We start from the raw sequence: 71465 nt of genomic DNA on the forward strand, positions 1-71465 counted from the left end.
CGGAGGATGATAAAAATGTAAGAATGAGGACTTTGAGACATCCAGGACAGAAAAGAAAGCAGTAAAAAAGGGCAGAGGCAGAACATATAGTGCTGAGAACTGAAGGTAGGTGAAGACGGAGTGAAATGACAGAGAGACGGAGGAGCAGGAAGGAGATTGTGGGAGGAAGGAGGGGATGGACAGACATCTGTTTTGTGTCAGAGACAGGTTACAGGCTGATAGCAGGGTTTAGAGAGAGAAAGAATGAATGAGACAGAGTAGAGGGAGACGAGAGGGGACAAGGGGACAGACTAAAGAGGAAAAAGAGTGCAAGGAGTGTGAAAAACATCACAGAGATAGAAGTGCCTAATTGGAAGAGACAGACATTATCATAAGCTGCAGAACTCTGAGGGCACGTCTCTCTCTCTCTCTCTCTCTCTCTCTCTCTCTCTCTCTCTGTCTGTGTGTGTGTGTGGTTCTAGATATTGTTGTATCTAATTAGAGAGGATATTTCTGCACCCAATTTGTTTTAGGTGCATAGGTGTGGTGTAGTGTGTGTGTGTGTGTGTGTGTGTGTGTGTGTGTGTGTGTGTGTGTGTGTGTGTGTGTGTGTGTGTGTGCGTGTGTGTGTGTGTGTGTGTGTGTGTGTGTGTGTGTGTGTGTGTGTGTGTGTGTGTGTGTGTGTGTGTGTGTGCTTGTGTAAGACAGAGACACAGAGAGTCAGAGAGATGAAAAGAGCCAGAGATAAATACAGACAGATAAGAGTAGGACTAAGAAAAGAATATCTACGAGGAGAAGGAACCATAATAAAAGATGAAAGAGAAAAGCTCGATGTGGGAGCAATAAAAGACTTCATGACACACAGAGAGCTGGTTAGTATCAGGAAGCCATAAGAATACAAAGTCTCAGGGAGGCAGGGCGTCTGTATCATAGACTGTGTTTTGCAGTTTTACTGTCCCATTTCACTGCAGAAACCTCCTGTCTCTATGCACTTTCTCTACACCAGGAGAAGCTCCAGACTGCTAAAAATAAAATAAAAAAGACCAAAAAAAAAATCTGAAATCATTAAGTCAAAGAAAATTCTGAGAGCCTTGACAGGATTTCTTAAAAAAAAGAAAAGGTAAAGCTCTTTTGTCTGAAGACACCTAATATTTTCTTCACGTTCCAGTCATACTTCAAGACAATTCTTCAGAAAGTTTGACCTTCTTTAAAGTTGGTCCTGTCTCTTTATATACCCCTGATGCTATAACATGTCAAACACTTACCCATAATCCCCTCAATAGATGAGCTGTATTAGATTTTTCTCAGAACACAACAGTACCATTTTCATATGGTAACGAAAGTGTGGTGGTGCAGCTGTTAAAATTAGGCTGCTTATATCACAATAAGGGTCGAGGGACTCTGGCTTAAGCCCAGACACAGTAATTATGCTATTCTCCTCTGAGAGGCAAGAAAGGAGGTCTCGCTAATGTAATCTCAATTTTATCGTCTTTGGGGGCGCCGTAGGAGGCAATAAAAGGAAGAGAAACAGAAGGAGAGAATAGGAAAAAGAAGAGAAAGCATCGACTTGAGGAAATGGAAAGACAAGGACTGCCATTTCAGACTCACATTGAAGAGAGGATAATATCAATGCACAGTTATGCTGATGTCTTCTTATTCCCTAGTTTCTGTCGTAGCCCACATTTATATCAAAGTCACTGAGGCGATTCTCCTCTCGGAATAATGACCTATAGAGAGCTTCAGATATACTAAATGTGCCTTCATCCCCATGTGTCTGTTCTTGCTTAAATGTTACAATACTTTTACATCATTAGGACTTAGCGGACAGTCTCTTCTGCTGCGACTTGCAAGAATGTAGTGACATATGTATATGGGACATAGAATAAAGGTAAAGGCAACTTGTAACTGTGTGGAGCTGAAGCCAGAGTTTGACCGTCCATCTGCACCATATGTGTATTGCTGAATAAGAAAAAGTACAAGTAAGAACATCTTTGCCAAACATTTTCATTATTCATAAATAAATAACAATGGTTTAAAACTTCTGGACTTCATTAAAAATGCGGATTAAGTTTTTGTGTTTGTGTTAGTGCATGTGAATATGTGTATGAGGGCAAAATGTTAAGTAGAGCAGGATTCTCGCATACCCATATACCATACTCAGTTGAATCTGTGATCTTTGTTTTGGTTTTCTTTGTTTTCTTTAATACATATATTAACAAGTGGGTTATGTGTATATTATTATATGATATAAAGTCAAACTAAAGCATACATATGGGATCCTTTCCCGATTGTGTGCAGAGGAATTAATCTAATCTCAACACAATAATCTCAATACAAAAACACTCACGCTATCAAAACAGGACACATTTAGGCTCAGTGTATAGATTGTAGACACTTTCAGCAAGCCCTGACTTCTTGCTGACCGGATCTTCACAAAGAAACACTGAAGTCTCACAGGCCTCTGATGTAACAGATACGCTTTCTATTCCATTTGTATCATTCTGTTTCATTAGACAAATGTTGCGCTGTGTTGCGCTGAAACGCACATTTCCCTAAGGCTATAAACATGTAACTGTAACCGTGTTTTAAGCCTATTGTCTTCTGTTTAATGTGAACAACTACAGTGATGGTGCATTGGGCTCCCAGCACTGCCAAAAGGAGGGTGACCTAACCTCAATATTGTACCTGAATGTATCCTTACTGACCCAGACGCAAGACTGTGCTGTGAACTTGTTGCTTTAGTTTGTTTAGCAGGTATAGTGTTCACCATCTTAGTTTAGCATGGTAGCATATGCTAATTAGCACTAAACACAGTGCAGCTAAGGCTGATGGAAATATTATTATTATTTTGCAGGTATTTGGTCATAAAGCAAAGTACGGACCCATTAAAATGTTGAAATGATGGTGGTAAAAAGTCAATGGTTCACAAAAGTTATATAAATGAATCCTGCGGGCGACATGAATGTCGGAACTATTTCATGGCAATTTATCCAGTAGATTTTGAGACAATTTACTACAAAATGTGGGTGTGACAGTTTGTGCTCTTAGTACATAAGTGTGAGGATTTATTCAGGCATGCTTTATTATGTTTGTGAATGTCACTCTGATTCTGTGCATAGGGAGATTAATCTTGGCACATTTACACTTGCCATATACCCTGTATGTGTGTGTGTATGTGTGTGTATGAGTGAGTGTGTGTGTGTTGCAGGCAATGCCATGAGAGATTTAACAAGAAAAGGTTTTTGAGTCAGTAAACCAGAGGGGTTCTGACTCAACTCACGACTTGTGGTTGGTGTATGTTTATGCATGTGTGTACAATCAGTGTGATGTCGTGTGGGAAAGAGCCACATGTCTGTGCGCAACATGTGAATACGTGAAAGGGCAAAAGATGATAATTATGATTATGGTGTGCAAGTGGATGTGTTAAATAATTTCAGAATGTCTCATCTTTCTCACTCCAGTAACACCATCTACTGTAAGCCCTAACCATGACCTTAGTTACATAAATAAAAAACTTCAATTTAGATGATTTTATACAAATCTGATATGAACCATATGTACTGAGAGATGTACAGTTTATGATTATGATTCGCTGCCAAACTGTAATCATGAGCTAAACCTTTCCATGAATTAAAACCTAAATAACTTGCCCCAACCTAAACTACTGAATTTGTATAATGATGCAAATAGGACTGTCATATCATGTCAAGATGCTTTTGCAGGTCAACAAACAAAAAGTTGTACTTTCTGTAGAATAACATAGGCTATGTAAAATAGCCTCTGTTAGAGCATCACACGCATATAGACCAGATAGATTAAGCACAGATGAGAAAGGAGGGAAGAAAGAGAAAAGCTATGGAACAAAAGGAAGAAGCGACTTATGAAAGGATCACTGAACAAACTAACAAACGAATGAACGAACGGCAGAGAAGAAAGCAACAAAGACATAGAGTCAGGGCGAGCAAGAGGGATGAGAGAGGAGGTTAAGACAATGAGACCCAAAAAGACAAAGGAGGACGAGGAGAGGAATTATCCCTCAAAGGGCTCGGCTCATATTTAGGCAGAAATACAAACAGAACAGTCAGCCTGACAACTCTACTTACTAAGCTGAATCAGATTCACCGGATGCTGCCGACTTCAATATGGTGCACAGATCAAGCATTCTTAATCATTTGAAGTTGGGAAAATTCAAAACTCTATTATCTTGCCTTAGGACCTACTGTGAAACAGAATTCACCCTTTAACCTTTGACTGTGGTTCCCAACATCGACTCTCACTTCAGGCTTATTTTTTAGAAGAAATCTAGGTCTTGATATAAGGCGGAGTAAACCACTAGTATCCCAACAATGTTTCTACTTTTGGGACAAATTATTGTGATGTGCGTTTTGATGAATCCGATGTAATAATTAGATACTATTACGGCTGAGAAACAGTAAAAGCATAATGGCTTTTTTTTCTGTGTTATGTCACACCTCTTAGCTGCAACACTGCTGCAACAAGCTCTGTTGTTCAGAATATTCCCGGGGCTGTTTTTGCAATCTGTTGTTGTGACATTTGAATAATGGCAAAAAAGGCCCCGTTGCATGCAATTCTTTTCAGTTTGAAAAGTGGAATGCATGCAATTCTTTTCAGTATGAAAAGTGGAATAAAAAGTAATCCAATCATGCATTATCTTTATGCTTATTATTTTGTGGAAGGCTCTGAAGTGAGAGGGATACAATCAGTCACAAACTATCGTGTTACTTTATTGAGTTGGGCTGGAACAAAAATAAAGGAGGCTTATCTCACAATCGCTCGTCTCTCTCTCTTTTTATATCAATCTATATATATATATGTTTTTTTAGCTTTGGCTTTGACGAGAGACAAACAAGTCCTGGTATACTTACCGCACAATGTGTTGACTAGAGTGCTAAAAGTTAAGAGTTTCTGAGAGTTTCTCACAGAGATACTGTTATCTGACATCATGTCAATAGGACCACATGGCATAATCTTCACTATGTTTCAACTCCGCAGATTACTGTTATCTTAAATGATTCTGATTAGGCTACATTACTTTGAATTGCAATCCCACATTAAATCTAAACTCTTCTAGTCACACCCCAGTGATGCAATGAGGCAGGTTTTAATCAGCTGGAAATGGCAAAAACACCTGTGTTGACCTCACTGGAATAACATGCATGAGTGTCTGAGGCCACAGAAAGAAGTCTAGCAGCAGTTTTCTGTCGAATGTGAGTTAGTGATGAATACATTTGAATTATATGAAAAACAACTAGAGTATATGTGTGTTGTTAACATATGCTATATATTTATTTTGCTCACAGAATATACTTACAGAGAGAGAGAAATATTTTACAATGGGAACAAGTTATAAAAATGGTTCCATGTGTCTTCCCTGTTTTTTCCCCCAGAGCATTGGGAAACTCAGAGGTGGAAGTATTTCAAGGATGAAGTGTCCAGATTTTTTGTAATATAATACTTTTATATTTAACTGTGAAAACCTCATATTTTTAGTGTTTTATAGTTTGTTTGGGGTTGATTGTTGTTGTATCCATAGCAGATGCATTTTTCTATTTTCTAGTGCACTCCTTCAATTTTCATGTTGTCACTAACAGCTTATTGCTTACTGCTGTTGTTACTGCCCCTAGTTTCAAAGGACTCTACAAGATGCCATAGTGGATTCTTCCCTCTTAATTCAGCTACACGCCCTCTCTGTTTTTACTAAAATTGATACTCACTATAGCTCACCAACTGCGCATTTATCTGCAACTGAAAAGTCCCCAACAAATGCCTCCTATTTGAGAAACATTTGCTAAAAACTACAATTTCCAGCTGCTTTTTAGTTAACTCTAAAGATTTACGTCTTCAGTAGGAATCAATGGGCTTAGGGGTGAGGTAGCAGAGAAGTAGGAGACTTTTAGTACCAAAATGTAACCAAACAGTCACTTATTGAAGTGACAACAATGATGTCCTGTTTACAAGTGAATGAGATTAAAAAAAACATTCATATGGGACATTTTGTAAGGAAATGACATATGTGGTTGTTTAGTTTGGAGGATCACAGAACATACCACACACACTAGTGGAGGCACACTCCGGCATGTCATTATCGTTAAAAACAGGTGTGCTTTACACCTAAATCATCTGAAGAGAGAAAAAAAGGGGATGACCTACATATGTTTAATGATAGCAAAAGCATGTCCTCACTCCCACCACTCCCTTCATCTCTCTGTTCTCCTTCTCTCTTTTTCTCTCATTACCGTCTTCCTTCCAACAGAGTGACTCAGCATTTTTCGTCTCCCTCACTCATGTGTTTCCCACTCAGGGCATCATTCTCTCTTTCTCAGCAGAGAAGAAGTCACCCCTCTGACATATCTCCTCTGGTATGACCATAATTAAGTATGCAATATTGCTCAAGCATGTTGTGCAAAGTTTACAATGTAGATATAATAACTTAGAATTTAAGATTTAATAATATTAGAGACAAGATGAGATATATACAATTTCCCCCAAGTTCCCCAGTGTTCTTACTTATTTTACTGCTTTTTTGTAAGTTTTCACCCAAGTGAATATTGTGTTTCATTTTTGACTCTGGTATTTGAGTTTTATTCTGCTAACTTACTTGGTTCTTATGTCTCCACACACGCTGCTTTGTAGCCCGCGCTGTTGCTTTGTCTCTACATCCAGTTCCTGACATTTAAGGGTTTTTTTCTTCTTGAGAGCACTGATCTTGGTCTTTTCCTTATTCACAGTCGCGGCCCAGATCTGACAGAATATTTCCAGATGATGTCTTAATTTCTTTCTTTCTCAACTCCGGAGCCCTCTCTAACTTTTCAGCCCCATCTCTCCTTGCATCTGTACCTCTCTCTTCTAACACACAGATACAGCCTTTATTTTTCTCAGTCTTTTCTTTTAATCCCTGCAGACCCCCCTCATCATAATAAAAAAACAGTGTGTTTGCTGTGGACTGGATCCCTCATGATTCCTGCATCTTTCCAGAACATCAAAGAATTGCCTCTGTGATGTGGAATCTATTTTCTGATTGGATTTCAGCTTCCCTCTCTCTGTTTTCCCCTCAACGTCTCTTCTCTCTGTGACTGTTTCCCCCCTCTCAGGCTCTCATCATTTCTCTCCCTTCTTTGCTTCATCATCCTTTTCTCTTTTCAGAGCCAGTGGCCTTCTCTCCATCCCGAGCTGTCTATCTTCATCTCTCTCCTCCCTCCTCACATCAATATCCCTCAATCTCTCCTTCTCCCCGTAAACAGAGTGACCCTTCAGCCCGCTGTCGCCTCTCCGCCTCCAGACGCTTCGCCATCTCTCTCACTCTCCTTCTCCTGTGGGTAAACATGACCCATGCTTCGATCATCCTCTTGTCATTTTGTCATTATTATGCCCCCTGAACCCTTCACCATCTCTCTTCGTTTCCCTTCTCTTCTCTGCCTCACTCTTTCCCTCTCTCTCTCATCCCTCATTTCATTTTACTCTCTTCTTCTAATCTCTCCAGTGATGACAAATATACTTCTATCAGTCTTCAGCCATCTCTCAGGAACGCCGCCTCCCCTTCTTGCTCCTTCAATCCTTTCGTGTCATCTCTCTTTCTCCTTCAAGATGAGATGTCCCCCTCCGAACATTCATCCCTTCTCTCTGTCCTTTTATTTTCCCTATACAGAATGACCCACATAGCTAAACTACACGTCCATAAGTAAAAGGGCACCAAAATAATGCACCCATACAGTATTTGCTTTTTGAACGTCTCAATCCACAACCATGGGAATAAATATGCTGCCATAACAGCCTTCAGTAATCTGGGAAGGCTTTCTGTTTTCTGGAACCTGGCTGCAGATATTTGTTGAGCACAGAGTTTGTTCCCAAGTTCTTCGATAAGGTCGAGGTCGGTACCAAAATAGAAAATAAACACTTCATTCTATACCCTGACTGTGTGAACAGGAACATTGTAATATTGAAACAGCAAAGGGTCTTCCAACACTTTTGCTTCAAAGTTATTGTACACTTTCTCTCAAATATAATTGTATGCAGTAGCATTAACATTTTCATTTGTTGGTAGTATTGGTGAATAACTATTCAGATATTTTATTTAATCAAAAGTAACAACACCACAGACTATAAGTACTCCAGCAGAATGCCCCATTCCAGAAAAAAATATTGCATTATATTATTGGATTATAATTATTGATGCATCAATATATTCACCACTTTAATGCTACAGCTGGTAAAGGTGGGGTTCATTTTAATTCCTTAATATACTGCTGGGAAGCCTGTAAATTCCCCCTGGGATCAATACAGTCTTATCTTATCTTGATGTTTAATAATTATATATAATAATGCAAAGTAATTGGCTCAAAAAAAATGTGTGCAATATTTCTATCTGAAATGAAGTGGAGTAGAAGTATACAGTAGCAGAAATTAAGAATACACAAAGAAAGCATAGCACCTCAAAATTGTACATAAGTACAGTAATTTAGTTAATGTAATTTGCTACTTTCCATCACTGGCCCAAAGCATGAAAAGCAGTCCTAGAACCATAGCACAAGAAGGTATGTGGTAGGTATCAATATACTTTTAGCCGTATTGAATGTTGCATCTTTGTATTCTTTTTATTTTACCTGTGAGACTTCTGCCTCTTTTCCTCAACCTTACTTCTTTCTTCCCTATAAGTTCTCTCTTGTCACTGTTCCTTTTTTGAGGTAAACTTTCTGAGCCTATCTCTCCAAAATCATCTTTGTCTCCCTGCTGCCATTCTACCTTTTATCCTCCACCCCTAGAGTCAGACCCTTAAGGTTTTGATCATCATCTGGCAATTATTTCCTCTCACTCAGCCATACTTCAGCCTGTCTCCTTTTTATTTCTTCCCCAATCATTACAGAGTGTTTTTCTTAGTTCCACCACCTGTTCCTCTTTCTGTCAATATCCCTTTCATAAAGTATGAAACAGTATGACAAGAATCATCCCCCAGCTCCTCCTGCTATGAGGGAAAAAAGGCATTTTTTGTTCAATTTGTCATCAGCCAGTCTGTATCATGTTGGTCACACCTCAAGTCACCCTTCTCCTATTGCTATGCCTCCATTCTCCGTCCTTTATTCCCACTATCATTCGTTCCATCACACATCACCCCTCCCTGCACTGACCGTCGCACCATGTTTCCATTATTCATTCCTGCTCTGCGTCCTATCTCTCTGCTCCTCACCAGCCTGGACCCTGTCATGATGAGTTATAGAGGGAATATCTGCACTATAGTTGTGTACGCTTCAAACTGGTTTCAGCCGTACTTACATATTGAGGGCACAAAAGGTCTAAATATTAAACATTTTGTCAGTAAACTGGGTGCTTTTAACATTTAAAAATGAGCTTTTCGTTGTATTAATTTCCTGTTGTAATGATATGTTTATTTGAATATGTTGGGGATGTGTCTTCCCTCAAGGTTACATCAAAATATATGTTTTTTGCAGTAAAGAATTACCGTCCTAAATACAACCTCTAATATATTCTTAGATGAGATTAATTTGAAATTACTTTTTTTTCCTCCTGCAGTTAGTTTCAGCTCCACCTCTTTGTTTAATTTCAATAATTAATATTTATTCAATCTTAAGTGAGCTTGTGCACCCTGAGTGTTAACCGAGTTTCCTTAATAATAATTAGTGGCACGCATTTTCCAGTATTTTTATGTATTTTCTGGTAAGAAATTCACAAGGTGGTGTAGCAGGTCAGTCACTTTTTCCTTCACCCTTCTTTGTTCTGCCAGATTTCCAGAGTCCAAACACAAAAAGCCACATGGATTTTGTTTTCATCCAACTTAACAACAAAGACCAGTAATAATTATTGCTTTTCATGTTTTGTTTTGCATTTCATGTACAAACTTTTTTGCTTAAAGTCCCTAAAATGTCAACATGATTGTACTCAGTGATCCCGAGAGTTCCACCAACCATGTGGTATTTTTTGACCTAATTCGTCTCAGACTAAACTGAGTGCCTCTACAAAGTAATTCTAGGACAATAAAATGAAAACCCCTGAAAGCTCTGGCGTTCTTCTGAGAAGTTTTGAAACCACTCAGATGAGTGAACATATGCAGGCCATGGATTTAGTCTCCCTGAAGCTTATCCTCCATGGTGACTAACATCCCTGAGACATCTGCAGCCTGAGTTCATACTGGAAAGGGTGTGTGCTCCTGTGTGTACAGTTGAGGTGTCAGATGTGTGAATGGGTCTCACTTTGAAAGCCTGCAGTTCTCCGAAATTACACACTGCCCTCGGACACGTTCTACTAACTGGGAGTAGTTTAGCATTTTGCAGCAGTTGTTCTTTTTCTTGGCCCTGAATCAAAGTGTGTCTCGGCACAAAAACACCTGAAAGCTGTTGCTCTTGAGGGCTAAACTGAAAAACAGATGATAGTGTTGGACCCAAACTCTGTCATTTTCAAGGGAAAGGAAGAGAGATTAAGCACAGTCCCTGTTTATGTGTGTGTGTAATAAGCTACAATTGTCCCATTAGCCTAGTTATTTAGCTATCTGTTCCTTATCAAACCCCACCTCGCTAAACATTTCCTGTCAGCAAAATGGGGCTGAATGTTAAAGCTTGCGGGGGAGAATTGTGTCAGTCTGTTACTGTGAATGTGCACGAGTGTATTTATGTGTATGTGTAGTAATGACTGAAAGTGTTTTGTTTGTCACCATCAGGTACCTCAACATAAGTGAGAACATGAGTGTAGCATATAGGCATCTGCATGTTGTTTCGATTTTTTGGTTTGATCATAAGAGTGTACATGTGTGAATGTGCGTGTGCATGTGCAGACATGCCAGTCCAAACGCTCTGTTCCCTACCTGAAGCGCTTTCCCCTGTGAGGGGTTGTTATGACCATATGGTACACAACATGACACACAAGTATGCCATAGACACCGTATCACACATAACACACAAATGCATGAAAACACAACATGGTCTGGCGCAGTACAACACGCCCGCAGGTCTCTGGAATCAGAGTAAGATCTACATTTAGATACAAAAGCAGAGTACAGACATGCAGAGATTGAGAAAGGCTTAAAGTCAGTTAGAGTTAGTGTATTTGTGTGTGTTTGTGTGTGTGTGTGTGTGTGTGTGTGTGGCTGGGCCCGGGACAAAATTCTCTCAATGGGCAGGTAGCCTGTTCTTCCTCTCTCTCATCCTGTTTGGTAGCCTGTTCTTCCTCTCTCATCCTGTTTGGTAGCCTGTATCCTGTTTGCAGCCTGTTCTTCTTCTCTCTCATCCTCTCTAGCCTCTCCTATAAAGGTGAACATGTGTGTGTGTGTGTGTGTGTGTGTGTGTGTGTGTGTGTGTGTGTGTGTGTGTGTGTGTGTGTGTGTGTGTGCATGTGTGCGCATAGTGAAAGTTCCCCAGCAGAGACAACATTTCATCCCCTGGAGTCTATCTCACACTGTCACAATTTACCCAGTGCTGCTGGAAACACGCACACATATAATCTGACAAACTGATACATACATGCACAAAAATCTACCACTACAGCACTGCTATTCATGATATAAATAAGCATACAGCTACACATGCAAATACATTCTCTTCACTGTAGTGTTTCCTTACAAATAGAGACATATACTGCATGAACAGATACACACACACACACACACACACACACACACACACACACACACACACACACACACACACACACACACACACACACACACACACACAAATCCAATTGCCACTAATAGTGGCATAAACGCCTCCGTCTTGTTCTCTAAAAGCCTCATTTATTTAAAAACCTGACTCCCTCTCTCTCTCCATCACACACATTTTTTGTGCTTCCTAATGCAATAGCGCTGTAATGGTGCTTTGTTACAACAATCTATTTTGGTTTGTAAAAACAAGTATATTACTCAAACAAAAGAACTAGGCTGCTATAATCAGCTGTCTTTAGGGTATGATGCAGACCCAGCTATCTCAAAATTGGCAAATCAGGTTGTCAGCATTCACAAATAAGCCAGAAACTGTCATGTTTCAACTCTAGGCTTTCCTCAGCATTTCTCTAATTATAGTTACCAAAAGGAGAAACAGACTTTAATGGAGCAATATTGGTGTTTGACTGGTTGGTCAAGTTTAGTTAGAAAATTAGGTAGTGGATATGTGGAATATACTTTGTTCTGCAGAAACATTGCATTTGTGAAATCTTTTCCCCCTAAATTCCTAAACTTTTTAACATTGTGCTGTGTATATTTCATTTAGTTCTCTGGTCATGGCCCTGGGCCCTTCAACGCACTGCAAACATCGTTAGCTTTAATTTTGAGGAAATGATAAAAGGCATAAGAGGGCAAAGAGTGCACTCTGTGTTGGGCATGGACTGTAGATTGTAATGGTAAGTGAAGGTTTACCACAGAGGTCAGTTGTGGTTTTAAGAAAACCTCTGCCGCACAGTACTAACAGTAATACGGCCACTGACTGGCCACAGAGACTCTGCCCTCATTTTCATGTATAAAAATAGATTTTCTTTTTCTTTCCTACCACAGCCAACACACAGCGACTATGATTTGTGGGTCTCCAATTATCTTGTGAATCTGCTCACTGTGACACTACTGGGGATGAAAAGGTATATGATATACTCTCGAAGTGGACAGGTTGTTAGGTTAGTTAAAAGAGTATTCACCATTTTGAATTGCCTTTGGCATAGTTAGATGAGATCTGTGCATTATATATGGAGTAAGACCTATAAGACAATTAGTCTAGTTTAAACTGACAGGGCGAAACAGCTAGTTTTACTCTTAATAAAGCTCATTGTGCTGTAATTAATTTGAATAATCAATAAACATAAAGAAAAAAGCAATTGCCAGCTTTTTCTTGAAGAACAGTTTATCCATCTGCCTAGCACTTCTGTGCAGCATATGGTCAGTTAGCATGGCATATAGTCTCTGGACAGATGGTACCAAACCTGGCAACCTCACTGTAACGACAAGTGTCCAGGAAGTCACTGAACCAGACCAACAATATATAATGTGTGATAGCTTCTGAGTGCTGTTTAACTTTGGACTAAACCAGGCTACCTGTTTCCAGCTGCTACCATTCTTTATGCTAAGCTAGGCTATTTACCTCCTAGCTCCAGCTTAACACTGATCTGATCCTAATTTTCTGGTTCACTTTTCTTACTAGAACATGTTAACATGCTTTGTTTTTTTTTTAAACATTATTTTTCTCATGCTGTCTGTTTGAATATTCAGTGTTCACCCTCTGTCTTAAATGCTCTGTGAGCCTGATTGTGACAGAGAAAGGGGAACCAAATCTGAATGTCTTGTTGATTCACATGTTTTGCTGAGCATCAACATTGCGATATGCAATAGTCACATTGCAGGAAGTGCAATGTCGGCAAATTAACTTCTTAACACATCATGCCAAAACTTTTTTGCAGCTTGATACAAAGAGAAAACTCACACGGTTCTCACTTTCCATGACTAATCAAGTGTTTTCTACTTATAAGAGTCTGCAGACCCACAGTTTTATAATGAACCATATAAGTATGGGTTGTATTATTTCATTTGTGGGTCTGTAGGCACTCCAGAAACCAAAATGTATGTGCACAATCACTGAAAAAGTGGGTGTCCCATTAAAGCATTGACATGAGCATGGTATCAGTCTTCTCTTTTAACTTTTGGAGAAAGCAATTTCCCCAAATCCATCCTTTTAGTGGTTTATTGAAACGCATACTTGAGGTAAAAATGCACAAAATTGAAGCAGCAGTTCAGTGCACCGAGAAGTATGCGAGAATATGGCAAGAGGTTACATTCAAAAACAGTAGCCTACAAAATTTGACTGATAGAACAATTGTGGTGTGAGTGTTTATTTGACCTGTAATGGTCAGTATCAGGGTCAGTATCATGTTTTTATCATTCAAACTTAAAGTATTACATACAAAATACATCGTCTAGGCTTCACATTGCCATTAAATTTAAATGGAAGATCGAAACTAACTGCAAGATAGAAAACAGATTTCCCACAACAAAGATATTCTACCACAGTTGACTGACAATGTTAATTCAAAAAATATTCTCTGCTCGATAATTACCTCTTTTCTTAGCATCACTCAAACTAAAGGCACAAAATCAGAACAATGCAACAGCAGTCCCTTAGATATTACTGTTCGTGAAACCTGCTCAACACAATAGATATATTTCCAGTGTCTTTAAGCTGCCATGCAATATTCACATCTTTTCAAGCTGTATGTGTGTTTATGTGTATACGAGGGTTGTAAAAATGCTTTATGGCGTCTCCGGAAACACTGACCTTTACAGAAAGTCACTGATCTGTTCAAAACAACATGATATACTGTGTGGATGTGTGTGCACCTAAATGTGTGTGCATTTAGGTTTGTGCACACACGCATGTCTCTGTGTGGTTACATGTGCACAATTGCATGTGTGTGTGTGTGTGTGTGTGTGTGTGTTATATGACGTACAGCCAGTAACATCATATCCCACCAGCCATCATTAACTCTGACGTACAGCCAAATGTCATTATGTATGGTTGACTGCATGATTTACTGTTAGAGACATAATGGAGTGGCTAGTGTAATGAACTTGCTGAGTGTTTGATTTACGGGTCTCTGCTGGAGGGAAAGAAGTAAATACTATGACTGTGATGACAATGATCACATTGATGATGGTGATGATGACAATGCCCTCCTCACTTGTGGATGTAGGTGAAATTTCTGGAGGGAGTTAAAGAGGAAGAAGAGAGGACAACAAGGAGGAGGAGATGGAGAAAGCGGTGTGAGGAGATGGAGGAGGAGGAAACAGAGAGGAGGGAAGGAAGGAGAACAATTGTAGACTAGCTAACTTTGATGTTTTGACAGCCAGCCACTGCTGGGTCAACGATGATGACAATTATGAGGGAATAGTTCACACAGTCTTTTGAGTCTTTTAAAACTGAAAAAATTTGTGGAGATTTGTGGAGCCACAGGGTGTCGTTGTGGTCAAACTGGTGGAAAACATCCCGCCTGCCTCAGTGCCTTTGGGCAATGCTGTTCTGCAACTGACCTTGCGCTTTGACATTTCTAATGGGGGAGTGAGTGTGAATGTGGAATTCCTTTTCTGAGATCAAAAAGGTGACCTATTGTCAGCAAAACCATTTGGATGAATAAGAAGAGAAGGACGAACAGTGCCAATGGATACTTTTAAGGAGGGGAAAAAGGAGAGTCTGAGGAAAATGGTGCAGTCTGGATGGATAATAAAGAGCAGCATGAAAAAAGTTAAAAAAGATGATTACTGGGAGGTGTTATTCTAATCACTAGAGTAAAAAACAAAACACAAATTTACAAGTGATCCATTTCCAACCCCCAGCTAATTGCTACTGATGCAATATCATATTTTTACGGCAATATCAAAATGCTATGTGCTTCACAAGCTTTTGTATTTCTGTACCTAAGACTTGTGTTTTGCTCTGAAAATACATATAATCCTGATATTTAGACATAATTAATACCACACAACACAAGAGCCCACAATGACAGAACTGTCATCCTCCTCTCTCTCTCTCTCATACAAACACACAGCAAAGCTAACTAGCATCCAAACACAGTCAGACTCTGCCCTCTAATGGCACACAGTCCAAACTACTTTCTTACTCTCTATTTTCAGTCTTCCTTCACTGAAACGTTAGACGTACTGATCAGAACTAGAATAAGCGCCTCACGATTGTATGCCTACCAACCAGTCTAGTATCGGTTTACATCCCTGTCTTTCCAAAACATCATTAACCACCAAAGTGTAATCATTTTATCCTTGAGTCCAAGTAGAAATGTGTGCCAAATATGAAGAAATTCACTCAAGGCGTTTCAGAAGTACTATGATTAAAAAAATTAAATAAGCGTATTCGTTAAAGAGGTAACTTTTACAGGTGAAAAGCAGTACCAAACAATGCTCGGCTCCTGTCTACCATTCTATCTGTTTGATGCAGAAGTGTCCGACTGTGCACTGCTGTGGCTGTGCGCTGGGTTCTGATGTCACATTGGTTTCCACAGTTGTGAAACAGGCCAGCTAAATATGTCAGAGCCGTTTTGGCACAAAAGTCTTTAAAGTGGCAATCTTAAAGATTTTCATTTAAATAAATGTCTCCTAATTCACTATCCATCGTCAAATGATATAACAAAATAGTTATTGCGCCAATAGCTCATTGACAAATGTATTGTAATATTTATATATTTGCATTTTACAAACAATTCGGTATTAGTTTTCATTCATTGTAAACAAACAAAAAATGTAACTATGCACACAACTCTGAAAACTTGAAGTTCATCAACAAAAACTACCCAGACTGCAACATTTAAAGTACAATTTAATATTTTCACTCAAATAGAAATTCTAAATCAGCCAGGACGGAAATCTTAAGAATTGGCACTTAAATATTTGTTGTGTCCTCTTTGCAGCCGCAGAAGGGAAAAGTCCCACAGCAGGGCTGAAGCCAGGGTCTCCACAGGATCCTGTCCAACGTCATCTGGCTTTGAACGCTTGAAGTATCATCAGACACCTGCATGTTTGTGAGGGAGTCTCTATGTCTCTCCACAGCTTTAGTGATCTCCTCAAGGATTTCAGCATGTCGCGGCTCAGTATCAGGGGTCAGTGCGCGGGACTCTGAGGGATCGTGGAAAAGGTCGTACAGCAGTGGTGGGTTGTGGTGCGTCACATGTTCTCCGTGACATAGACAGATCTTAGTGTCGTAGCAGCCACCGGCTCCCGGGGGAGAAAAGTTAGGAGTGAAAAAGTGCACCTTGAAGACAGAGTCACCTGGATGGAAACACACACCAGATTCACATGTTAACAGAATAAACTGCCACAGCTATACAAAAACCTTTTGAATTTTTTTTTTTGATTTTACTTCTAATTTACCACTTTTTGTAATTTCTGGGCTGAGAGAAATTTTTCTGATTTGTGACTGGCTCTAATTTTCAAAGAATCGTGATTTGTTAAGAACTTTTACTGCAACAAGCTGTAAGTAGGCAATTTTCTCTAATGTTCCCACTTGAAGTCATGAGGAAATATTCATATTTTGAATTGCAGGATATAGATTAGAAAGAACATATAGTGTGTTTTACCTATTTTACCTATTAGCCAAAAAGAATCACAAAACACCTCGTCACTAACTGTACATATATCTGTTTTTCTTGACCTAAATCTTCAGGAAATAAAGGCAGTTGTTGCTTTCAACATATTTTGGTATCTCTTTTTTCAAATAATATGCTAGAATCAGATATAGGATCCAACAAGAACTGGAGCTGATTAGCAGATTTCTCACTAACATTCACCTGTTTAAGCAAGCATGTTGAAGGTTTTGGCATTCAATTTCACCCTCAAGGTTTTACAAAAGTAGTAAAAAGACACCACACATCTGGAACATATTATGCTTATTTCCAGGTTCATAATTGTATTTGAGATTTCTACCAAAACATGTTTCTTTAATGTTGAAAAGACATTACATACTGTCTGTCTGAATAAATCTGTATTCACTCTTTGTCTAAAACACTCCGTTTTGGCGCATGTCTCTTTATGCCTCCAGAAAAAAACCTCAGTCTGCTCTGATTGTCTCGCAAGAAAAACATGGTGCACCTTAGCAACGGTAGTTTTAGAGCCGTGGGTGGAGGTACTCAGATGGGGGCGGTATATTCTAATGAGTCTGCATGTGACATATGAAAGGGAGGCAAATCTGAATGGCTTGTTGAATCATGTTTTCTGATTTAGACAGCCCATAAATAACTGACTGGGTTGTGTTATTTCACAGTTTGTGGGTTTTCATAATATGTCCCCTTTTAGTTTCACTATAATGCTGCACTCATTTGCTCTTACACATATTGTTACATATGCCGTGTGATAGCTAGTCTCTACTTGAGTTCTAACATTTTGGTTTATTTTAGCTTGATTCTGTGGTATTCTATTCGTGAATGCAGTTTGTTTTTTGTTTCACATCAACACAGATGGCTTTTTCTCTAGAATGAAGCACAGAGCTTTATAATATTTGTTAATATTTCTTAAAAATATTTGTCTGCTAAATGATTGACTGCATCTCTGTGTCTACATGTGTGAACTTACTTCCAGGTGGGTGCCAGCGTACTGCATTCAGGTAGATTCCACAGTAGTGGAACATGAACTCATGCTCTGATCGCTCTACCTTTCCTTCCAACAGTGGCATTAGGTTAAAGCCATCTGATTGTCTGGGAGAGAGGTACAATTAAGAGAAGGTGAGAAACACAAATGTGCTTTAAAATCAAGGGAGAGAGCATTAACACAACAGTATATGCGAAGAGAGACATTTAACTATTTGTTCTATAATTAACTTTCTATGAAAAAAGTAGATAGCAAATCTGTAATCTGTCACCTACAATGTTCGCAAAATTAGCTAAATCAGTATCTAGTGATATATTTTTTTTTTTACAGATAATAAGATGCTTTTGGATTCACACTGTAATCATCTGGTTGCAAAATACCTCAATTATTATGCTCAAGTGTAGAGTAATTGTATGGTCCTTTCTCTCCTCTTTTTGTAACTAAAGAATGGCTTGGTGTACTATTGTGTTCAACAAATACAGACTCTTTTCAACCTTTCTAAGATAAAACAAAAATGAGAGAATGAGAATGCACACAATACAGAGAAGGCTCTCATAATCTTTACCTGTCAGGTTGTGTGTCCTTGGCCAAATACTTCAGTGTTGGATAAAGGTCCATGAGGCTAGTGGGCTCATCCACTACTCTTCCAGCTGCCAGTCTGCCAGGCCAGCGGAAAATACCAGGCACCCTGATCCCCCCCTCCCAGCCTCCCATAGCTTTCCCACCTATAGGGGAGTAATTAAGATAAATTAACAAACAGAGCTCATTTTTTTGGAGTAAATGCAGTAAGAAAGATATGCACTTCGTATACTTGTCTTTAACCCTGACTGTCATAACGTAAGTTGATGTCTACCTTTATAAATGCCGTTCCAGCCTCCTTTCTGGCCGATTATGGAATCAGCATCCTCTAGGTGTCCACCATGGTCTGATGTGAAATACATCAGAGTATTGTTGGCAAGGCCGAGGGAGTCCACTGTCTCTGTAATTTGACCTAGAAAACATATTAATATAGCATTAGAGATGGTTGGAAAGAGAGTTCAAACTCCACAAACAGATAGTGACTGATCCAACTTTCCTTATCATTTAAGGTTTAGCAATGCATGCCAATATATACTCACCTATCATCCAGTCCACTTCTTCTAGGTTGTCACCGTAGCGACCATGGCGACTTTTGCCGGCAAAGGCTTGTGTTTTGAAGAGCGGCGTGTGGATGTGGGCCAATGAGAAGAAGAGGAGGAATGGTTGATCGACATTCCTGAAGACAAGACGAGGGAAGTTTTAATGTCAAGCATGATGAAGGACAAGATGACTCTCTTTTATTATTGTCAATAAATCCCAGAAACAGTGTTGCCTATGTAGCTAATCCCTGACATACAGTAGCTTATTCCTTGGTGCCATACACCTCCAGTGATGTCCAAAACCAAACAAACCACATCAACTAACAAACACATCAATGAGCCACATATCGACTTGTTTCGAGTCAATGCCACATACACTGTCCTGGTGTAGTTAATACTCAGGGGTTCATGCTTGTGATGCCATTTTCTGTTTTAGACAAACATATGTACCTCTTTATAAAGTTTTGTGCTTCTCCCAGCAACCTCTGGGGTAAAGTCTCCACTGTTATTGGCTGTTCGATCACGTCTTGGTTTCTCATGATGATGCAGTTCCATATCTGCAGGCGTTTAAAGGGTATAAACCACACAGCGGCTGCTAGGATACTGAGAAAAACAAGTGCTACCAATAGCCACAGGCTGACTTCAAGGAGGCCACACAAACGGACACACACCTGAAAACACATAACACACACACACAGTGCGTTTAGCAACAAAGCACACACACTGAATGAAACCACTGCCGTACTGTACACACATACTGTATGAATAAAACTGATAATGTTTTTAAAACCCTAGAAATGAATAAGGTTGAAAAAAATCTTTATAGAAAGATGCATAAATATATAGAAATAGATCATTTTAAAATGACATATAATGAAATTATATACATATTATATAAATATGTCAAGGTTATAATATATTATTCAATCAAACTAAAACCTAAAAAATTACAACTGTTGATAAACATCTCTCAGCAAAATTTTAAACATAATCATCACCCCAATTGCAGGAACTACAGCAGGACTGCTGCACTGTATTACATTTGACATGTAATATTGTGGAACCATGACACTATCTGGGACTGCAATTCCATGATTCTGCCACTAGATGACATCACAAACCATTAACAAAGAAGTTACTCATTCTCAGGAGAGAAAAAAAATAGTACATGGTGTACTTTGTTAATAAATACTGTACAGTATTTAATTTAGGTATAAAAATAGTTTTATAGACGTCTATCTCCCTGCTGTTTGCTCAAAATTGTTCTTTACTTCTTTATTTTGTACTTGTGATTCAGTTTTCCTCTTATCAAACTTTTTCTTTTACCTGAGGCACAGCTGGTGGCCATTCATTCTACAGGGACCTACTATTACCAAGTCAGAGTTTCGATCGAGTGTCAGCTGTGTCATTACTCTCCCGAAAAACAGGTTACTGGCTGTGACTGTGAATTTCACAATTGCAGCTTTTATGCCCAACTTTTTTTTCAATCCTGTGGCTCATGTCTTCGTGATTGCACATTAGTTATTTTGCTCTGGGGTAAATGGCACAGGAACTCTTTGTTTTCCAATTTATGCCTCTTTGGCAACCCACATTTATCTCTCTGTTTTTCTTTGTTTTTCATTTTGGTTTCCATCTTTTTCTCATATTATGTGCCTTTATGGGTCTTTTTTTAGATGTACTTCACTGTAAACATTTCTAGGGAGAGACAGCTTAACTGAAGAACTAAGAAAAGATCCCCCTTACCAGTGAGAGAAGTCCAACTCCAAGCAACATGGTCAGATTTCTGAGTGCTTTCTGGAGGTCTGCCATGATATCACTCCCCTCTCCGGGCACACAATCATTGAACAGGGTAAACGGCAGGCCGTAGAAGTAGCTGAAGCCGTGCTGGTTCGGATGGTGGCAGTGGTCCCCTCTCTGTTCACAGTTCACACCCAAGTGCCACTTACCTGCAGAGACACACAGAGAGAGAAAGAGAGCGACAGATGGAGTGCTGGACATTTTTAAAAAAAGAGGATAGACAGGAATGTGAATACAAAGCAGCTTCTCATTTTGCTAAATTGTTACATTTCAACATCCTACATACACCTGAGAATCCTTCTTTGACTTGCACAAAACAGTGTGCCAAATTTGAAGATTCACAGATTTTCTTATACTTTCTAACACACACACAAATTTTTTTCTTTTAATTGGTTACTGAAAGATTTATAAGAGTATATGCGAATTGGACCTCTCTTAAACTTCTGACAGACTAGACTCACAAAGCACAGTTTTGCATATTTTATTAGGTTATTCCAATTTAAAGTCTGATACTGTTAGGCAGGGATTTTTTTTGAATATAGTGTCAAGCACAGTACAGCTGACCCAGCTTCAAGTCCATACCTCTGTTGTCTGGGTGAGACGAAGGAGACATTTCACAATGAGGACCAAAGCTTAAATGATCACATTAAGTTATCTTACCCACTAGGCTGGTGGTGTATCCTTCTTGCTGGAGCCTCTTAGCAAAGGTGGTCTCACTGGGTGGCAGCCCACCTGAACCACCAAGGAACAGCAGTACCTGCACGTTACCAGTGCTTGCCAGTCCTAGTCAACAGACACACACACGGGGAGAAAATAAAACACATAAACAATACGGAACATACAGTCAAACACTGCTGTACAAATATGACCAAGATGCTCCTTTTTGCACTAACTTTGTTACCTGAGCGGAGTGAATAGCGCCCCGTCATAAAAGCGGCCCGGCTCGGGGTGCACAGGGGAGCAGCTGCAATGTGCTGAGTCAACTTTACCCCTTCAGAAGCAAGTCTGTCTATGTTAGGAGTCCTACAGGGACAGAGCAGGTGTAAATAGGTACAGTTAATAGATAAAACATATATAAAACATAGACATATAGATAAAGACATAAATACACATTTAATTCCAGGCAGCACATCGGAGTGAGACTAGACACAGATATAATGACATGAATGTTATGATGATAAAAAGATAATGTTAACTTGAAAGGTTTATTCAGTTGATATCCGCTGTGTTGATATCCGCTGTAAAGGTCCTTTTTCTATCAGCCATTTTGACATGTCATTGCAATGTAAACACAGGTGTAAATAATAACAATAATTATGGCCCTGACCTAGTTAGGTGGGTCAGGGCCCTGGTATTGCACATGCTGGCTCACTTGAATGATTGTGACACACTAAATATAATGAGACCATAATTTAATTTAATCATTTACACCTGTGTTTGTACAAGTTCATACAAGCAATAGGTTCGAAGATTTATAATTCACTTCACTAGATATTCAGCAGATTGCGAAATTAGCTGTGGAAAAACACAGAGGTGCACACTCACTCTGTCAGAAAATAGAAAGAATATAGCAGACAATGGGTGAGCAAAACAGGAAGAGACACACAGAAACAGAAGAATTATGCATTTCTTAGAACTGACCTGATGGTGTCATTACCGTAGCATCCTACATCACCGATGCCCAGGTCGTCCACCATCATCAGAACAAAGTTGGGCTTCCTGTCTACTTTATCTCCTAGGACATCTCTCCCTGCTGCCAGGAGCAGGGAGATAAGAAGATTTGCCAACATGGGGGACCTTAGGGTGAACAATTAAAAGTGATTTTGACAGTTTTATTTGAAGACATATCGCTGAAACTATCAGTTGATAGACTGATCCTTTTGAGAATCCTTTAGCAGTGTGTAGGATTAAATGTAAAAACATGAAAGGACCTCTCTAGGGCAAATAGCTGCATTTCAAAAAGCATACTTTTTCTTTTTACTTTAAGTACATACTGCAGCTGCCCTTACAAACTATGTTCTGTTGCATGCAGTATGCCTTCAGTTGGGACATACTGCCTGCTCCTAACAGTACACCTTGAACTTTGATCCCTTTTGCCCATGTATCTGCAGAGGAACCGGATGCATAAGGACTTCCTGGTATTTTTGGCATACTCTATTTGACACACTATGTATTGGGACACAGTAAATATTTTCCCTGCATGTTAAATAGAATGGTTGGTTTGTCTGTTCTGGGCTTCTGAGGAAACATATGAAGGGCTCATTCTAAGCTATAGTAAACACAACGATTCTTAGTTGAAGCTGATTAGATCCTAATGAAAAAATTATGAATTTATATATTCCATTACAGGCAATAAATACCCTTTAATCCGACACATCGGTTCTTTAAATCATTCATTCTTACATCCAACATTCTCTGGCTCCAGCTTCTAAAATGTAGAATATATAAACTGTAGAATATATTTTGCATTTTGGATTGTTGGTTAGACAAAAAAAAATTCAGTTTGGACTCTGACAACTTGGTTTTCATCATATTAAAAGATGAATTGAGAAAATACTCAATAATACAAGTGATTGACAGCTGGGTGTGTCCTAAGCAAAACCATTAAAGCATGACTGCCAGCAATTATGTCTTATATATTCTTTATTCAATTATCATTATTATTTCCTCCCCTGAAGTAGTTTGCAGCGTTCCTGGGAATGCCCGCCTCCCACATTCAAAACCTCTGGTTAACGGGGACACGTAAAGTTGAACCGGTTCCCTGTGACTTAACCCGGTTGTTTATCACTATGGCCCAATGGCGTCCAGCTAAACCCAATGCTGTGTTCAAGTCGTCTCGCATTAACGTTACAACATGTTGACAATGTTGCATTCACAGTGACGTGTTCTCATCGTATTTTCAACAGCTGTTTACTGTGTTGTGCTCGCCGATGTTGACAGCAGTGAATGCGATAAGTTGCACTGTAACTTAAAATAAAAGAAACATTTGCAAGTTTTAAACTATAAGCATTGACTGTAGCAAAGGTGCCACGGGCGATCAGTCTTGCAATGCTTTGAAAGCAAAACATTCGACTTCGGATGGACGCATTACCCATGAACTCACCTCATACCTGCACAGTGAACTGATTCATAAAACCAGGAGAATGTGGCACATCTCCTCCTCTGCCTGTCTGACGCTCCAGTAATGTCCTATAAGCGCACACCCACATTTGCAATAATGTGTGGAGTAAATGCGCACAAGAAAAAATATTTTAGAACAGTAGGATTTCTCCTTCTCTTAAAATTTTCCTGATGATGATTATAATGCACTCCTCAGCAATTCTGCTTTTATATTATACAATATCAAAAAAAAAATTCTACTATTGTATTCAATTTGTGTTTGACTAAATGTACTTTGCTTGAGAACAGTTTTAATGTAATTGTGGCTTATTCAAAATCTCGATTTGTGCAACTATGCTTTTTCTTCAGCACATTCCTGCACAAACTTTTACTCCATTAAATGTCTAATTGATGTCATTACCAGTTATTTTGTAGATTAGACTAGAGTTATGGTTAGACTTTACATATGATATCATAGGAAACTGCTCGATCCTGTAGTTTAACCCCTGATGACCAACCTTTTTGCAGAGTGATATTGTATATACTAAGGACCCCTCAACAGTTTTGATCAGTTAAACTAAAGAAAGATATTTCCTTATTGTAATCATTTTTAGAATTCTGATGAGTCAAAACTCTTGAAGTAAAAAGAAAAAAAAACAGAAAAACTAAACAGAATTTTGTATTGCAGGTATGATTTGAATTAACCATGTTAAGTTAACCATGGCATAACTTTTCCAATCTATCTTGTGACCCTGTGGAACCCAAGACCCAACAGAGACTGGATGTTGACATGGTTGCCGGTTGACATTGTTGCCACTTGGGACTGCTACAACATAAAACTGCTTCTGCCATAATACAGTAAATTGTTGATTTGATACTCTGCAACAATTCTTAAATGACTAAACCCCTGTTACTTGTAATGGAGTTTTACAGTACACTGGGGAATAGGTACTTTTACTGGAGTAAATTATCTCAATTCGTCTCTCACCTAAGGTAATTTCATGTTTATCCCGCAGACACTAACACAGCCGAGTTTTATTATCTCAACCATGAAAGATAATAAGATCTGGTTTACTTGGAATCAAATCAACTCCATTACTGAGTCAATAATGAGTTTGTCACTGCCGCTAGCAGGGCTGGGTTTAATTAGATGATTTACAGTTTGTGTGGGTGTAATGGCTGCTGGGTATGAAACCAATATGTGCATATGTATGGGAATTATGTGCGTATACGTTTGGGAAGAAAAACATACTCGGGTTCCAACATTTTACTTCTGAATGCCTCAGGTGAGTATCGTTATGGTTCTGCCACCATCAATCATCCACCAAACCCTAACCTGTGTATATGAGTTGACATTTTATAAATACCTGACATATCGAACATTTCACCTCATGTGTGGTTCTCCCTGTGCCTAACTTTCCAAACAGCTTGCAGGCACTAAATAAAGTCAGAAATACAGAGTGACAGGTCCACACACAGCTTTATAAACTTTACTTTATGCTGTTTGATCAATGGGAAAAAAAACTAAATTGATATATGTGTTTTAAACAGTGTAAAATACTAATATTTCAATATTATTCTTTATGATCATTGATGCATAGACAGTTAATTTGACCTGCAGTGTCACACACACACACACACACCGGACAAAGATATCTGGCAGGCAAGTAAAACACAAACTCCCACGAAAACGGTTTAATCGAATCCTAAAACATTATTTACACAATTCCAGAAGATCAACACAAGTGCCATATGACAAAACAAAGAAGACAGTTCCTAAACAAAATTGAAACACAGCATATTTAAATAAAAAAGAAGAGTCACTTGTCTAAATCAAAAATGAATTGTCTAATATGTTTAATAAATCAAGACATATACAGGATAGGAAAGCGCTTCTCCTATAGATATTGTTATTAAAATCACCTGTAAAACATCTCTGCTTGTTTATCATATACTTTCTGATGATGACATTGTTCTTGTTTTCCCTCTCTGGAATATTCAAAAGGCGCTTTAAGGCAGGACTGGTCAGCGCCACAATTGATGTCTTAGCATTTTTTGGGAAGTACACTTAAGGACCCAATAAGTCTGCGACTTCCTTGGTTTTACATTCTGGTTAGGATGCTATGCACCGGTAGTTTGTGTTTACAAGGAATGTGACAGTTTGGGATTAAATGTGGACTGGACCATAATGCTCAAAACACAAGCATTCCTTCTGCCATTTTAAGGGATTTATTGTTGCTTTGGTCCCCTTTTTTGGTTTCTGAATGCGTAATGCAGCGGGGTGCTTTTGTTGATTCCTATTACACTTATTGGAGTGCACAAAAGAACTGCATTAAAAGGAGGATGTTTCGTTTTGCAGGCATCGTGGCTACATCTGCAAGCTTTTACTGTCATTTAGAGGGTATTTTGTGCATAATCACTCCATGCCAGTGTAGCAGATGCAGTAAGAGATTTCAGACACACTATCCACTTAGTTCCAATGTATCACAGATCACAGAATAAAAAGGTATTTCATACACAGCTTTGAGCCGGTGTCCAGCCCACAGTTTACACAGTAGGATTAATCGATATGTGACATCACAGGCTATTAATAACTCTCAACTTGAGGCTAGGCTGTTAGCAACAGTCTCTGTCCTGTATTGCAGCTATATGGTGCTTTACAAGTAACACGCTTTACATGAACTGCAGCACTATGAAACCTCCATAACCCTATTTCAAAATGTAAAGGGAACAGAGCAAGTACAAAAAACTGCAAGGCAACAAAAAGACATTCAGAAGTTTATATTTTTTGTGCTACAGCTGCAAAAAAAAAGGTAGGAATTGTTCAACGTTTTTTTTTTACACTAGCGCTGTTTCTGGGGCATTTAAAAAATAAACAACCACAGCTAAATGTAAAATTCATATAAAAATCACAGGTGAATGGTTTCTGTAAGGTGGATATATGAATTATGATAAAAAAAAACACTGTGACAGCAACTGGCTTGCTCAAATTAAGAGACACTCAGAGAGGATACTTTTATGGCTGAAATGTGAGGCTGTTAAGAGAGTTTGTATGCAATATTGGTTAAAAAAAGTACTGCAAGTAAAACAGCAAACAGCCCACTATGAACAGATACACAGCAGCTGTTTCACATACGTAAACAGTCCAAGGTGAGGCTTTTCAACCACCATAATGATTCTGAATGAATTAAGATCGTACATTCCTTAATTGTCTGGTATAGTTTTTTACATTCAACTACTATTTTGCCTGTTTCACTTGTATTGTGTCAGCTCTCTTCCCTGTGTGTCAGTAGATTGGTCAAGCCAGGCTGTGTCAGTGAAAGGCACTATAGAGGATAAATTACTGCATCACAACTAGACTGCCACGAACTACATCAGAACAATGTCTAATACATTACCACATGACCTCTGTTGAATTTGTCCATGTCAGGTGAAGATTCATCCATTGACAGAAACAGGGTTGGACGAGACTCCACTTCACTTTTTAAATGTTCATAAAACATTGTCATATAAATGTAAATGTAATTCATTAATTAATCAAGTTGTAATGAATGAACTGAGTTTGTTTGATTGGAATTTTTTCTTTTGATTAATTGGAAATTTTACTCTTTTACTCTAATTTATTGAACCGACTGAGGGGAAGTGGTAGTCACCCAACAGGATTTAAAACTAAAAAGCCCCTTCACCAACCAAACAAATAGACACACACACAAACACGCCCACACACACATACAGTGACATCACTGGCCCAAGGAATACACATTGGACCATGTTGCATCCCCAGACTCTATCCTATAATATTTCTCCTCACTAGAATCCAGGAAATACACTGGTAGTTATTGAAGCCCCCTGTTATCCATCTATCCTGAATTTGTCTTGCAGACTATTACAAAAAAAAAAAAAGTTTTAATTAAGTGTCTGTTGCCAGTGGACTTTAAAAATCATATGTGACACTCAAACACTGACAGGATTTAGAAAAGAAAATCCTCTTTTTAGAATTCAGTACAAAGTTAATCTACAACACCGATAACTGTCACTGGTTTATATTCACACTGAATTACTATAACTAGATTGTAAGCCATACAAATTAAATAAAAAAGGTAGTTTCTTAATTTAGCCATTTCATGGTTAATTTAAGATTTCATTTATTTAATGTCCACTCAAGTAGAAAGTTTGTCCAATCATTTTAATAAATTCCTATGTTGTAACAATCATAAAACCCTCAATGTTCACATATATTTACTCCCCACCCTTGTGCACACTCACACATACAGACGCATGGGCTCACACAAGACCAACAAACACACGCTCACACATACATACACACACACACACACACGCACACAAACACACACACAAACAGACGGAGACACGCACAGAGCCCTACTCTGGGGCCTCACAGTAATTTAGCTCTCCAGAATAAGATAGAGTTTAAGAGTGAGATTTGCCACTTGGCTTGCCAGAAGTTGGTCCAGTCAGTCATGTGATCATGCTGGTCTAGGAGGAGTTTAGCAGGTTGCTAAGGACTGCAAAAAGGAAAAAAAGGTCAAAATATTATAACATGTGTTTGATCTGTGTGTTTGTAATAAATGCATCTTGTGTGTGTTTATGTGTGTGTTTTTCTGTGTCCTACCCTGGGGATCTGACTGACCCTCTCCTGCTTCAGCTTTGCGTGCTGCTTCTGGATCGGCTTCTAATCACAGAAATCGTCAAAGTCAGATAGACGCATAAACACAGGCAGACAAATTGAAGCAGACAAATTATCACATGGCCGTTTGAATTTCACAAGCACTTTAGTTAAGTGACAACGAATTAAGTTTGACGGTGGGGGATTTTCTGAGGATGTTAATATTTCTCGGCTCTAATTGCTTAATATCACACCTTGACAATATGTTGGTGTCTGGTGTAAAAGCTAAAAACAACTAATTTCTGTGCAGTCGAGCCTGCCCATTTATTGTCAATGGAGCAGCTTTAGCTGTACCTGCTAATTACACTGCTATTTACAATCCTTACTCTCTACCACCGAGGGAGTATAATTCATACTCATGAACCCTGAACATATATAAAAAAGTATCATTATCCATATTCAAAACATGTGATAAATACCTGCTATTAATAGTCACAGACTAATCCTCTTACTAATATATATCTACCAATATTTGACTTTTGCCTTACATTGCTTAAGCTGAATGGCCTATTGCTCATGTTGACTGTAAATTAAATTTTGTTGAATCGGTAGTATTGGTATGCAGGATGTGTGTGAGTTGACTGTGGTGAAAACACTCTATATGGGATAATGCTTTGGCTACTAAGACAAAGAAATACTGCTGATCTCTAGAAAATATGATATTCAGACCAAATCTCACACACCCCACCCATTTCGCCCTCAAGCCTGGCTAAAGCAAAGTGTTGCTAAATATGCTGGCAGTTTGATTAAAGGCTGAGATTTTGCTATGGTCCGAGTCAACCATATCCAGCAATAGAAAACAGCAAATCCAGACTTGCAGGCCCTTGTTTAAGAAACAAGAGTCTAAAGGTGCTGTGATAAAACAAACATCAAGCCTTGTGTTCAGCACCAAAGTATCCTGTTATTTGTTTTTTCAGTTAGTTAATTAGTTGGCAAGATAATTACCTTGACTATTTTTGAAGCACAGTTTCTTCTTCTGGTAGGTGATGTATCCGACGACTGCTCCCACTACAGTCACAGCAATTGCACTCAGGATGGCTGCTAAAGAGCCGGAGCTGGCCGCTGTACGTTGGAAATAAACAAATAAAAATTACAATGGAAACCTGTGTGTCAGAGCTGCGTAAGTCAACTTCGTCAAAGTCATTCCAGCATGTTTTGTGATGCAAATGTGACGACACTGTGTTGAATATTTCTCAGTGGAATCGCTACTTAAAGAGAAACGTAAAGCTCAGTATCAACCCTGAGTGCCATTTTGCAGTGAAATGATGAATAACATGACATAATGTGTGTGTCTGAATGAGATGCTTCATCCTGTCGCTGCATTTTCTGATCTCATTTCACTCGCCTACCCAACCATCTAGACCCCTAAAAGCATTCACTGTGACAGCGTCTGTCTGCACCTGTAACCCAGTTACTATGACAACACCGTTCTGAATAGTTTTCCTGCTGTGTCATAGTCTGTTAAAGGCAAATGATCATATGCACAGCTAAAACCTTCAGTGCCATAATAACTGATATTTTCCATTTATAAATCAAGTTAAAGAAAAAAAACACAAAAAGAAATACACCACTGCAAGTAAAAGCTCAGCCTTAATTTTTTTATTTAAGTAAAAATAATTGAGGTAATTGTATTATGATGCAAGGTTGATACGAGTGCAAATATCACTAAATTACTCAGTTCATACATTAAGTAATTAGTTGCTATTGTAATTGATAATTGATTTAAGAGTAAACTGATTTAATAACCTATATACTGTATATAAACTAGGTATTTCCTCTTTCTGATGTAGTAAAGACTTGACACACCTAATGGCAGGCGTCTACGTTATGTTACACTACATGTACTTTGTATAGTATTCCAGATTTGATGAAGGTACTCCCATGTGCCATATGAGGCACAATTAGACGAATATTTAATATCTATATTATGCTGTTAAAGCTTTATGAATTAAATATAAATGATGAAGGTAGAAGTGAAGATTACAGACCAGATCATAAATCAGTGCAAAATTTGTTGCCTAAATGTAAATCTGATGTAAAAACTTTTTTTTTTTGCAATTCTGAAGTAAGAATATGAGGCAAAAATCAGACAGAAGGGATTCTTTACTGTAACATCATCCATTGTCGTTGTTTGGCCTCATTGCTTCTAAATACTAGCTCTTTATTGTCCCTGAAGTAATTTCAGTCAAAACAAGAAATAACGGCAGGATATGCTGAAGTGGCGAAAGAAGAAGTGGGGAAAGAAGGAGTGGATAACGGATGTTAGGGCGTGATCAGCAACTCAAGTTCACAAGAAAAAAATACAGGTTATGCAGTGATAAACTTCAATTTAAAAGGGTACAACAAAAATGGACCTGGAATGAGTCAGAGAAGTCGTGTGACTCAAGGTAAATGAAAGAAAAAGGAATGAGTCAGTGTAATTAGCTGAAATAAAAAGGTAGAAGGCAGTGAGTCATCACGGAAGTAAAGGTGTGTAGACACGGACATGTATGAACATGCATGTGCACAAATGCAAAACAAGCACCACAGACACGGCAGTTTTTCTGGTGTAAAAAGACTGCATGAACACACACACGTACAGTGATAAACTGACGGACAAGATGCAGCATGGAAACACAACTTTATGGGAACCATAAGCAGCAGCCACATCCCCTATCATATTACTGTATGCTACAAGGCTGAGGTCAGAGGTATTTTGACTATCATAAAACTAATTAATCCATATCCTACTAGCCTTTCCTAAGCTTTAATGAAAATACCATCACACATTTCAGTCACTTGGTTCAATTTTGCAATTTGAAGTTACAACACTCAATTTGCCTCCTTTGCCTGGACTTGTCATTCATTTTATTAACAAAGATACTCACTGAAGTTCACTGAAGAGTTCAATGAATCAAGTTTAATTTGTTTTTGGATTATGTCATGCTACAGCTGCAGCAAGAACACCTGCTCAGGGCTTTTTTGCATTACAGAAGACAATAGGGGAACACTGCAGGTATTGAGCAGGAGCAGTGCATGGGTGTGTGGTTAATGTAGTCAAAATAAAAGAGAAAAGTGAAGAGAGATATCTCACCTTGGGCTTCAGGTTTGTCTGCTGTTTAGAACAGAGAACAAATGTAGAGTTAGCAACATGACATGACATTAAAAATGTAATGTGACACGAGCAACGGTTTATTTAAACAGGAACAACCATACATGTTTCTGTCATGCAACATGGTCCAACTAGGAACAGAAGTTAGCTTGAGCAGAAGCATTTCCAACAGGTGTAGCGTGACTACACTTGTAATGCAATTTGGAAGAGACATTTTCAGCATAGTCTTGTTTCCTGTTTATTCAGAGTCCTGCCAGTCGTATGTTTCACCAGTTTCCAGAACTACCTACATGTAAGCCCTAAGGCTGCTGATGCTGTGGCTGCAAAGCTATGTATATGTCTGGGATTTGTGCGATTTGGACAGAAGATGGTGTGATTTGATTATTTGTTTGTTAATATACATATATTGACCAGGAACAAAAAAAGTCTTACCCTCTGCACTGGCGCCAGCAACAGGTGCTAAAAGGAGAAAGGAGGAGAGACAAGTTATTAAAGGAGGATGGAGAAAATAAATTATCATTTCAAGTTTAAATGTGATAATGCCGCATTATAAAGCACAGAAAAGAAGGGTGAGGAAGCAGGATTATTTTCTTTGTAGTAGTTTATACCTCGGAGGCATTAAGAGTTCTAGAATGTCTGTCCTAACTGGTCTGGACACACACACACACACACACACACACACACACACACACACACACACACACACACACACACACACACACACACACACACACACACACACACACACACACACACACACACACATATATATATAACTGCATGAAAAGTCCCTTCTGTACACTCATTGATATGGGTTTATTATATCAGAGAGATAGAATATCTGACTGAGACACATGCCCTCTATGTCTTTCACTCAGATCTATTCCATATGCAAAACAATCCTGTAATCTCCTTCTGCACTGTCTGTCTGTCTGTAAAGGCCTGTGACATCATGGCTGCCCTCAACCTGCTTCAACTTGACAAAGCCGCTAATAACAGAGCACTAAAGAAGAGAGCATTTCACAAGATTATAATGATTATACCGACATAGATGAATCCGCTTTCAGGTGGGGAATAAAGGATGAACGCTGCAAACGATCAGCGGCTGGTGATTCAACTTTTTTGACCCAGGGGGTAAAACGAGTCAATTTGTTTTCATTTCATAGGAACAGACGATGCAGCATTCTCTCAGTTTATAGATCCAAGAGAAGAATGTTTAAAAGCACTATGATGAGGCGCATTCTTTTTTTTGTGACAAAAACGTGTAAGTTAGAAAATGCTGAATGGAGAGATGAATCTATTTTAGCTCAAGACACAAATATCTACGGGCTCAATCAGCTGCTCTGCTCCAATGGGGTAAATAAGGTACAACTATAATCCTCTGCAAAGAGTCATGACTAGTCTAACTAAGTCATGTTGTTGAAAAATCCATATTTATTAATTCACTAATTTCAGCATTTACAAAGGAAGTACATTATCAAATGTCTCATCCACTTCCTGTACACATGTTCTCGTAAACAGGAAGTTTAGGCTAACTAGCTCAAACTATTAAACACGTCATTTGGAAAAGGTAAAACATCCAGCCACTGCAGGGTTAATCTCACTGTTCCACATAGTTTCAAACTGAGTGATAAAAAAGGCATCCCAGAAACTATAAAAGACAGTACAATCCCATCAAACCTGAACCTTCTCTTCACCAGTGCCTGTTTGTGTTGCTAACTGTGCACCCAACGGGTTCGTGTGTGCATCCCTACATACTTTTCGGTTATTCTTTTACAATGATAATATCAACAGTATGGTTATATCATTTACTTAGGCTGCGCCTCTGTCCCGGGCTGTCCTTTGCTGTATCTTCTGTCAGCGCATCCTCCAAGTCAAACCCTACAAATGAAAAATAATTTGATATTATTGGTGACAGAAATGCAATATCAATCCCTGTAGGGAAATTCACCTTTCCCTGTCCCGCCCATGAGGGATCTCTTCCAGATGTTCACCAAAAAACACTTCATCTCTTTAACACTCTATACTACACCCGTGCAAGTTGAACTATTTAATGATAATATCAGCCACCAATGTCCACTTCCGTCCCTACTGGCTCCTATAGAGAATACCCTGCAGAGGTGTCCTCGATAAGGACTCTGTAACACTACCTGCTCCAAGGGTGTGACGGTGATTTTATGAATTAGTGTTGACTTAGATTAAAGGATAATATCTGTCACGAACAATACCATACCCTGACTCTATATTCAATGGGGGAAAACCCAAGTGACTTATACACCATGGGGGACTCGGTGTACACAACAGTTTTTAGGCTGAGCAGGGCAAGGTAGGATTGGTGAAGTATTTTAAAATAGAGCCTCAGGGGCATAATGATCCAGTGACCTCAAATATGTCCTCCCATTAAATCAAAGTGAGTCAGAATTGTGCTCTCATTGTAAAGAACCATTTGAGACCCATTAATTGTTGAGTAATGAAACCATAATTTGAGCCAAGTTTTACTCCGATCTTATCTACTGAGCCTCCTTTCTTCTTTTATACTTCTCTGGCCTTTCCATTAATCTCACCACCTTCTCCTTTCTACTCTGTCCCCTTGCGTCTCCCTTTTTTCTCTTTCCTTTTGTTTTCACACCTCACTTTGCCTTTGCCACATCTCCCGACCTTGTTCTCTTCTCTTTTCTCTCCTGTCCTGCCTCTATCCTCCTTTCCATTTCTCAGCTCTTTTCCTCTCGTCAACACTGTGCAAGAATGTTCCCCGGCCAGTTGTTACATGGAAGACTCCATTCCATAGCAACGCTCCACGTCAAACCACTTTCTTAGCTGTTAGCAAGACTAAGAGAGGAGTTAATGGCCGGCCTAATATAAAATGATTATCTCTGCGTGACGGAAGGGAGGATGTTCTGCTATAAAGCAGGTATGGACAACTACCAATGGTGAAATGAGCGGAGATGGAATGGAAAAGAGAATACCATTATATGCAAAGAGGAATAATATAGGGGGACACTAAGAGGTTTCCTTACTCAAAACATACCACTGTTAATTTAGGAGGTAAAATTGTGAGGGCCAAAATCCCACCTCATAACCTTCTTAAGTGATTTAGAACTTTTAGTAGAAAAGCACATCTGTTTTCCATTCATTTGTTCTGAAAATGGGGAGTTGCAGCAAATGATACACGATTTCTCATGAAAGCCGGACTTGTTTTTAAATGCTTAGTAACACAAGATTACCATAACAACCATAATCTCACGAGTGTTCCTGGAGCCAAACGGTGACAGTGTGGAGAACTAATGTGTTTTAACATATTGCAGTAGGTTCAGAGTTTGAAGGAGATAATCAACAGAAGTATTCAGTCAGTTCAGCTCAAACATAATCCATAATGAGCAGAGCTTCAAAAATTATCTCTTCAAACATGACTACTAATGCTGCTCAGTGATTTTCAACCTATTATCCACTCATTTAATGTTTTTAAAATGATGCCTTGTATGACTTTAACATGTCCAATCCGTCCCAAGCATCAATTCAACATTTCAGCCTCTTTGTGGATTCATTGTTACTGTGGTTACTGAAATAAATGGGTTTTAATTGTGTTCTCCTGAGGTGCTTTTGTATGATGAAATGGGCTTCTTAGTCATAAGAAATGATTTGTGGTGTGCTTTAGTAACTTGGTTAGCGGTGAGTTTTGGCTCCAGAAAGGTTGAGGTTTATATAATGTGGCTTTGGAAATTGTTCAAATGAAAGAGGAGAATTAATTTTATTATTCTACCTACCTGCCCAGGGACTAATGGGGGATAATTTTGTTAAAAACCTGGTACATTACATCTCTCCTTGTTTTACATAAGGTCAACGTTCTTTGTGCATTTTCCCATTTCAAATAAAGAGCATAACATGAAAATGAAATGAAGAAAACATTTGTATTTACCGTCTTCCAACTCAGGAATAGCCTCCACCTTAACTGTTGGCAAAGACAAAGAACAGGATCATTCAAACATCTGAAATCCACACAGAAAACGCTCATACATTTTGAATACACACTTTAGCTTTGACTTAAAAAGTCCTTTGTTACCATGACACAACATGACATGTTAATTATATAGAATGTAGCAGAACCAAGTGGCAGAACAGGAAGTCTCACAGCCTCCCAATGTAAAGGACACACATGCTCAAAAGGTGAGCTTTTCTACAGAATACATTTCTTATTTCACTACAACTCGTCTTTATATTTGTGTACTTTTAATATTATATATAATACATCTAATCTTGCTTTCATGAATTAAAGTATATCAGTGACAAAGGCCTCTTTTCCATATGATGAGAGTGCAAGCTATGTGTCAAAACATCTATATTCTTACTTGTTGGGACAAGGACCTCCACTTTCGGTTCATCAACAGCTGGTTTTGTTGGAACAATAGCTGTTTCCTCATTATCTGCTACAGCTGGACCTGCTACTGATGTGGCCTCAGCACTCTGTTATATATGAACATATCAAATATTAACATGTAGAAAGGTCACATCAACTTCTCATTAGCATGGCAGTTCCTGAATAATATCTGTGCTGTATATATTTGTCAGAGTAGGTTTGAATAAGATGTTGTTTAACACTTTCTAGCTCTGATACTGACCTCCTCCAGAGCAGTTGTTACATCAATGCTTGATGTAGCTTCTTCCTCTCCGAGATCAGTTGGTTCCTCCACCTTTGGATCTATGACCTCAGGATCAGCTGCAGGCCCTTCAAGAGAGAGAAGCAGAGTGGAGGATGTGTTTTTATCATCCAAGTGTGTGTTTGGATGGTTTGTTTTACTGCACTGTTTAATGCATGTTGCAAGCAAAACCTGACTGGTTGGAAAAGTATTTTGAAACACCAACTGTGCCTTAGAATTTCACTGTATTTCATTTTTCAGTGTGCATACTTGCATATTTGAATGGCTGTTGATTACCTTGTGTTGTTCCAGCGACCTCCGCTCCCGCCTCTGTGTCGGCTGCAGCAGGAGTCACAGGTGGTGCCTCTTCAAGCGCAGGAGTCTCTGCTTCGGCTTCAGGCTCAGGCTGAGACTCAGGCTCAGGCTGAGACTCAGGCTGAGGCTCAGGCTGAGACTCAGGCTCAGGCTCAGGCTCATCATCTTGAGGCTCACTCGATGTTGGTGGTATTTCCTATATTAAGCACAAGATATAAATCTCTAGAAATGATGTTCACATAATGATCCAGACAACGAGTCTCTGGTTGGGGGCTTTTAAGATCACTTCAGCTTATTTGTTAGCGTTTCAACATCGCTTTCTTGGACCAAGCACAAGTGGTTTGCAGACTTGAGCTTTACTGAAGTACAAAACACAAAAGTCAGTCTGAAAAGGGCAAAGACACAGAGCTTCTGTTTCATTTCATGCCATTAACATAATGCTCCATAAGACCTTCAATACCCAACCAATAGCTAACATGAGATGTTTTTCAGCCATTTGATACATCTCAGCTTATCAAATATCTGCCTAAAAATCTTTTCCTTTACATAATTCACCTAGACATTATCGGACCTGCACTTATTTCCCTTTTTTAGGTGTCACTTGGGGTCTAGTGTCTATCTCAAGGACACTTTCACATTCTAAATTAAAGTCAGTACCAGGATGGAACCAAAAGTGGTTGCTTTAAGATTCGTGATTTACCAGGAGACCTCCTCTGAGATAAAAGACGAAGGAGAAGTTTGGACTGATTGACTGATTTCAAAAAATGAATGAATCAAAAAACAATTAACAAAAGCATTTTCATTCTTCACCTTGAATGTTTGGTCAGTGTCCTCTTCAGCGGCGGCTACTCCATTGACCTCTGTAGCTGCGTCTGCTTCAGGGACCGGGGTCTCGGGAGCTTCTACCACTTCAGTTGGGACTATGTCTATGTCATCTACATAGAAAGAAAGAAAGTGATAGAATAATGATAAAAAACACACATCCAGTGAAGTCCCAACTTCTGAGACGTATCAATTTCTAACTGTGGGAAAATGAAAGGGCTGTTCTGAAACCCTGGTGCTTCAACAAAACATATTAACAACAGATAGAAGCCAGAGCAACTATAATTTTCTTTTTTGAAAGGAAGAAAAGTGTCAGACATGGCAACCCAGAATCCTTCTCAATGCTTCAAAGGGAGTTTCTTCTTCCTTTTAAAGCTTGCAACTTGAAAACACAACCTCCCTAAAATTCACTGTATTGACTATTATTTTGTGCCTTCTACTGCTTATAAACAAAACCTAAAATAGAAAAAATAGAACATAAGACTGGTAGTGATTAGTGCATCCATTGCTAATTAAAAACAGCATGCCTTTAATCCATCTGTTCTCTTTTATAACGTTAAGATGTTGTGGATTCATCACATTCTCTAACACGACTATCACCACCGACACACACACACACAGAGCCACACCCTGCTCTGATTGGTCCCTGATGTGAATGCTCCAGGCCACAACTAGATGACAGACGCACTGATCACGTCTCACCTGCCACAACTTCATACGAGCCTCGACCTCAGGACAAGCATTTGCAACTCTGTACTAATGAGAAAATACAGAGCACATGTCTTTGTCACTCTGTGCGTGGGATGAGCATGGCGTTGGTGTGTGTTTGACTCGGTGCTGTGACATTCCCCAGTCACATGTGAGTAGCTGAAACAGCAAAAGTGCGCTCTGACTTGCACTCCTTGCTCTGCTGACTTCAGCAGCACCGTGATGCTGGTTCATCAGGGCGGTACCTTCTTCCAAATACAGGTACCAACAATTATATCGTTGGTATAACCAACTGGAAATGCTGGTACCGGTGAATAAGAATGGATGAAAATGGGCAAAAGAAATTAACAGGAAGGGAAACACTATGAGAAAAACTAGAAATTGAAAATTTCATAACACATCATAAAAGTAATACGACACATCAGGGTTTTACTGCTCAGCATCACAAGTTTCTTCCATAATATGCTGGCAGCAAAATAATTCTTCCATTTTTTATCAGTTGCTCATTGCCAAGTGAGTTTCCAATGAATGATAACTGTGTTCGCCAAGTGAGATTCTATCGAAGTCAGTGAAACCTTAGGGCAGAGCGGCATCAACTCATCTGAAGTATTTCCATCACACAGTAAATTCTCTGGGGGCGGGCAGTGCTGCTGACGACTTGGCTGCCTTCACACACACACAAACAAAAGTCCATACACTCGAGTAAGTGAAAAACGAAGCCTGACTAAGCACACACCACACACACACTCATACACAGATACATGAATGTGAGACGCACACAGATGTACGGTTACTGACCGCAATAAAAACAAGCACTCTTTGTTTCCCTCAATCCCTGTTTGTCCGATGAATGTCACTGTGCGAGTTTGGCATCAAAGATAAACAATAATCAGTTCCATCAACAGTCCCAGCTCAACAAACAGCACTGCATGTGTGAGTACATGTACATGTACATGCAAGTGTGGCGTGTGTGGGTCATTATCTTCCCAACTACCTTGGAAATCACAGTCTCAATTTAAGATGTACCCTGGCATGACATTCCACTTGTTGAACTAAGTTTAGATGGCAGTTGACGTGTCTCGCCAGTGTTGTGCGCTTATGATAAGACGTAAGAAATGTGACAACACCACAAACAGTGCAACAGTGCATGTTTACTTTCTGCTAACATTTAATCCTTAATTTGTCGGACCAGGAACTCTGTTGATTGTCAGTATGTCTGTTTACATTATGCTTTGTCTCACGGTAACTGTGGAGATGATTGGGAACATTTTTTTCATGGCATTGTTCCAACATGCACGTTCGTGTGTGAGGTGTGTGGCTCTCATGTAACATGTAGGGTGAGAGAGAGAGAGAGAGAGCCCCCCATTCAAACTCTCTCTCTCTCTTTCTGTTGCCACTCCATAGAACATTCTGTTCCCATCTATCAGTTTGCCACTTCCTCCTTTAACTACCTTCGCTACAAAAATGCGCCCATACAACCCCCCCCCCCATCACACACAAACACACACACAAGCGTGCCTACAAACTCATAAAACACCTTCTCCTCCCCTTTTAGTCGAAACATACAAACAACCACATGTTCACACGCACACACATAAATACAAGTTAACATTCACTCTGACACTTTCACACACGAAGCAGTGTCCTGTTTTGTGTTAGTGCAGCGGTGAAACAAATCATTGCACATCCAAATCTCCCTCCCTTCATTTCTTTTTATCTTTAAGACTGTCTCCCCCCTTTCCTCTCTCAACTCTTAACTTAACTCTCTTTGTCTCTCTGCCACTGCTTTCCCTGGAGGCTGATGAGTCATATGTACGTCTCTGACATAGCTGCACGCTATCGTATGATTGTGTGCAGAGTTAAAATGCAAAAAGGTCCCCAGAGGAAGACTCTTAAGTCAAACCAGTTTACAAATGTGGGAAAACACCAAACTGTCAGTTACACTGTGTTCTTTTAGGAAACTAGTCAAGAGGCTGGATAGATTGATAGATACACCCCATGGCCACTTTATCAAGTACTATTGTACATCTAATCCAATACAACATCTGCCACATGTTCTATATTAAACATAGTTTAACTTTAACCTCTCTGAAAGGGTCCGAAAGGTTACATTTTATATTCAAAGGTCCAATCTGTTTGAGATTGGACCTTTGAATGGACATACGTACAGCCAAGCCGAAAAAATTATAAGTCATTACATTAATGGTTCAAACATTTTGTGTAATGAGCTTTTTCGCTTTCTTGCTGAGAGTACGGTAAATATAAAGCTCAAGTTTAGTTTATCTTAGCTTAGCATAAAGACTGAAAACAGGAATAAACCAATAGCATTGCTTTGACCAAATTTAAACTCTAACACTCACTAATCGTTAGATGCCAGACTATATCTTGGCCGGGCACAGTGACTTCCTATTGTCACTGTGAGTTCCTGGACCACGCCTGCAAATACAGTAGTCCGGCACATAAGCCCCTGTAAGACCAGAAATTGTTGTGTTTTTCTGGTATGAATTTAACAAATGAGATCTTTAGAGGTGTGTTGGGTGGTGTTTTGTTAACTTTGGATAAAGCCAAGCTAGTTGTTACCCCCTGTTACCAGTATTTGTGTTATTCAACATGTTTAAAAGATAAGCATGACGTTCTCCCCCTATTGAATACTGAAAATGTCAAGTGTAGCTTTAATCTATCACAGGAAAATGTTTCTGTGATTGGTCATTTTTTTACTTTGCTGAAACATTGAAAACACCCTTATAATGCACGCTCCTTTCCGTTCTCCTGTTCCATAAGTTCAGGCAAGCATGACTTTGATATCACGTGGGAGACTCAACTAATGCGGGCGGCATCAGCTTTCGCAAAAATTGTCCCTGACAACAGGTAAAAACAGGGTCCACCAATGGTGACTAAAATGAAATGACATGGTAAATGTAAGCACTTTCAGCATGTTGCTGAGCAACTAAAAGCCAATACAGTGTAAAGACTGCACTTAAAGTGTTACACATCATGTTACACCCGCTTTCGAAGTTGGAGGGCTTAAGTGATGCTGGCGCCACTGTCTTGATATCCAAAGGGTTACTCATGTTATCAACAATTCTTGCCTGTTAATAAAAATTAAAAAAAATATTCTAATTTCACTCATATTCACCTTTTATTATTACAAAACCACAAAGAAGTACATCTTCTTTTAAATCACTGCGCTTTTGTAACATGCAGTCTGCATTATGTTAATTGTCTGACTCTGTTGGTTCCTGTCGTGAGATTGTGTGAGACCGCCTCAGTGAGATCACCTGCGCATGCTTGACTGAGTAATATTGTGTGTACATACTACTATAACCAAGCCCTTCACAGTAACACTACACCATTAACTCTGTGTGCATGTGTGTCAGGTGATACAACGGCACCTCCACAGTGCATTGTTCTGTCCGGTATGGCTCTATTGTGTGTTTGTAGGACAGAAAGTGCTGTGTTTACCCCAATCACGCACACCTCGAAACTGCCCCCATGGGAGCAGAGGGAGGGAGAGTGCTTGTGTGTGTGCGTGCGTGTGCATGTGTGTGTGTGTGTGTGTGTGTGTGCCTTTCACTTATCCACCCAAAGAGTGTTTTATGTACTGGTAGTTGAAGATGCAAACACAGACATGTCTACACACACACACACTGTACATACACACCTGGCACACATCACACAGCCCTCTTTGCTTTCATCTGCCTCTAAGACGCACATCTGCTCTACAACGGAGTCATACACACATTAATGAAACACTCCCATACTCCCATATGTTCTGTACATTAAAAACCATACCCCACACCCTCCAACACACACTCTCTCTCTCTCTCTCTCTCTTACACACACACCCACACACACACAGATGCTGACGGGCCTGGGGGAGAGGAAGGCGCTGAAACTAGTTGTGTCGCTTGGGTGTTGTCTACAGCTGGAGCTGGATCTAGTTACCGAGACACTCCCTATCCTTAACTTCTATAGCTTGAACACCGTCCATGATGTGCACACATGTGTCTGATCTAACAACCCATCTTTTTTTCTGTGAAACTATGAACCACTTGCATGCAAGCGAGTTACAACACCCCTATGGTGATTTTCTTGCGTCACTTTACAACATGGTCCGTTGGGTTACAAAGTGTGTGTGTGTGGGAAAATGAAAGTGTGTGTGTGTGTGTGTGTGTGTGGGGGAAAATTAAAGTGTGTGTGTGTAAGGGTGGTTCCTCTTTGGAAATGTAACTGCTAATAAAAAGTGAACCGGTAGAGTGAGATTACCACTGAACCTTTCCAAGTTAACCAACGTTCAACTGAATTTTTGTTTGCATAATGACAATGAGGCTAACTGTTGCTCTGACTTTCTCCCTCACTCTTTCCTTCCTTGTATTTCTCTCTGTTTTCCCTCTCATCAGACACAACATCTTATCTTTTATCTTCTTCTAACATCTCCCCCACTCTCCCATCCATCTTTCCCAGTGGTTTTGTATTTCCCAAAGCTCCCTTTCTCTCCCTCTGAGTTTTATTGCTCGTTTGAACAATCTGGAATCATTGCATGTGCCGCAGGGAAGGGCAGGGGCCCATGGGCCAGCTGAAGAGGAAGAAAAGAGCGATTGATGAAGAATAAAAATATACAGAAGGAAAACGGAGATGAGAGATATAAAAAAAAGGGGGAAAGAGAGACAAGGGAGAGAAAACAGGAGGGAAATACTTATATAAAGGACAATGGGCCCACCACACCCTTGTTAGCCAAAAACGAATGTAAAAAAAAAAAAAAAAAAAAAAAGACGGCCACATTACACAACACACCTTTTTCACTGATGTCTCAGCTGCAGAAGCATACAAAAAAAAAAATCACAGTATGGAAAAAGGGGGCCAGAGCTGCTGATATTCAATCAGTCAGAACGGGATTAAAACAAGCAGATTTCAGCTCAAGGTGAATCGAATTGACATGCCGACAGGGAGGCAGACAGCCTGGCAAAAGACACTGGCAATTGCACTCACTCACACTCACACTCACACACACACACACACACACACACACACACACACACGGGCAGACAGTCAGTCAGACACATATGGATGTGTAATGAGGCAGGCTGGTAGAAAGGAGAACTGATAGGTGAGACTAAGGGATATGAATGAAGGGGGGGAAAGAGACAGTGGAATGAAGATGACCAAATCACAGACAGAAGAAAGACAGGTTTATATATATATATATATATATATATATATATATATATATATATATATATATATAAACCTGTCTTTCATCTGTCTGTGTATATACAGACATATATATATATATATTTATATAGATAGATAGATGGATAGATAGGATAGATAGATAGATAGATAGATAGATGGATAGATAGATAGATAGATAGATAGATAGATAGATAGATAGATAGATAGATAGATAGATGGATAGATAGATAGATGTGTGTGTATTCAAACAAAGGCAAACAGCTGAATGCTGGGCTGAATTCATTGGCAGATGAAGCAGTACCTTGTGCCTTGGCGCTTCCAGCCAGCAGGCTCCCTAATAGCAGAATCCACAGGTATGACATCATGAGAACACGGTGTTCTGGCTGCGATGGAACCGGTGCACAGAGCCTCTTTCCTCTGCCTTCAAACAGGACAATCGACCGGCGTGGACGCTTCAGGTGGACCGGGAGGACGCGTGTGTGTGTGTGCCGTGCCGGTGCGTTCTTGCGCGTCGGATGAAAAGCAGCGGAATCTCCAAGGTGCTCAGATGCTCAGCTCAGTGCGCGCCGCCGCGGATCTGTCGTCCTCTCCTTTTGTCTGGATTGGAAGAGAGAAGGTCCAGTCTTTATTAAGGTGGGCGGGTCTCTTCTCAAAAAACACAGGCAGACAGACAGACAGGCAGGCAGACAGACAGGCTGTGCACGGGGCTGTGGAGGCATCATATCCCCACTAACCACTAGTGTTTTCACCAGGACCCTTTCCTAAACTGTGACTGTCACCGACCATTTGGTTTACTGGGTTTAGTGCGAGAAAAAAAGCTCAATAATCCAGAGACATCAAATTCAAATTGCCTTTAGCCAAAGGTCATTATGTCCTTTTTTAATTTAGAGAACAGGTCAAGTACTGACAAAGATCAATCATCTTATCTGTCAATCTTATGTGTGTATTCCATATATATTCCATTATACATGTGCTATGATTTAGGGCAGTCTGGTACTTTCTTACAGCCTTATAAGTCTATGTCCACTTGGATTTATTTATTAGAGTTTCAGGTTTCTAAAGGGTACACTGGATTACTGGATTTGGAAATGTAAGGCTTTTGGTCTGTTTTTTAATGGTAAATTAATGTTAGGTTTCCATTTGAGAAAACCACACATGATCTCATACAAACCGACCAGTAGGTGGGTTTAGCAGAGAGCATGTTCTTTTCCTTTCCTCCGGCTGCTCTCTTTTTCATTACCACTTCGTTAAGTCGCCTCGGTGCCAAATTGAAATGCTCTTACTAATATTGATCGGCAGGTGGCGCTATTGGTTATTTATTTCACAGTTCACTCTTCATGCTTCTCTTTTTCTATGAACATTCATTCCCAAATACACATTAAAAGGTTCCAGTCTGTTTTTACTAGTTAAGTTAACTGCATTTAAACCACCATATGGCGGTATATGCTTAGGGTTTTCCATATATGTCTATGTCATTATTATTATTATTATTATTATTATTATTATTATTATATCTGAGCCGTTTTTCTTTTTCATTACATTTTTTTATAGTACATAATAAATGGTGAAGGGAGAAGTACATCTATTAAGTCCTTTAATATCAGATTAAGCATACGTTTAAGTTTGAGTAAATACCCAACCTATACTTTTTTTTACACCAATTGGCTGAAATAAAAGACCTTAGCACAGGTCATACATCAAAAGGGACCTTTTTTTTATTTTATTTAACACCTTAAATATTCTTTTTTTGTTGAAAAAGTTATGTATTTTTCTACACTACATCATATTCACAGTTGATGCATTTAGCTTGACATACTTCCTGTTTTAGGAAACTAACCAAACGAGAATTACTTCCTGTGTGATGTCAGAATTCATTCATGTTGGGACTTGACATGCATGCATCATCTGATTCACACACCATCACTACAGGTGTCTTGGAACAAAGCATTGCATAGAGGCAAGGCTGTTACTTTCACACTGATGAATTACAGTAGTCTGACCTTCAGAATGTGTTTATTAAAATACAGCTTCATTTCCCTACATGAAAATTCAACAAGGATCATTCCTCAGTAATCCGTCAACATAGTGTGAAACCAGCAGAGTCACATGTCGTCCTAGCTTTACACCTTTCACTCATTTGTACAGTATTTGTTATAAAAATGCAATAAAAATAGTTAAAAAAGAGAAATATTTTTATTAGTGTCTTAGCACAGTGATTACATGTACATAAAAACAATCTCTCATTGAACATGTTTATTATAAAAACATACATAAAGCTTTAATTATTATTTCAGTAAACTGATTGTTTATTCTGAAACGGCAGGGTTAGCTGAAGGAAAATATCTCTGCACAACTATTACATGTACATTTTGCACCAATCTTTCCTCCTCTGGTGGAAATCATATTAAGAAAGCAAAAGTATAAACATGTATTGTGTTTGTATATCAAATGTATTGAGCTAGAATTTGAAGGTCCGACATATCTGTAGTTAAAGTTTTCCACTATTTGGTCAGAATATTTTAATAACCATTGACCTGAGGCATGCTTGGAACTTAGTGCAATAACTTATCAGAAAAAGAGGTAAGGCAGATTGACAGTGAGCAGAAAGGGTCAAACTACTTTACTGTCCCTCCTCTGTTTTACCAGACCAATGTTCATATTAAGGCGATCAAGTTTGAAAGCAAAGAAAAAGCTCAACTACTGATCTATAAGTGTGTTGCAACACTTATGGTTGCACTTGGTAGATCAGGTAGGTTGTGATGGTGCAATGTTCAAATCCTCAAGAAAAAATCTGGAAGTCTCAATTAAGGAGTACAAGAAAGAAAAAAAAAAAGGCTCTGCTGTAACCAAAAAGCTGTGAAGCCTTTGTGACTTTATCTTACTCATGGCTATTTGCTTTTGGCATAAAACAAAAAAAGATTCTCTATCAATTACCCAAATTACCCTAAGCATGTCGACACCTCTCCTGTACTCCCCACCTGTGATCTGTACTATACAAACTAGTACTTGGTCATTAGCACTTTGGTCAGCTATCGATTAATAACAGCAAAAAGACTGACTTCAGCATGAAGTGTAGTAGACATATTTTAGGAAAAAGAAGAAAAGGAAGTGGTCCATGTTCCCTTGCCTTACCATATAATTTCTTGTTTCTGATAAATCTCCACCTGACATTTTTATGTCTCATATTTGAGGCTAAGAAGTAGTGGTAGTAGTATTCTTCTGGAAATAATTCCTGGCAACAGTTCTCAGACTGATTCCCCAAGGTCTGTCCTTTTATTTCATTGCACAGTTCTGCTACATTTGGGAAGTGAAGTGTAACTGTAATACACTGCACAGCCATTACCAATGTGCAACTATCATGCATTGTAAGTGCAGGATTTTTTCTCTATGACACGCTGTCAGCTGTGCAACGAAGGAATAAAAAGTATTGAAAATTTGGGTCATCTGCTAGTATGACAGTAACATCAGCAAAATGCCATATGACTGGTACTGTTAAAGACACTTGGATTTAAAAGGCATGGATCCACTGAATAACTCTGACACTTTTTCTAAATAAATGTGGCATGTGTGTGTGTGAGAGAGAGATAGGCAGAATCATTCAAAGTAGCAAACACAGTGAGGACAGTATTTTTGGATCCCATGGTCGATCTTCATAAGGCTGCAGTTTAACGATTGGCTGATGATCCCCCATTGTACAATCTGAATTGCTATTTTTTCGGTGCAAGTGAGTGATTGGCTGGGAAGTGGCTCACATTTTGTTGAAACACTCCTTGGCGTTGGACCACACCTGGATTCCCTGAGACAGTCATGGAGTGACAAAGAACAAGAGTGATTTTAATGGAATCGAAAGGAAAACTGTTTGGAAGCAGAACTGCTGAAGAGTCAACATCATCACACACCTGGCATTTTGAAGTAAGCAAGTATACAAGAACAAACACATGGTGGAAAAGAGCCCCTTACCTTCTTACACATGCTGATCTGCATAATGGCATAGCTAATTAGCGCTTCTCGCAGATCTCTGTCCTTCTGTTCCCTAAAACGTTCAATGTCTTCCCAGGCTGTTTGCACAAACTCTCTGAGGACACAATCACATAGACACATGCTAATGTCAGTCATTTTGTGGGGGGGGATAATTCATTGTAGAGGAAGAAGAACAACAGTGGTGGCTTTTGTTTTCAAAAGTACTATTGCTGATGTCTTTTTAAATCATACATAATACCTGATTTTGGAGGAACTCCATATAAAGAACAGGGAAAATTGTGTAACTGATAAAAACAGACGATATAATATATTTCCAGACAAACGAAAAGTGTGAGAGGAGAAGACATCTAAGACAAAGAATAAAATAAAATTTAAAGACAGACAAATATGAAAAAGGTGTAGGATTGATTCATTGCTGCTGAGCTTACTGGCACTCTGTGTTCTTTTCCTTGAGCGTTTCCTCTCCCTCACGGATACTCTGCTCCAGGGCAGCCAACCTGCTCTCCTTCTGCTCCTGGGTCTCTTGGCCGAAGAGTTTACTGGTCATCCCCTTCAGAGAAAAGACACGTACTGTCTGGACACACAGACACACAAACAAATTAGTTGATTCACTCATGTTTCCATCAAAACAGATCATAATAAATAAAAAAATACAAATTCACAAATGCACACTTTTGATATGACTCATATTCTTGGAATGTACACAGGTGATATACACCTGTGTACATTCCCAAAATGTGTGGGAGAAAGTGAGAGATAATGAGAGTGTGTGAGTGCCTCACCCCAGTAGCCAGCTCTTCTTTCTGTTGTTTCTTATTGACCAGGTCCTGAGCTACCATCTCCAGTTCATACTGGATCAGCTCATGTTTCTTACAAACTGACCTGAATTCACAAAACACACACTCAGAAATTGACACATTTTTAAAAAGTTGATTAAAATGTAAACCCAAAAATGTGTAGTCCTATTATATTGATGGATCCTGATACTAATATTACAACAAACAGGCAGACAAATATGACACTTCCACTATCATCAAATGATACAGACATACAGTAAGAGATCTCCATCCAATTAAGTTGCCCTAACATCAGTTCTTGTTGATAACTACAAGTCTGCATTATATGTTCTGCTGAAAGATGGTTTACATATGATACAAAGAATTTGCATTGGCACAGTTGCATGTTACTTTGTTTTGAATAAAAAGATATGGCAACATGAGGCCGAATCACAAAACGTCAGTGTTGTACTTTTTCAACAAACAGCTCTAAAAGTCACCGAAGGAAAGCTTAAACCAAATGCAAAAATAAGAGCAAATTGGAGTGTTGAAAAGACAGGGTTGTATCTCTACAGCCGCTCTCACATTAAGAGATATGAATAATGATATACCAGTTCAATACTCTGAGCCAGGAGGAGGCATATCTTGTTCTTGGATATCTGGTTTGATCTATGGTCAGAGTTAGCTCCATAACAAAGAGTCAAGATCACTCAAGCAGGATTAATAAACTGATGTATGATGCTTTAATAACAATTCAACTTCAGCACATATGATATTTCTTCAAACCAAATGGTAATAAAGAGTGCCAACTTGCAATCTGTTCTGATAGTCTGTCAAAACCAATAACAGCATTTGCTAAATTAACTAATATTACATTTCAGCTTCTTGTTTGGCCTTGTATAGATATAGATATAGATCTCTCTCTCTCTCTCTCTCTCTCTCTCTCTCTCTCTCTCTCTCTCTCTCTCTCTCTCTCTCTCTCTCTCTCTCTCTCTCTCTCTCTCTCTCTCTCTCTCTCTCTCTCTCTCTCTCTCTCTCTCTCTCTCTCTCTCAAACATGCACTTACCGGACAGCATCAGCGTAGAAAAGGTATTCTTTCAGTTGGTCTGCATAGTGCTCTTCTTCCTCCAGAATGTCATCTATTGATGCAGCATACCTGTGCACATGCAAAAAATAAAGCATTATGTTTGAGACTGTGTTTAAGTTAGTAGTGAAATGACTGGTCTATTACTGCTTTAGTCAACACATTTAAGTGTAAGCTAGAGTTTGAGTGTGTGAGAGGGTACATTAGTTGAAGTGGAAATTAGGTCCACTTACGTGTCCATGTGGTGGCCCGCACTCTGTAGTCCATCTCCCATCTCTTTTTCAATAGCACTCCACTCACTGGAGAGACAACAATTCAGGTGTAATTCTACAACTGCTTATTGTGCTTACCATTTGTGCATGACCGTTTACAGCATTATTTAAGATTTATTTATAAAATTTATCTTGAAGCTTCAAAATATTTCAGCTAAGCATCTCAAACATACAATTTCAGGTCAAAATAATACAGAAACTAAAGGAAATGATGAAGTCAAAACATTGCATCTCCATGAACAAATGAGTTACCCTGCCGCCCCCTTTAATACTTAATTCATCAGTATGTGTACATGTATTCTGTAGAAAAAGTGTACATCTGTTTCCTTATGCCAAAACAATGCAAAGCCATTACAGACACAGGGGGGAAATATTCAGCAATTCAAATGATGTATAATATGATGAGGCTTACATGTTTCTATAAGCAAAACTGTAGATCAGAGGTATCTGGATAAAGTATATTCACCACGTGTCATTTAATGTAAACTGAGGGCTTGTTAATGCTTTACTTTTTATAAATGTAGTTCCCTCTTTTAGGCCAAAACTCTGACTTTTTTATTAATGTAGAAATGCAGTAAAAAAAGAAAAGGTGTTTCTCACCTGAAGACTCTGCCGTAGTTACCATGGACCTTGAAGACTCCATACAGCCTGTCTGCTACTTTCTGGAATAAAAAAAACAATCAAATCAATCATTATTACGTGGTCAGATAAATAAATAAAGCTGGTAGTGTAGTGCTCACAAAACAAGAGCACACAAGCCCACAGTGCACTACTTGCCCAGGACAAAAAAAGTCAGAAAACAGAAAGCTAAAGAACTGGTTATTTTTCTCATGATTTGGCAGAATAACAAAAAAATATGCAAATATAAGCATAAACCACTGGCCAAACCTCAATAGAAAGTTAAATATAGATGTGTGTGTTTGTGCATTTTGCACATGCAAAAACTCACCGCTCGCACCCTCAGTAACTGAGAGATGACAGTGTTCAGATCATCACTGTATTGTTTCAGCGCTGTGAATCGCCTGGAGAACACAACACACGGATCATAACTCAAACAGTGTTTAACTGAATCCAAGCATTTCTTTGTGTTTCTGATGCTGTATTGTGTTATGATTTTCTAATGAGTAAATGTTATTTATCTTACTACCACTGGGATAACTCATTTTGAATTAGGTCTTCTCATTACAGCTCTGAAGAAAACTATTTCACAATAATTCAGTAATCTGACTTAATTTCCTGCTTTATATAAATCCTGGTAAAATGTTAAAGAGGAACACCAATGAAAAGTTAACTTTTTATCTGTCTGTTTTTCACCTACTTGTCAGGGTTCTTGACTCTGAACATGGCACTCACAGACTTTAGTCTGGAATCAACCTGGTGGGGAACAGAATTATAAACATCTTAACAGGGTTTTATTTTGCATATGGAATACAGAAGAATTCAAGAAGAGTTGTTTTTGATATGATCAAGTTTGCCTTTCATAAAACAAGTGACTGAAACACTGACATTCAAGTAAAGTGTGACTGTATACCTTGTCCTGGAAACCTGTCTCCAAAACCGCCTCCCTCCATCCTTTCTCCTGAGGACACATGATAGACAGGATTATCAACCACACTGTGTAAAAATGGGGCTCTTGAGCAGACAATTAAACACAACAAAACACCACAAGGGGCTGTGCTGGATTGAAAGTTACATTGAAGATGTGGAAAAAAAACCACCGATTTTTTAACAGCAGTAATTTTCACTTCCATACTAACAGACAAACAGAAAATTAGAATTATGTGCTGGTAGGTATTGTTTCTGGTGTCGGTGCATGCAATAGCTATGTTGCAAAAATGATAGGTTCTCATTAATTTAAATGAGATCACTGTGTGGGTACATCAGGTGTCATTTTAAGGGATCCTACAAAAAAAACACATTTAGCATCCATTGTTCCCACTGCGGTGTTAAATCCCTTCTAATTGTAAGTGGCCTTTCATACGCCTTCTTTGTTTTCTCCCACCAGTGCGGCTTCATGTGTTGTTTTTTCAAAATGTTGTCAATTTGAAATCCCTGTTAGACTGTGAGAGTGCTAGAGTGTGCATGTCTGCATATGTGTGGCAGAAGAATTCAATGGGACATTATGTGGAACTAGCTGACTCAGGCTTAAGTGTTTACCTCTGTCAGAAAGAGGAAGAAGATTTTGTCATTGGAAAGGACAGGATGTGAGGCAACACGAAGCAGGAAGTTTTCCAGACCGACTCTCCGTCGCTCAACAAAGTCTGGGTCGAGGTTGTCGGCTGACAGTTTGTGCCACTGGAACTCTGCCTACAAGAGGCACAAAAAAAGAAGTGTGAATAACACCTCAAAAGATAAGGGCGTATCTACTACCAGGAAGAAACTGAGAGCAAACGAAAGTAAGACTAAGTAAATCTCAGTAACCAGCTACGTTTGAAGTTTTATCACAAAAAGTCCTTAGTTACACCAAGCAAATTAATTATTCGTAATTCATGTTTTTTTTTTAATTAATCATTAGTTTCCTTCCACCTACAGTATGTGTTACCCACCCTTTTCTCTGGTAGTGGAGGGATGATGATGTAGGGGTAGGTGACCAGGAGGTATGTTCTGAGCAACTCAAACTCACTGTAGCGTCTCCACAAAGTGTCAGGTGTGGCGGGAGAAACCCCCTCTAGAACTGTTTCGGCTGGCCTGTAGACAGAGGATAGGATATAAACAGTGTTGCTATCAGGTGTCAACATAGAAATGGTCAGGATATTGGAGCTATTGTTCTTCCTCAAAGCATTTTAAAACACAGAAATAGCAACATATCACATATAGCTTTGACTATGCTAGGGGCGTTTTCTGAGTAGGGAAACGGGAAAAAAAAAATCTTGTTAGAGGCATTGTGATTACCTTTTGAAAGACAATGCACCAATGGACAAAACTACTTGAATTAAGACACCGCTCTAAATGGAAGCTGAATAATCAAGTAATGAAGACACATTATTTTAGAAGAGTAGGGGGTCGAATGTAGTGAAGTAAGCAATCAATTTTGCTCCTTGATCTTGATTCATTTAACCAGCTTAAATAAGCACAAAAGGCTAATGTCTATTTAAGCAATCAAATAACAGCACCAGTAACATTAAAATCCAATCAAATAATAAGACACCCAGAGATTCCCAGCCTCGTTTAAGGATGCCAAACTGCATACCTTGGAGGAAGTATTTGACTTATTTACTCTAAGGACACTATTTAATAACATTGTCCAAGATAAAGCAAATATGTCTTTAGTGCTTTTATCATTGATGAAGTGTAGGCGTAAGTGGTCAAACTCCACTCTTCTTGTTGTCACAGCTGCTTTTTTCTGCTTATGTTGTAACAACAACGTCAGCATCAAAACGTACATTCTGGTTTATGACCTACCGTGTTTCTATGAGGTAGACTGTGTAGGTTTCCTGCATGTTAACCGTGTTCTTCCCTGTTCTCTTCTCTGCCTCCGCCACATTTATCTCCATTTTTTTCAACAGAGTTGTCCCTCTTTCCACCATCTATACAGATAAAGATAAAAAATAATGTGTGAGCATGACAAAAAGACAAAGTCTATGAAAGTATAACATAACAAAAGGTACAGTACCAGTCAAAGGTTTGGACACACCTTCTCATTCAATGGTTTTTCTTTATTTTTTATTTTTTTCTACATTGTAGATTAATATTGAAGACATCCAAACTATGAAGGAACACATATGGAATTATGTGGTCAACAAACAAATGCTCAACAAACCAGAACATGTTTTATATTTTAGATTATTCAAAGTAGTTGAATGAGAAGGTGTGTCCAAACTTTTGACTGGTACTGTATGTCCATTACATCATAAATGGCTCAACAAAATACACAATTAATAATAGTAATAAAACAAAATAGGAGGATAATACTACTAGAATACATACATGTCACTATGCTCAAAAACAATATAATATCATAACCATATCTGGTTGAATGAGAAGGTGTGTCCAAACTTTTGACTGGTACTGTATGTGAAAAAAAGTGATATCAGGTAAACAGACAGGTTTGTGCAGGGTAAGTGTAGTTCTCAGGGACTACAAAAAAAAAGACAAATGTCCACACTGTGGTGGACAATAAAGTTTAGTTGAAGTCTGTTTTAAACAGACTGAAAAGTATTCAACAAGTTACATGTTAGATAACTTTCTGCAACGTTTTCACGTTTCTTTACAAAAGGTAATGACAGGCATGTGCAGGTCACAAGACAATGCAATGCAATGCAATACAAGCACCATGAAGCACTGAAATAGTACATGCTTATGTATCCGGAAGTCGTTTTTTCTCACTAGAAACCACGGTACTTGCAGGACAAAAATAGGTCTCTTGATACTCTAAAGTTAGTCTAGTTAAGGCTCAGTGTGCAGACTTGCTAGCAGGCAAGCTAACAGCAGGGGTAAAGTTTACAAAGTGACGTCAGCTCCAAACTACTGCAAGCACACGCACACCAAGCTCACTTTGTGTAACTTCATTGATGCTTTGCAGAGCTAGCAAGTTAGCCAAATGTAGCTTTTTCTGAAGAGTTGCATGGAGAAACAATCTCAGTTGCTTCATGTCACTGACTCCACCTAACACAGCCGACACAACGTGAGGCCTGTTTGGAGAAGTGTTGACTTGTGAAAACAGGTTTTTAAGCTTTAAAAGAAAAAGAAATGTTTTGTCATAGAGTAATATCAAAAAAAAGTACGACCGTGTTTATGAGGTTGTTCTCGGATTCTGTTGAGGTGATGTCGGTGTTACCGATCACAGCTACTTCTTCGATACTTGCAGAGTCTGCCATCATCAGCTGAGCTGGCAGCGTAGTATTTCCTCCGCTTTGCGCATGCGCGTTTCAGACTGTGGCCAGTGAGCGGTCTACTTTTTGACACAGCTAAATAAATGGTGTTATCTACAGTACCAGTCAAAGGTTTGGACACACCTTCTCATTCAATGGTTTTTTCTTTACATTGTACATTGTAGGTTAATATTGAAGACATCCAAACTATGAAGGAACACATATGGAATTATGTGGTAAACAAACAAATGCTCAACAAACCAGAATATGTTTTATATTTTAGATTCTTCAAAGTAGTTGAATGAGAAGGTGTGTCCAAACTTTTGACTGGTACTGTATATAATTAAAAAAAACAGTTTAACGTGAACATAACGTTTTTTTGTGTGACATCAAATAAATTACTAAATGCAAAATATACACCACACATTTTCAATCATAGCCTACAATTATAGTTATAATAGTTTTCTGTCTGTGTATATAATATTTCAGTTATTGTGGATTCTTTACTGTTTTTATTGCTTATTTATAATACTTGTTTTTTTTTTATCTTGTTTTTCTTTTACTATGTCTCTTGTTTGCATTATAACCTACAGTACCAGTCAAAAGTTTGGACACAATTTCTCATTCAATGGTTTTTCTTTATTTTTATTTTTTTTCTACATTGTAGATTAATATTGAAGACATCCAAACTATGAAGGAACACATATGGAATTATGTGGTAAACAAACAAATGCTCAACAAACCAGAATATGTTTTATATTTTAGATTCTTCAAAGTAGTTGAATGAGAAGGTGTGTCCAAACTTTTGACTGGTACTGTATGTCCATTACATCATAAATGGCTCAACAAATACACAATTAATAATAGTAATAAAACAAAAAATGAGGATAATACTACTAGAATACATACATGTCACTATGCTCAAAAACAATATAATATCATAACCATATCTGGCAATAGTCTCATTATAAAAGACTACATGATTACATGTAAAAGGCAACAATGCAGTTAGTGGTAACAACAATACCTAAAACTTTACTGGAATTGTTCCAACACTGCAAGGGACCATATAAAGTGGTTAAATTTCAATTCAGGTCAACAAAACTGCAATTCCCATGTGTTAATGTGTAGGTATTAGCAAATGCTTGGGATTATTATTCAATGATTGCTGTTCAAATGGTGCACATTTGAAGCAGATCTATTGATGGTTTCTGAAGTTTCCATGCAGCTGTGCTGAATTGGTGAACCCAATACCCTCCTTTGGCTTCTTTTTTTTTTTTTTTGCATCTTCCTCTAATGCCTTGCTTTGGCTATGCTGACATCTACTGGTGGGATTTTGATTTGGGAATTATTTATTTCCTTTCTGCTCTTAGAGCCTGTGATTTTGTTCATATTGTTTGATTTCTTATTTTTGGCAACTTTGGAAAAATAATGGCTATTTGTGAAATGCCCAATACCAATTGATTCAGTTTGCAGAATACCTTTGAATTAAATTATTTCCCCACTGATGGATTATCAAGTATATTTACAATGGGAAATAGTATCATTCTTGTGTGTAAGCAGCTACCCATCTTAAACATTGATCTTAAATTGATGCTTAAACATGCTGTCTGACTATGAAGGTTTTATCCTATTAAAAAGTGTTGGATATTATACCATACATTCAAGAAATGACACAAATTCAACGTTTTCTGATTATTGCTTTCATGTTTGAAAACAAAATTCTAAAAAAGGTGCTATAAGTGATGAAACTTTGGTGATATCATTTGGTCCCTCTCTCTTATTAGTAGATGTTTGTGGGCCCAGGATGCGGTATGCCTCATGCTAGTAAACAGCACAGAAACACGGCCTTTTAGTTCCTGTGGTCACGCTGTTGTGCAGCGTTTAATGTTTAAAAAGAAGGGTGGAGCAGCATTTGTAAGGAAGCATTTTATATGGATGCCACTGGGCATGGAATGGGGTGTTGGGGTGTTGTGGGCTTTGGATGAAAAATAGATACAAAGAGGGATAATCAAATACACGCATACCAGAGGAGAAAGGGTATAAAAGGTGAGATTATTTAACATAATTATTTTCTTTAAAGTGATCAATGACACAGATGCAGCATTTATGGGCGGATGGACAGAACGATGGGCGGATGGACAGAACGATGGTCGGATGCGGTCTCAGTCTGCAGCATGTCAGGAAACGAAAAGCTCATTTTTGTGACCAACCGTAGTCACAGCAACTGCATAGTTACCATTCTTTCCTGCCACTGACCTCAGACCAGCAACCACCACTTCCTGTCCACACACACGGGCATGCAGACACACACATATACATATACATATATACACATACAAACACATGCACACCCACACACACACACACACACACACACACACACACACACACACACACACACACACACACACACACACACACACACACACACCTCCAGCCCTATTTGGCTGACTATAATCGGCCATTTGACAACTTTTTAGAACCCTCTGACCACGTTCTTGAATACTTCGCTACAATAAGCTATGTACAGTGTGTTTGTGCGTGTGTGCTTTTCTTCCTGGCTTGTTTATATTTGGAAGGTCCGTCCTAAAGCTGCTGAGTGACTATAATTCAGATGGGTATGTGTTTATTATACACTGAGTCATGATATTCATGCAAACTGCCTGCGGAAAAACAAGAATAAAAATGATTGTAGATAATAGTGATGAACTGGATATTCTACATGTGAAAAGGCAATTTAAAAATAGCGGATAAATTGCTTTTACAAATGATTTTCAAACATATGCTTGTGCTTTTTAATGTTTGTTTTTTTCATGTATGTTGACGAGAGGTTCTCTCAGTTCATTGGTTTATTTGACTTTTATCTGTTGCTCAAATTAATCACTTCTTTGCCTTGTACATTTAATGGTTGAAAATAAATGATAAATAAACACCCGAATATCCCCCATGGGGATCAATAAAGGAATATCTATCTAATGATTGATCTGTCTTCTGACGTTTGAGTACTGTTGAACAGCAGAGGGCAGCAAAAATCCAAGAATGTCGTTGAACAGCAACCTGTGGTCCATCAGTGTGAGAATCCGTATCAGTATGCAAAGCATTACTCAATGAGGTGGGGCATACTCTTATATGAGTTTAAATAAGTACAACAGGCCACTTTCACATCAGACATTTTGACTATTCATAACAGACAATGCACAGATGTTACTAATAGCATAAACAATGTATCCGCTTTGTTGTCCCAGTGAGCCATGACAGTGTGATGCTAAACTGGCATATTCAATACAAGGGACCTGAAAGTGAAGCAGCTAAATGGAATTCAGCAAAAATCAATTCTATTATTTACACCTGTGCTTTTCCTACTGTGACATGTCAAAATGTCTTGAATGAAGATGGCCTATTTGTTATATTATATTATTATGTGTTTCACATAACACAACGATAGGAGCCATTGTTATAGGTTCTCAAACAATGGCACTATTACAATTCATGTTTAACATGACAATTTATGCGTACAATAACATTACTGTGTATGAATGTGAATATAGTGTTTACATATATTCCACATATGCATCCCATGGCTGGTTTCACTGTTCATATGCTAGATAGATGTACATTGCAGTATCTCATTGAGTATTACTGAGTAAAGTAATGATACTGTTTTTATGGTGTGTATTTGTTTGCTCCAAGTCAAGCCTTTTTTTCTTTTCGTTTGGGGTTTAGATCTCATTAGTGTTGATTGCCACCTTTATTATATATGAAAACCAATATCAACCAACCTTATTCATGACTTATCCTCTGACTTCAAGTTATCTGTGTTGTTTTGTTTTTATCTTAATGTTTTTTAGCATTTAAAATGTATTTTGTCATGGCTTATAGGGAGTTTTAGATGGTTGCACTTGACTTGCGTGTTTATGTGTGCGCGTGTGTGCATGCTGTACACAAGGCTGGTCACGAAGGTCATAAAGAGGAAGTCCTTGCGGTCAGTAGAAAGGAACACATGTTTTGCTTGATGTCATAGTCTGCATCCTTCAATTTCCTCTCCTTCATCCATCTATTCTTGCCTTTGACCGTGGTGGAAAACCCATGCAGTGTGTCCAGTGGGCCTGTATATGCGTGGGTGAGCCTGTAGAGTAAATGCACATGTATAGTGAAGCCTCGTTGGTAAAGGAAGATGTTGTTTATAATAACCTTTACTCAGGCTTGCTGTAGACTTTCAGCAAACTCAATAACCTTCAAATTATGAAAACATTAATATCTTTTCTCAAATTATATTGTTAAAATAACCTCTTTTTAAACAGTTTTTTTTTTATTATGTAAATGACCCTTAAGAATTCAACCTTGCACATTTGTGTTATGTAAATTGTAAATATGTAAAGTCAACAGCTCATAGTTACCCATTTAAACTGAGGTACAGGAGGGCAGATCATCTTTTTACAAGATTTACTTCTGTTTAAATACTTACACGATACTTGTAAAAATAGTTTTCTTCACTTGTGTCTCCTGTTTCACAATTCTCCTACACATTTTAAAGATTTCCTCCTCTTTTCTCTCCCATCCATCACCAGTGTTGACAAATTAAGATGTGCAAGTCTCACTGAACGCTTCTCTGCATGACTGATGCTGCTCTCCAACTAGCTTACACATGCACACTTGCATGTGTACGCGTTTATTGAATACGGGCACTTAGTCTCACACACACACATGCAAACACACATGAAGAGTGTGAGCAATGCAGTATAATAAGCAGCGTGGCAGAGATGTGGTCAGCTTTTCCCCATGTGCAATCGTTGAGAAGCCACATGAAGGCTTCTGGGTATTAAAGGACAAGCCTTGGTTGGCTGGGAGGGAATCTGTCATGCAACAAGAAAACTGTGTATTTCACCATTTTCTCCCTCTTTCATTTTTTCTCGATCCCAATTTTTTTCTTTACCCCTCTTCCCAAGTACCTCTCTTTCACCAAATTCTCTGTCTCTGCCCACTTTTTTTTCTCCTTCTTCATTTCTTTCATTCTGTGGCATATTAGACTCAGTTGTAATACTCTCAAGCTTAAAATGCTTGGACCACTGGAATGTCCCGTCAAAGAGGTGGGCGGGCCCGGGGGGCGGGACAGACCAACATGACCAATTAAGGAGGAGATTGAGGTAAGACGGACAGCTTCTAAATGGTGTAATAACAACCTACTAAAATGTAATTACAATGCAATAGCAATAGACACTTCTAATGACAGGATGTATATGCCAACGTGATTTCCTAACTATGGCCTTGGCATAATGGGCGACTGTTAACATGGCGTGGAGATTATAGAGAGGTGTTTGAATGCAGAAATGCAACCACAAGGAGTTGTAACAGTGGAATGGTCACTCAGAAGTCCTGCCAAGTATTGATCGCAAAAGGTAGGTTAGCAAGTGTGAGAGGCAGCCTGAAAGGGAAAGTTAGTGTGAGCTTGAGTGAGTGATTTAATTAAGTTGTTGATCCACTGAGGCAACTATCCAGTTGTCCATTCACCTGTCCATCAATTAACTCTTTCTAATTGTCTATCAAGACTCTATTTACTATAATTCAGTTTTTTCTTTTGGTTTGACCTTTTCCTTTGTTGGTCCAATTTCAATCCTTACAAAGCACTGATGAAGATCAACTGTCCAACTGTCTTTCACGCTGTCCATATGTGATGCGTCCATTCCATCCATCCATCCATCTATCCATCCATCCATCCATCCATCCATCCATCCATCCATCCATCCATCCATCCATCCATCCATCCATCCATCCATCCATCCATCCATCCATCTCTAACAAGAGGAGTGGATGGTGGCGTCCATTATTACAGAGCATCCCAGAATAGAGTCTCGTTTTATTACAAGTCCCTCTGGTCGCCGTGGCTACCCAAATTACAGGCAAGGCTTCTCACACATAAAAAAGGTTGCGCTGCCGAAAACCAGCCACCTCAATAAAGGATGGATTAGAAAATCCTTTGCTTTTTTCCTCTCCTTTCCTTTTTGAAAGGTTTTTCTGCGCAATTTTTTTCCCTCTGGTGTTTTGTTTTATGTTGGGGTGCAGCGGTCTTCTTCAGTGGTTTTGCTCCCCGACCCTGCGGCGGGAAAATACGCTCACTTGTGGGTTTCTGGGAAGGCAGCGGTGGACAAAACATCTGCTGGGAGCAAGATGTATGCAAGTGTGTGTATGTGTGTGTGAGTGAGTGAGTGTGAGTATGTGCATTTAGGGACACTGCCCTGGCATCCTGTTTGAGTTTAAAGATCTGTTTGAGTGATAGCAAAATAGCAGCAGTTAGTGTGACAAATAATCAATTTGAGTGTTACTAGAGTTTTGAAAAACAAGTTGAACATGTGATGAAAGTTTGGTTCTTTGATAGGCTGTATAGTCAAAATGAAAAATTGTATTGCGAAAACCCTTGCAGACTTTTAAAAAACATTTTTTAAGTGAATTCAACACTATGTTTTCATCTACATTCCCTGAGGCCGTTAGAGTATCTACCCAACATTACAAAATTGTATCATAAGTGATCAGCCTTCAATTAACAATAAGATGTCACGTGAGGCATTTCAGATGTTTATTAAATGTTATAGATGTGCTTATTTCACAAGCTGACGTTTTTAATGTTGCATCAACAAATATTATAGTAAGCTTATGTTGCTAACATTAGCTACATCAGGCTTACCTGTCCAACAAATACTCTGCCATAATATTTCATCCACCTCTTAAATATTGAACTCAGTTCAGGCACGTGGGTATTTCAGGGAGCTTGGGAATGTTGGAAACTATAGACACACAGAGAAAGGGCAGCTTTATCTGTTTAGAAAGCTTTCACAGTAAAATAAAACAGTTATTTTGAGGATCACTTAATTCATTCTTGGTTAAGTGTGATAGGATGTTATACATTGAAGCAGTCTGTGATTTAAACCTAATTCATCAGACATTCATTTTACTTGCCCTTCGAGAAATATTTGAATCTTTGACCTTATCAATATGATATTACTGACTTGCTTCAGGAACAAAGAACTCCATGTCTCTGTTTATCTTGGCTGGGCAAAATACTTGTATGTTTTAACAGGTTTTAAAGGGGTTAAAAGCATTTGTTTATTAGAAAAAAGGGAACTTCAGACTCAACTGTGTGCTGACAGATCTAGTGAAGAATTCCAAGTGCCATGTGGACAAGTGGTTCAGTTTCCTTTTCCTGTTCATTATCTTTTAGTGCATATCTCTGTGTGAAAATGTTAGAAATGTAAAATGAATCATTTGATGCTTCAGCTTGTCAAAGTAAATTAAATCTGCATTTTATGTCAGATCAAACAGTTTCCACGTCCTCGTCTTTACAGATGCATTTTTTTTTCTTTACAACTTCCCTGCAAGCAACCTTATATTAAGGTAATTCATTTCTATGTTCCCAGACTAGTGTAAGTATTTACAAACACATACAATAAAACAGCTTTAACAGTTAAACTTGTAATATGTTGGAGTATTCCATGGTGCTTTGTTCTGTTTGACTTAATTGTTAGTTGACTTCTATCTGGAGATCTGTTTCATCCACTTATCAAGTAGGGTTTGTCATAGCCTGAGTCATCTTCCACTGCAGTGATTCAGAAACCATGTTTCTTTGATTGAAAATGTTACCAGCTGATGGTTTACCAAAAAATGTCTGATGAGGAACTAAACCCCCAAAACTGAGAAATTGTGGAGTTATTATTATTATAGTTCATTATTGTTTCTGTGTATTGTACAGTTACACCCCACCAGGTGTAATTTACAATGTTGCAGTCATCACTATGGTGACTCGTTGTGGTCATCTCTTGGGAGAGACAGATTAGAGAGATTCGAAGGAAGAAATCAAAGCTGGAGGCTAGAACTTTTTGATGTATAGAAGAAAGATGAGGGGTTGGGGAGATCTATCAGCAAGAAAAAAAGGATGTTTATAGCAGTTTCTTTCACATCCTTTAAAACCAAAGGGAGAAATATAGCCTGGGATGCAGCCTCATTAAACAATATGAGGGCTCTTTATCATGTGGCAACCCACCGGAAGTAGGGCTGCGACCCATCTTGGGTTCCGTCCGATCGTTTAAGAAGCCAGGGTTTTACGGGAAGTGTGAATGTGGTTTGTGATGAAAGGATGGGATGAGGTGTGTGTATGTGTGTATGTCTGTTTGTGTGTGTGTCTGCAGTCCACGCTATTATTATGTTGCTGCGGTTGTAATGATGTAAGATGCTCGCAAGGGCGTAAACAAGAGCAGCACGCTATCTACAAACATTTGAAAACATCATGTTTCTGCGGGTCTTAAATAGATGATGACAATATGTAGATTTCCAACCCCATTTGTACCAGAAATAAATAGGGATATGTTAAATTTTCTTTCAGGATTTTAATTATTTAGAGGAGTTAATTATTGTATTAAACCAAGTACAATTAGTTTTTTGTCAGATACCTCCGAGAAAAACACACTGATGATATGCTGTAGACATTTCACTGAACACTTGATGAATCATGTGCTGTACAATAAATTAAATGTTTTTGAACCCGTTTTCAAGTTGCGACTCTGTTTCCAAGCAAACATGGCGGCCGGTTTGTTTGCTTGTTTACAGTTGCTTTTTATTGTGCAGTGAATGGAATCGTTTTCCATCCTTGAGAATTCAACAGCTGTAAGTGTTTGTAATTAGAAAACCAGCTAAAGGCTGAGATTGACAGTTTATTATCTTTCTTAGAAACGGATGGTTACTACTGTGACTTGAATGTGATGCTTAATCTAGACAGACACAAACTGGGGTTAAGCACAACCTGGCATCTATACAGACACATTCAATTTCACACCTTCAGGGAATTCATAATTTACAGAAGAAGGTTTTTATTTTCATTTTAAGTGTTGTCTTAGCTGGGCTTCAAATATGCTGAATGCATTCCTATCTCGAAAAGTGTTAAAATAGCCTGCATTCTTCTACACTTTAATTGGAACATTGCTCTTTTATGGCAGGTTACTTTCGCCAACTGTTCATGTTTGGAATAGCAGAAAACAGAGGTGCAGTATACAGCTGTAAGAGAGACATTGGTGGTCTGCAGTAGGTTGGTCCACAACTGGAATACTTCTATAACTATTCGATGGATTGCCATGACATTTTATAGAAAAATTTGTGGTCTCCAGAGGATGAAGCCTACTGACTCTGATGATTCTCCAAATTTTCACCAAGCACCATGAGGTTCACAATATCAATATAGATCTTGTGAACTATGTCAAGATTAGAGGAATGTTTGTTCAGACATTCATGGTTCACAAACAATGTATCCCAATGACTTTGGAGATCTTGACCTTTCCTGTATAGCATGAAGTTGACATTTGTGTTTTTGAGTGAAAGGTCTTAGCTACTACAGGATAAATTGCGATGAAATGCTCCACAGACTTTTATATTGTCCTGAAGATGAATTGTTATAACTTTGGTGATCCCCTGATTTCATCTAGCATCTATCATCAGGTATTTAGTTTGTCCAATAGTTTGGTTTATGACCAAATACCAGAATGCCAGCTCGATATCCTGATGGAGCTTGGGAGAAGCGGTTGAGAGCTCAGAACAAAGCTAATAATTGATCTTTGAGTTTCTGATTTCTTGCTCAAGCTATCAAATCATTTATCAATATTTCATTTCAAGTCTAGTATCCTAGAAAACAGAGCTAAAACAAAAACGAAACACAAATTTGTCTCTGAATACCTACACACCTCACTATGTTTTTAGTACTTCGATGTACAATTTGAAAAAAGATTATATTCACGATCAATTCACAACTAAATCTTTTTAATCCTCTCGGGCAGTTTGATCCATCACATACAGTAAATGCATTTATGTCAGATTTAATAAACCCTGTTCAACAAAAATACCAAAATATTCCCTTTCTGTTATAAATGAAACACTGACGCTCATTCTCCTCCTCTGTTATTGCCTTATCCACCCCCACCCCCCTCCACCCTTCTGCCTTGTCAATCAGTAGAAGGAGGAAAAAGTCATTAAATCTCTCTGTTGGCCATATATGTAATTACAGTCTGCCTGTATGTTGCTAAATACGCCCCGGCGCTAGTCTGGTCTCCCTGGTCATGTTTTTTCCTCCCACCGGTTGTGTTTAAAGCCCGTATAATTGGCAGAAGCAGCGTGTCAGGATTAGAAGCTGCTGATTTGAAACCCCGACCCCTTTTCCCCTCGCTCGTCTTCCCCCCTCGTCAGACAACCACAACCTTAAACCCTTAAAATCCTTCTTATCCCTCTCATCATCCTTGTATCACGAGTTGAGGTTGGAGAGGGAATATCATTAAATTCCAATAAATGCAGAATTGTAGTCCTATATGTACAGATAGTTCACTACTGAGTAAAGGGATCAGTCTCCATGAGCTTATCAACACATTTTACTCTTCCCTTCAATATTAATGTGGCAGTCGACTCTATATTGACTTTTTATGACCCATCACCAAATTCCCATAATATGCTTTTGACACCAACTGCTAGCAGAAATGACATGTATCTGTACATCCACAGACCAATGCATCCTTCCGAAATATAGGGTTACATTATATATGAAGCCCATCATGAATCATTGTTAGCCTTGTTAAGGGGGTTTTCACAAGTGTTAATTAAGTTAGTGTATATTTGACTGGTGCCTGCAGGACGCCTGTGGTCAGTTGTCTACCTCTCTCATCTCACATTACAGTCCTCTTATTCAGAACACCACTTTCCAAGTAGGCAGATTTAGCTAAATGTTATTTTTTCCGGCTTTTAGAGATACCAACCTCATCATTTAAGATGGTCAATATTTGCATCCTGAACTGTAAAGTGCAGTGAAATAATTTGATTTATAAACCTCTAATGTGTTTGGATGAAGTATAAACCTGCTGTGTTCTCTACAGGGCTACAGGGCTACCCCTGTCTCACTGGCAGTAGTAAAACCCTTGTGGGTTGAGACAAATGAAGGTTGTTTGGGCCATCAAAGCATTTAAAGTTGAAATGATGGAGCTGATGGTCAGTGATGTCAGCAAAGATGTTGACTTTGTCTGAGTCAGAGCAGTTTCTGGTCAGTAGAGCCCCTAATTTCTCGGTCTGTCCGTCTCTGTCTCCCTGTTTCTGTCTCTGTTTTAACCTCTCTCACTCTCACATCATCTCACTCGTTTCTCTCTCACACATCTAAAGGTCAGTGTGCTGAGCCAATGAGTTCATGAATCTTAAGTGAATCTTAAACATGCGTTACATGCAACTATGCGCTAAATTATATGCATTATATCTATATATCTGATTTGTGTCCACTACAGTCTTATCCTCTATCAGTAACAAGCTTTCTGTTCTGCGCTGTTTTTCTTCCATATCTCCTAAGTTTGAAAATGAACAAATAGGTAAATGAGCAGTTACTTCTTCAAGGTGTATTCATGACGGATTTACAACATCGGAAAGTAAGTAGTAATGACTTAGTTCAAAACATGACCAAAGGAATCTAAATTGTTATTTCTGCAAACTACATCAGGAGGATGTTCCTTTTTTAATTGAAACTGTGAAACATTTAAAGTTCATGTTACTGACCGTGCTGCTTTGACTGTACTTTGTCTGATCAGACAAAAATTGGACCAAGAGTAGGGTTCCCAAAGGTTCTTAGAACTATGCTATATTTATGCTGCAATAAACTCAGTTTTGTTCTTTATATAAAGTAACATTGAAACACAACTAAATCCATAATTTCAAGGTGGCGGCACGATTAAAATCTCATATGCTATTAATGTGTTAATTAATTCCAAGGTGGATATTTTGTTCATTGACAATGTAATCCTAATGCTGTGCTGCTTGATGAAAATGGAGTGCAGTCGTTGCTGAGGAATGAAGGCTGGTAGAGGTATAATTATGGTCAGGTAAAATGAGGCTGTTGATGGTGAATGAAGTCAAATGAAGACGTTGTTGGCTGGGGTGTTATTTTCAGTGAGGTCTCTGTATATGTGCGCCACAGACATGTTTTTGAAGATTACTACTCATGGTGTATGAACTCTACAGGGACTTGAACACACACATTTCCCACACTCATTTATAAATGCTCTTGCACACTGAGACAGAAGATGACGAGTCACCTTGGTAAAATATTTAAAGTTCATGAGGTGTCCTTGCTAAAGCCCATGGGAAAAGGGAAATCTGAAAATAACACTGTCTTCTGTATTCTACAGATACACATGAATAAATGAGGGGAAATCCATCAGTAATTTTTAGCACATCTACACACTCACACACTTTCAAATACACACACAGGTCATGTATGTTCCACTGCTTTACCGCTGACTCACTGAGTAAACATGGAGCATATGCACAGTTAACAAGTCAACACATCCAGATAACCCCAATAAATCATCAGTGATTTCATTCATAAATCAGCTAAAGATTCCTCTGAAACAAGGATGAGGATTTTGGTCAAACTGGCACCTTTAGAGACATACTTTAAAAACATGCCGTGGGTTAGCATAGCAACAACAAGTAGTGATCAAAGATTGTATGTTACAGCTTCCATATGTTCAGTCTGGAAAATTTACTTTGTTTGGATCAGGCAAATTTCACACCCCAGTTGTATCTTTCTTGTGTCCGTCATCTTTGTGGTTACTGTATTTAAACAGCACAACAAATAAATATTAATATGGAGTTCCTCTTTAACAAATGGCCCCCTGCCTTGCCAACAACAGCTCAGTGGGTCTTCATTAACTTATTCTTCAGCTCCATGTTAAGTTAGGCCTTGCTGATGCCTCTTTGGCCTTTTCACCCTCATTGCCATGTTCCAGAGGGCACGTAGTCTCTTGCTACGGTTTTGAATGGACTTTATGAAAACCATTGTAACCGTAAGAACAATAGTGAAGTATCTAAAAGGGCCTCTGAATGGGAATGTCTTCATTCAATAAACAGTTGAACAATAAACACCATGTAATTTCCCTTGTTTCTGTTCTCCACAGAATAAATATTTCTCTCTCTTTGCATAAGTGAGTCTTTGGGTGAGTTGTGGTGGTGCCAATAAAATAATATGTATTTATTTTCCCCGTTTCCACTGTTTTGTGTGATAATATGGCAGCAATATGGATTCTTATCAGCTGTTTAAAAAAAAAAAAAAGTTTCATTTTTAATTGAAATCTGTCACTAAGTCTTACTTTCCCATTCACTTGTGAGCCACCCCATTTGATTCTCATCTCTCTCTCAGTTCATCAACTGGATTTTTTCTTCCTTCATCGGTCTCTCTTAAATGCCTGTCCCTCAACCTTTACACTTGTTCTCTGTTACTCTGCATCACCCCCCTCTCCACCCTGCCCAAAGGCCAACGCCCCCCACCCCCACCCCAGACAGCTGTCTCACCGCAGCACGGAGCAACGATGTGACACCGTGCTATAAATATGAGTACACATAGACACACACAAACACATACACACACACACACACACTATAAATACCATCTCTGTGCAAAACACACTGCAGCAGTATAAATATTTAAGTATAAATGTGTAATGAATTTATTGATATGTTGCCCATGCCAGCAGGCACTGTTTTGAGCCGCAGAGTGGTGAACCAGTGTGGTGGGATTGAAGTGGTGCTGAGGGATTGTGGGAACGCATGTTCCGAGTTAGGCAGCTGACCAATCGGTGGGCTGGAAGCTGGAAGCCGCATCACAGAAAGAGCTACTGATCAGTACCAGTCTTCATAGCCATCCATCTCTCTCTTTTGCTCTTTCTCGCCCTCATACTTTATTCACTTTCTTGCTTTCTTTATCTCCTTTCTTTCTAGCCTTTTTCCCCCACTGGTAAAAACACTGAGTCTTACTAAAGTCCTTTTCCCTCCATCATTCTCTTCAGTCTGCCACATACTCTTTTTTCTTTCATTGACAGCCTCTCTGTCTTTATCCCTCAATCTTTTTTCTTAACACTCCCTTATGTTAAGATTTTGTAATTGCTAGCTGCACACAAGCTCTGCAAGTATGTGTCTGATTTATGAATGAGAATTTGAAAATTTGTCCCACACACAATTTTTCCCACAGCTCCACCCAAACTTGTATAAATGAACAGGTGACTTAAGATGTTAGTTTATATGGATGACAATTTACATATTCTTATGTTGCTTAATAAATACTGAACACTTTTTCCATAGTTGCAAACTACATTCTGGCCAAATCTTCACACATTTCAACTTTAACCAGATAAACTCAAATAACAAAGAAGGGTCTTGTGATTAAATGGTTGCTGAAAATAGTCATATTGGTGATTGGCAATAATGGAAACTGTTCAGTTATTATGTAACATTAATCTCTAAATTACAACGGATGAGCATACAGACATTTTTTTCTATTGTATACATGGGAAAGTATTACTTTGATTGTATCCTGTAATAAAAGACTGAGGTACCAAAAAGTAACAAAGGCTGCTCTCTCACTAGACACTGTAGCTATTGTGGTCGTGGTTTTATTGGGAGTAGCCAGTATCACTTCCTTTTGATAACAATCTCAATTAACCCTACTGTTTGTTCAATAAAATTGTTCCAATGTCCCAATTTCCTTCCTCAGTAGTAGCTGTTCCACTCGGGTGACTATTTGCCTCATGGGAACGCGAGACTGATGTAGATTTTGTCTATAAATACCTTCTGTGCAACAAGTGCTGTGGAAAGAATAGTTTTAGTTCTATTGCTAAATTAGCAAAATAATCGTAGTTCTAAATGGTCAGGATTTAGATTAGGTTTGTCCTGTTCCACTATTTATGCATGAACATTTATATTACTAAGTAAATCCCTTTGTAATTTGCAATACCTGTTTCAGTTGCAGACAGGGCATTAAGAGTTGCAAACAGAACAAAACTTTAATTTTACTTTAAAGGAAACCACGGCAGATGTGTTTTTCTCCGCCCGAGAATAACATGTTGATGGCAGCAGATGTCTAAATATTCTATCTGGAGGCATTGTTGGATTGTTTTCCATTGGATGGTCTCTGACCATGTCACTTGAATCAGCAAACATACAATTAAAGATATAATTTGTCACTAATAAATCTTAAATTGTATAGATTGAGGATGGTTCTCCGAACCATCATCACTGTGATTCTCGGTTCTTGATCCAGGTTGTGTTAGTTAGCATCAGCAGCTTGGATGTCTCAGATATCACCATTCTAGGGCCAGGTCTGCAGGATATATGGAAATGGACCCTCTAGTGCTCATCTTGATCAAGGTTCTTCTTTGTATAGGCCCCATAGTGATGGAATGAACTCATTTCCTCTTCTATTGTGGCACTGGACACAGTTTTTGCTCTTGGTCCTATGGAGGCTGGAAGCAATTGTCGGAAGTTGCTTAGGACAAAAGCGTATGCCAATTTATTATATTGTAATGTAGTGAAAACATATGAAAGGAAACTTTCGTAGGGGAGAAACAGTGACGTTGTTTTCTGATTAATTATTCACTCCATTTACAAGTGTATGTGCCTTTATGCTCCTCTTTCATACCCAACTTTGCATTCTCCCTCTTACTCCAAACCTTTCTGTTCTGTTTACATACTCTCCCTCCATTCATCCCACTTACCCTCCCCTGACCTCCTCTTTGCTGATCTGTGGACTTTCTCCCTTCCTCACCTCTCATCAACTCTCCCTCTCCGTGTCCCTCCCTGCGTTCTTACAAAGCCAAGTCCCTCTGTCCTTCCTCCAGCTCCACTCATCAGAGGTCACTGTTGTTCTTCTGATTTCGGTTAGCATGACTGCTATGTATGTCTGCTTGTTGTTTGCCTCTCTCCATTTCCCTCCATCTTTCATTCCTCCCTCTCTCACTCTTTCTTTCTCACTTGCCCTCCTCCCTTTCTGCTTTCTCTCCTTCTTTTTGCCCAAAGTTCTGCAGCCCAGCTGGCACGGTTTTCTAGTGGTGTAGTAAAATATAAATATAATAAGGACGTTTTTGAGCTGGTGAATCCATTCTGAGCAGAGAAACATCACCACAGAGTCCACAGATGTGGCACACACTCAGGAGTGAGAGAGAGAGGGATGGAGAGAGGGAGGAGAAAAGATCCCTCATTTGACATGGAGAGAGTACAGCAGGAGCACTCGCTGCATTATTGTTGGCACTGCCCAGCTACTGGACTTGTTATTAGGACACTTCATACAAATTTGACGTCTTCGTCAACAATCTTCAAGCAAGTCTTCAATCTTTGATCATGAGTCTCAGTCAACCCTCAAGTCTTATTTCAAGAATATTATTTTAAAGAAACTTTTGAAAAGCTATCCAAGTGTAATTAATAAATATGCCAAAAGTGCAATTATGAGGACATTCAAGACTCTCTGAGGTAGAAATGAGATTTTTCAGTAGCAGCTGCATTTAGGCCATTTTATTGGTGTCAGTACTTAATCAGGGTTAAGAAAAATAATTTATCTTCTCTTCTTTTCTTTATTTTTCAAATCAAACTGTGTATTTGTCCTAACTAAAGACCTGAATAGTTTCCAATAGCCACATTAGGAAGAAAACTGATGAAAAGTATTTCACTTTTCTGTTGTATTCCATTCTCTTCTATTATATGAAGACATAGTCTCAGAAGCAGTTTGCCTGTGCACAATTAAGTGTGTGTTTGTGTGTGGTTTTCTAAGACTGTTTATTTATAATAATGCAATTTTACAACTAAATGTTGCACTTTTCTCTCCACTGCATTTGTGTGTGTACGACAACCTACGGCTGTGGCTACCTGCATTCTTGTGAATTCTATACATTCACGTGTGTGTGCTTCCTTCTCTCGGTCCATATGTGTTCAGTGTCAGAGTAAGCGTAATTCAGTCCCTGGGCAGCTCTTTGTTTGCTTTAGCCATGCGGTGGCTAGCCTAGCCCGCTAACTCTAAGACACATTTAGCCTGCGCTCCACTTTTATATCCCCCTGCTTATATTTTCCTTCTTACTGCTCTCTGACCAAAAAACACTGCGTTGAACTGGCTTTAAGTAAGACCAGTATCAGTGCCACTCTCAACCATTGATAGACAGTTTTGGTCATTGTGGTTTTCGC

The 71465-nt window shown here is 38.8% G+C and overlaps 3 protein-coding genes across 5 annotated transcripts; all 3 read right to left on the reverse strand.

The window, feature by feature from the left end:
• Positions 1–15839: 15839 nt before the first annotated feature.
• arsh (arylsulfatase H) lies at positions 15840–24163 on the reverse strand. 3 transcript variants are annotated; one of them, XM_054615358.1, is made up of 11 exons: positions 24086–24163; positions 22624–22779; positions 21884–22005; positions 21643–21765; positions 20929–21131; positions 19636–19742; positions 19186–19322; positions 18921–19058; positions 18633–18792; positions 18053–18174; positions 15840–16753 (listed from the first exon to the last, which is right to left on the reverse strand). In XM_054615358.1, the coding sequence occupies exons 1-11, from the start codon at positions 24088–24090 to the stop codon at positions 16368–16370; spliced, it is 1659 nt and encodes a 552-aa protein (XP_054471333.1). In that variant the 5' UTR covers positions 24091–24163; the 3' UTR covers positions 15840–16367. The 3 variants fall into 3 exon arrangements, with proteins under 3 accessions (XP_054471333.1, XP_054471331.1, XP_054471332.1); XM_054615356.1 differs by having other exon boundaries at positions 19636–19856; XM_054615357.1 differs by having other exon boundaries at positions 19636–19856; positions 24093–24137.
• Positions 24164–25772: 1609 nt separating this feature from the next.
• si:ch211-39i22.1 (translation initiation factor IF-2) lies at positions 25773–44111 on the reverse strand. The gene is made up of 12 exons (XM_054615798.1): positions 43833–44111; positions 37619–37743; positions 36791–37004; positions 36476–36582; positions 36206–36320; positions 35776–35808; positions 33672–33740; positions 32292–32318; positions 31842–31862; positions 29714–29830; positions 28715–28774; positions 25773–28607 (listed from the first exon to the last, which is right to left on the reverse strand). Exons 1-12 carry the CDS (start codon positions 43894–43896, stop codon positions 28579–28581), a joined length of 981 nt encoding a protein of 326 aa, XP_054471773.1. The 5' UTR covers positions 43897–44111; the 3' UTR covers positions 25773–28578.
• Positions 44112–45534: 1423 nt separating this feature from the next.
• snx4 (sorting nexin 4) lies at positions 45535–54504 on the reverse strand. The gene is made up of 14 exons (XM_054615197.1): positions 54372–54504; positions 53047–53171; positions 52191–52332; positions 51802–51951; positions 51176–51223; positions 50963–51018; positions 50594–50666; positions 50245–50306; positions 49606–49671; positions 49355–49444; positions 48295–48394; positions 47941–48086; positions 47492–47606; positions 45535–47327 (listed from the first exon to the last, which is right to left on the reverse strand). The coding sequence occupies exons 1-14, from the start codon at positions 54462–54464 to the stop codon at positions 47280–47282; spliced, it is 1314 nt and encodes a 437-aa protein (XP_054471172.1). The 5' UTR covers positions 54465–54504; the 3' UTR covers positions 45535–47279.
• Positions 54505–71465: the final 16961 nt, after the last annotated feature.

This window comes from Anoplopoma fimbria, chromosome 16, assembly GCF_027596085.1.
Source record: "Anoplopoma fimbria isolate UVic2021 breed Golden Eagle Sablefish chromosome 16, Afim_UVic_2022, whole genome shotgun sequence".
Lineage (NCBI taxonomy): Eukaryota > Metazoa > Chordata > Actinopteri > Perciformes > Anoplopomatidae > Anoplopoma > Anoplopoma fimbria.

What these genes read in the sequence shown, in the direction of transcription:
- arsh (XM_054615356.1), bottom strand. An exon ending in GCGCTATTCACTCCGCTCAG is followed by an intron (nt 21,766 to 21,883) that starts GTAACAAAGTTA and finishes TCTGTTGACTAG; the next exon opens with GACTGGCAAGCACTGGTAAC. An exon ending in AGAAGTGGACTGGATGATAG is followed by an intron (nt 19,059 to 19,185) that starts GTGAGTATATAT and finishes TATGTTTTCTAG; the next exon opens with GTCAAATTACAGAGACAGTG.
- si:ch211-39i22.1 (XM_054615798.1), bottom strand. Translation starts at nt 43,896, where the DNA reads ATGATGTCATACCTGTGGATTCTGCTATTAGGGAGCCTGCTGGCTGGA. An exon ending in GGGACAGAGGCGCAGCCTAA is followed by an intron (nt 32,319 to 33,671) that starts GTAAATGATATA and finishes TTCTCCTTTTAG; the next exon opens with CACCTGTTGCTGGCGCCAGT. An exon ending in TGCTGGCGCCAGTGCAGAGG is followed by an intron (nt 31,863 to 32,291) that starts GTAAGACTTTTT and finishes TGTTCTAAACAG; the next exon opens with CAGACAAACCTGAAGCCCAA.
- snx4 (XM_054615197.1), bottom strand. Translation starts at nt 54,464, where the DNA reads ATGATGGCAGACTCTGCAAGTATCGAAGAAGTAGCTGTGATCGGTAAC. An exon ending in CTCCACTACCAGAGAAAAGG is followed by an intron (nt 51,952 to 52,190) that starts GTGGGTAACACA and finishes TGCCTCTTGTAG; the next exon opens with GCAGAGTTCCAGTGGCACAA. An exon ending in AACTACGGCAGAGTCTTCAG is followed by an intron (nt 49,672 to 50,244) that starts GTGAGAAACACC and finishes TTGTCTCTCCAG; the next exon opens with TGAGTGGAGTGCTATTGAAA.